Genomic DNA, 72089 nt, shown 5'->3' with positions numbered 1-72089 from the left:
ATGATAAAATATAATCTCCTGGCCCAAATGCAAATAAAAACAAATTCCAAAGAATTAAATTTCTCCAGAAGGTGACTTTACTGTGAGTATATTTTCTCAACTGGAGGAAGTTGAACTTTAGGCTTTTCTGCTTTAGAAACAAAGCACCAGAAATGAAACCTAGAATAGGTTTGGTATGGCCTATGGAGTGGGGATATATTTGGCATAAATGTGGAATCCCAAAGCTATTCTCTCACCATAACAGCAAACCAAAAGAAGCTCTCCTACCACTCATTAGCAGGCACCTGCAAGAAATCGCCTTATCTTCAGCAGATCAGCAGACAACAGGAGGAAGTTCCATGCAGGTTTTAACCAACAAACTCATTCATTATTTTAGCAAATAACACTTCATATTGATTTGATCTTTGGTTTGTAACAAACTAGTAACTAAGGTTCATAGAGATATGGAAAATAAAGCAAGATAGGGCAAAGTACTTTGTTTAATTTCACGAAGTTGTCAAATGGCAGAGTTAAAACTATCTATAGTAGCAATCTTCCTCAGCTATTAAACTGCCTCCCTATTTCATGATGCTCCCCCAAATATCACTTGAAATATTGATGTTCAAATTAATAAAAACTTACGTGTTTTTACCCTCCATTGAATTTTTGATTGCCAAATTCCTAACTCAAAAAGATAAGTTCCTATACTCACTTTAGATTTTATGGAATTAAAATGTCATGGCAAGAGTGTATGTATGTGTGTGTGGTACATAAGCTATGAGTATTGACTTCCAGATTTCTATAGTGATTTTCTATTGCTAAATCCAAATATTTACATGTTTGATAGACAACATTCACAAAATAAAATATTTTAGATAAGATAGTAGAATAAATTAAAAAGTTAAAGATATAAAACCCATTATATTTCTTATTTAGTTTCCATTCTATAAATATAGATAGTATATAATAACAAGTAAAATAAAACATACATATAAATACATATGATAGAATGTCCTGAGTTTATAATATTTTCTAGTATCCCATACCTTCTATTTATTCCATGTTTATTTTAAGGAAAAAAAATTCTATGTCTGTTTTTAAAGAATCTATAATATGAAAACATTCCAATATGCATAGGTTCTTATAGCAGGAAAACAGAAAGATGTTCTTTCAGACATAAAGGCCCATACTAATATAAATATATTTCCCCAGTGGAAGTCAAGTAAAAAGAGTTTGAAGTATAATAAAATTAACCATGAGATAACCAGTCAAGATAGTTTAATCAAAATGCTTGCCATTAATAAATTCAAGTAATAACAATCCCGGCTTAAAATTATGAACTATTTTAGACCAAATAGAAAGTAAAACATCAGGGGAAAGGAATGAGGAAAATTCCCAACTTCTCTAAATTGGCATCCAACATTCTGAAGTATCTTAATCTTTCTGCAACAGACATTTAAGATAAAGGTAGTATGACCAACAGCATCCAAGAGATGTCAAGAGGATTGTTAGATATCTCTTTCATTCAGTAACCTCTTTCTACATGGTGGTTATGTTACCTTTCCCCTAACGTTTCCTCAAACAACCATGTGGTAGCAAACCAATTATTATAAGAATCTAAAAACATGTTCTTTTTAACTTATCATAAGCATATTTTCTGGTATCACCATGAGTACTTCTTTGTCCATGAACATGAGGTATCTTCCAGTTTTTGTGTGTGTCTTTTATAACTTATTTTATCAATGTTTTATAGGTTTATGTGTAGAGATATTTCACCTCTTTTGATTAAATTTTCTCCTATTTTTTATAGCTATTGTAAATAGGATCGTTTTCTTGATTTTTTTTTTACGGATAGTTTGCTTTTAGTGTTTAGAAATGCTACTGATTTCTGTATGTTGATTTTGTATCATGCAACTTTAGTAAATTTGTTTAATTGCTCTAGCAGTTTTGGTGAAATCATGAAGATTTTTTTCTGTATAAGATCATGTCCTTGCAAACAGGGACAACTTAACTTCCCCATTTCCAATCTGGATGTCTTTTATTTCTTTCTCTTGCCTAATTAATGTAGCTAGCACTTCCACTTGAGTATAAGTGGCAAGAGTGGGCATCCTTGTCTTGTTCTTGAGTTTAGAGGAAAAGTTTTCAACTTTTCCCTGTTAAGTATGATGTTAGCTGAGTATCATATATGACCTTCATTGTGTTGACATACATTTTTTCTATATCTAATTTGTTGAGAGTTTTTTTTTTATTATGAAGAGATGTTGAATTTTGCCAAATGCTTTTTCTGCATCTATTTAAATAATCATATGGTTTTTCCTCTTCATTCCATTAATGTGGTGTATCCCATTTATAGATTTACATATGTTTATTCATCTTTGTATCCCTGGGATGAAGCCCATTTGATTGTGGTGAGTGACTTTTCTTGTTGTAATGAAGGATTTGATTTGCTTGTTGTTTTGTTGAAAATTTTTGTATCTATATCCTTTCGAAATATTGGCCTGTACTGGTGATTTTTCTTTTTTTGTGTCCTTTTCTAGCTTTGATATCATGGTAATTTGAGCCTTGTAAAAAAGTTTGGAAGTATCCCCTCCTCTTCAGTTGGTTGAAAGAGTTTGAGAAAGATTGTTATTAGTTCTTTAAATGCTTGGTAGAATTCAGCTGTGAAATTTTCAGGTCTTGAGCCTTTCATGGATGGCAGATTTTTATTACCGATTCAGTCTCCTTACTCGTTATTTGTTTGTTCAGATTTTCTATTTCTTGATAATTCAATCTTGGTAGATTGTATGTGTCTAGGAATTTATCCATGTGTTTTAAGTTATGCAATTTTTTGGCTCATAATTATTTACAATAATTTATTATTATCTTTTGGACTTCTGTTTGAGTCATACTGTCTTCTTTTTTATTTCTGATTTTATTTATTTGCATTTTCTCTCTTTTTTTTATAGTCTAGCTAAAAGTTTGGCTATTTTATCTTTACAAAAAACTTTTAGTTTTATTGATCTTTTCTGTTGTCTTCCTAGTCTCCATTTTATTTCTGCTCTGATCTTTTGTTCTTGTTTTCCTAGTTCTTTGAGGTACAATGCTGTTTTTTTATTTGAGATCTTATTTTTTTAACATAGGCATTTATTGCTATAAACATTCATCTTACAGCTGTTTTTGCCATATCTCACGAGTTTCAGTATGCTGTGTTTAAATTTTTATTTGTTTCAAGATCTCTTTTTTTGAGACAGAATCTTGCTCTGTCACCCACGCTGGAGTGCAGGCTGCAGTGGAGTAATCTCGGCTCACTGCAGCCCCTGCCTCCTGGTTTCAAGTGATTCTCCTGCCTCAGCCCCCCAAGTAGCTGGGATTGCAGGTGCCTGCCACCACATCCAGCTAATGTTTGTATTTTTAATAGAGACGGGGTTTCACCATGGTGTCCAGGCTGGTTTCAAACTCCTGACCTCAGGTTATCTGCCCGCCTCGGCCTCTCAAAGTGCTGGGATTGCAGGCATGAGCCACCATGCCTGGCCTTCAAGCTCTCTTTTTACTTATATTTTTATTTCTTCTTTTACTTTTTGGTTTTACAGAATTGTATTGTTCAATTTTCAAATATTCATAAATTCTCTAAAATTCCTCCTGTTATTGATTTCTAATTTCCTATCATTATGGTCAGAAAAGATATTTGATATGATTTTAATTTTCTTAAATTTGTTAAGCCTTTCTTTATGACCTTACATTGATCTATGGAGAATGTTCCATTTATACTCAGAAAGAATGGATATTCTGGTGCTCTTAGAATGTTCTATACATGTCTATCAGGTTCATTTGGTCCACAGTGTTGTATTAATACAAGTCTACTGTTCCCTTATTAAATTTCTGTCTGGAACATCTATCCATTGCTGAAAATCATATACTTAAGTGTCCTAATATTATTGTATTAATGTGTCTTTTTGTCCTTTAGTTTTGTTAGTATTTTCTTTATGTATTTAGATGCTCTCATGTTGGGCGCATCATATTTTCAATTGTTATTTCCTCTTGATTCTTTGATCCTTTTATCACTATACAATGAAATTCTTTGCCTCTTGTGACAATTTTGACTTAAAGTCTGTTTTGTGTTATAGATGGATAGCAACCTCTGCTCTCTTTTGTTCACCATTTGCATGGGATATCTTTTTCCATCCCTTCACTTTCAGCTTTTGTGTATGCTTAAAGCTTAAGTGAGTTGTTTGTTGACTGGTAGCATATAGATGGAGCTTGCTTTTTTTTTATTTTTTTGAATTCATTTAGCCACTCTGTCTTTTGACTAGAGAATTTCTTTCATTACATTTAAGGTAATTATTGATAGGTCAGGATTTATGCTGCCATTTTGCAATTGATTTTCTGACTGTTTTGTAGTTACTTGCTTTCTCTCTTACTGTCTAGCTTTGTGACATGATTGTTTTGGTGGTGTGCTTTAATTCTTTCTTTTTTTATTTGTGTATCTACTGGAACTTTTTTCTCTGTGGTTACTGTGAGGCTTACATAAAACATCTTTTAGTTATAAAAGCTAATGACAAGTTAAACTGGTAACATCTTTACTTTGACTGCATCTAAAAGCTCTACATTTTAACTTCTCTTTCTCCTTTATTTTATGTTATTGATGTCACATTTTACATGTTTTATATATTGTATGTACATTAACAAATTATTGTAGCTATGTTATTTTTAATACTTTGGTCTTTTTTATATTAGCGTTAAAATTGATTTACTTACCACCATTACAGTATGAGAGTATTTTAAATTGGATTACATTATTACTTTTAGAGCAAGTTTTATAGTTTCATATGCGAGATAGTTCTCCGGATGGCTTTGGACTGACCCAGTTCTCCCTCCTTCCTTTGTTTGCCTATATATCTCAGAAAAAATGTAGAATGTACTGATAATGCAACACCTTTAGATAAGGAACCACTGCTCGAAACAGCCTAAACCTTTTTTTTTTTTTTTTTTTTTTTCTGTCTCTCCTACATGTATCATCTTAAGTTAGGGCAGAACTCTCTGGGATAGCCGCGGTTTTGTTTTGTATATGTTCACTGGAGGCACGGTGCTCTTCAAAACTTTTTCCAGGGACTCACATGGCCCTTGAGGTATATAACCTAGGGTGGGTTGCCTTTTGGCTTCTTCCACTTGTGGTGCAAGTTGGACACATGCGGTGAATACCGCATCACTCCAGGCAGCTTTCTTAAACATTATTTTTGTACTAGAGGATTAGATAGAGTCATAAAGCTGGACTGTAAGGAGCTGGGAAAAAAGGTATTAGTTGAGTATGTAAGGATCACTTTATCTAGTCTTTGGTGTAAGCAAAGATATTGCAGCTAGGACCTCAAAAGCACAGGCAGCAAAAAACAAAAATAGACAAACCAGACTATATTAAGCTAAAAAATATCAGAACAGAAAGGGAAACCAATCAATATAGTGAAGACAGAATCAGTTGAATGGAAGAAAATATTTGCAAACTATTTATCTAATGAGGAACTAGTATTGGGGATATACAAGAAACTGAGCTCAACAGCAAACTAAATAAAAAAATAATAATAATCCCATTAAAAAATTGTCAAAGAATCTGAAAAGACATTTATCAAAGGAAAACCTACAAATGGCCAACAAGTATATGAATAAATACTCAACAACACTGATGATCAGGGAAATGCAAATCAAAACCATAATGAGATATCGTTTTATCCCACTTAGAATGGCTATTATAAAAATTAAAACCCAAATTAACAAATGCCAGCAGTGATATGGAGAAAAGGGAACTCTTCAAAATTACTATATATTTTTTAAAAAGTATTCATTTTTACAGCTGTTTACAAAACTTATTTCATCTCATATTCAGAGGATACATGTGCATATTTGTTACACGGGTATACTGTGTACTGGTGGGGATTGGGCTTATGGCGTACCCATTACCCAAATAGTGAACAGTGTACCCAATAGGTTATTGTTCAACACTTGTCCCCCTCCATCTCCTTTGTTGGAGTCCCCATTGTCTATTATTTCCATTTTTATGTCCTTGTGTACTCATTGTTTAGCTTCCATTTTTAAGTTAGAACATGTGTTATTTTGTTTTCTGTATCTTACTTTACTTAGGGTAATGGTCTCCAGCTCCATTCTTCTTGTTGCAAAGGACATAATTTCATTATTTTTTTATGGCTGTGTAGTATTATCTGGTGTATCTATACCATGTTTTCGATATCCAGTCAACCACTGATTGACACATGTTGGTTCTATGACTTTGCTATTGTGAATAGTGCTGCAATGAACATATGAGTGCAGGTGGGATTTTTGGCTTTTTATCTTTTTAATATAATGATTTGTTTTCCTTTGGATAGATAGTAGATAGTAGTTGGACTGCTGGATAAAATGTTAGTTCCATTTTTTTTGAGGAATCTCCATATTGTTTTTCATAAGATTGAACTAGAAAAGATAACTCTTGTACACTGTTGGTGGAAATGTTAATTAGTACAGCCATTACGAAAACAATATGGAGGTTCTCAAAAAACTAAAAATAGAATTATCATATGATTTAACAATCTCACTATGTGGTATTTCTACAAAGAACAAAAAATCAATATATCAAAGGGATACCAGCACCCCCATTTTTAGTTAAGCACTGTCCACAATAGCCAAGATACAGAAGGAAACTGTGTCAATCAACTGATGAATGGATAAAGAAAATGTGATTTTATATATATATATACACACACACACACACATATATATGTACACACACATATATATGTTATATATTTTGTCATATATGTGTATTTAGAAGACAAAATCTGTTGAATGAGAGAAAATATTTGCAAACTATTCATCCAATGAGGGCCTAAAATTGGATATATACAAGAAACAAGAAATATGTATATGGGGATATATGTATATATACATATATATATATATCTCACATTTTCTTTATCCATTCATCAGTTGATGGACACATATATATATATACGTGTGTGTGTGTATATACACACACACACACACACAATGAAATACTATCCAGCCATACAGCAGAATTAAATCCTGTTATTTACAACAACATGGATGGAATTGAAGGTCATTATGTTAAGTAAAATATGCCAGGCACAGAAAGACAAGTATCATTTGTTCTCACTCACATGGGGTAGCTACAAAAATTTATCTTATGGAGGCAGAAAGTAGAATGATAGTTACCAGATACTAGGAAGGATGTGGAGGGTGTGGACCAAAAGAGGTTGGTTAATCAGCACAAATATTCATTCAGACAGAAGGAATAAATTTTATTGTCTGATATCACAGTGTGGTGACTATAATTAACAACAATATATTGTATATTTCAAAAGAGCTAGAAGAGAAAATTTGAAATGTTTCTAGCACAAAGAAATAATACATGTTTAAGGTGATGGATATCCTAAATAACTCAATTTGATCATTACACATTGTATTCATGTATCAAAATGTTACATGGACCCCATAAATATGTACAAATATTATGCATTAGTAAACAATGACTAAAAATGTTTAAAAAACAATAAAGATGAAAAAGAAAATAATAATTTAGTTTTTATTTTAATTGTACTAGAATGTTTCCAGCAGGCAAGTATTGATATCTGATTTATGATACATATATACTTTATATATATATAAATTACTCTTGCTTTTGTGTGGAAAACAAATTGTGGAAAGTTTGAAAGCAGAAAGACTCTTCTTCAAGCTACTTCCAGCCAGGAAGAAGGGATTAAAATGAAGCTGTGTCAATAGTTTTCTTTTTAATAGAAGACAGGGCAAATTCTTTAAAAAACATATAGAACAAATGGAATATATAGAAATTGTGTGCAGCTTATGTATGATGTATGAAGAAGTCTATATGTCTCACTGATTTTTGCCTTGAATGATGGGATGAAATTCAGCATCATGTACTATGTTAGGGAAGGCATGAAGAGGAGAAGATTTGGGGTTAGTTATAGAGGGTAGAGGCTAAGAGATGATGAAATTATTTTTGGAATTGGTTTTGAGTTACCTGTTGGGCATTTAACTAAAATGTATATGATAGAAATGTATATAAAGGAAAGACAGATATCCAAGGGGGCAAGTGAGTAATGGTAGTGAAATTGTCACTGAATAGGAAAGAAATCTCATGAAGAAATTGAGAAGGAAACCAGGAGGTAGGGATGCCCTGTAAAATAAGAGAGGGGACAGTTTAGGAAGGCAATTTCAGTTAACTGTTCCAGAGAAGAGCAGAAAGGAATATAAAAGTATCAGTGGAATATAGTAATAATGGCAGTAATTATTGACCTTGTTATAAATAGTTTCACTGGGATCAGAAACTTTGGACGGTGAGGACACCTCTTTCAGAGAAGTATAGAAACAGAGTAATATTTAGTTTAGGTTATTATTTGGAGAGGCAACGTTGCAATAAATATTGTATTAGGTAGAACACAAAGTCATGTACTTGGAGTGAGGGTAAATGGATTGGTTAAGCATTTGATGGGCGAGATGAAAATTTGAATAACTACTGAGGGTAGAAAACTCGGCTAAATCATATGCTAATAGGAACAGTAAATATTCTCAAGGACTATTGGAAAACATTTGCTTACGTTAACAAATCCATCATTATATTCTTAAGTCATTATCAGCATGAATATTACACTAAACACATTAAAATTACTAAATTAAATGTATTTCAACATCTTTTATATATACTAAATTGTGGTTCACACATTTTTAACAAAATTATCTCATAAAGAACAGCTATTTTTGTATATTTCTAATCCAGAAGACATGCTGTTTTATTAATTAGTGTACAAGGAATTGTTAGGTTAGATGATTATGTTCAATTAAGTATAATGAATATAATTAATGTAGTTGGTGTTTTAGGTTCTTGAGTTAATAGTGCCATTAAATGCTGCTGTTTTTATTGTGGTAGTGATTATTGGTATAATAGAATACAGAACTTTGAGATGATAGGAAAGTTGAACATTTTACTACTCTTTTATAGCAAGTTGTACATATACATTCAATATGTGTGTGTGTATATATGTATGTTTATACATATATTTGTTTGTCATTTAAATAGTAGATCATAACTTAAACACATTATAGAATGATAGATTTCTAAGTCATTACATTAACCACTTCAGAACATTTATTTCTTATCTATTTAGAAAGAGTGGTTTGGAAATTGAAATATGGGTATCAAATTATACTTAGAAGATGAGTATATAGCCTTTTAATTATCTGAAATGAGAAAACATTCATTTGGTTTCTATACAGATTTGTTAAGCATTGTAAACATGCCAAATATTTTAGATAAGGTAATTTTTCTTATTAAATGCTTTAATATTTTACTTTTATGTAAAAACAATTTCGATATTAGCCATCAATAACAACACACAATACAATTTGAATAATAATTATAATTTGTTTCCCTACCTACTTCTACAGGCAATATTAATGAATATTTAAGTACTGATAAATGAAAATTCTTCTTATAGCTTTAAGCAGTGTTGTAAAAAGCATATGAGCTATGTTTCTTGAATTATTTATAGTATAAAGAGCATAAAGAAAACATTTTAAAAATAATTTAGAAATATATTGATTCTAAGCTAAAGTTGTATTATATTACATTGGTAAATGGGAAAAAATTCTTGTTTTGTATGTATTTTCTCATTTTATATATGACCACGCATAATTCCATGTGTTTTATTTTCTCTTTTCTTAGTCATGTAAGCCTGCCTGCAGCTCATTTGACTTCTATTGTGTGAGCTAACTAAAAGTTCCTACTTATAAATGTTTTGAAAGGATAAGATACCCCATAAATATTTATCTCCTTACTTTAGAAACTCATGTTATGCATTTTTTTTGTGGTAAAGATTTGTGTTTCCCTCCTCAAGGATGCATTTTCTTAATGTTTGAAGTTTCCAAGTGGTGTCTTAACATACAATTTCACGATTTATTTTCTGAAAATGGGAGATGACTTTTCTTTGTGTTGGGTGTTGAAAATGTGTCCGGAGTTCTAGTTTGTCAACTACATATACCTTTCAATATTGGGAAGAAGATGTTGTTTCTGATGGTTTTCTTTCAGCGAAAATGTACTCATCATAAAATAAGGGTGAGATATATTAATTCAAAAGACTTTTGGTGTAGTCAAAAGTACTGAAAACATTTAGAAACACTGAAAAACACAAATTCTTTTGTCTTCAATATCCTTTCATATAAGATAAAAAAGTTGGAACAAATTTGTGTTTTTCAAACTGTCCTCCTTTATTCCTTTTAGTTAGGACCACTGCATGTGGCTGTGTACGGTGCAAAAACAGAGGTTCCAACTGGCAACCTATAGGCTGACAGGACCATGGTTCTAAGAGTAACCCATAAAGGAGTGGGCAATAGGTCTAAGTAGTAAGATTCTGAACCTCCAATTCATAGATTCAATCAGAGAGCAGCTATACCTTTAAATGTTACATTAGATTGAAATTACTGATTCCTTGAATTTATTTTCTTATAAAATCCATCTATGTGTGTGTGTGTGTGTGAAGAATTAAAATGATTGATTTAGTTTTTTATTGTTTAGTACTATTTAGTTTTTATTTTTTCTTGAATTAGTTTTGGAAAGTTGTATTTTATCAGAAACGTTTTCGTTTTCTTTTGCTTAAAATCTCTCCAACAAAAAATTTTGTAGTTTTTTCCATCTTTTTATATCTGTAGCATTTGTAGCTACATTTGTATATTAATGTATAATATGTGTATTTGTGTTCTCTGTTAAGTTTTTGACTGGTGTTATAGATTTACCAAATTTATTAATTTTTTTAAAAGATTCAACTTTGTGTCCTGTTAAAAAGTTGTAAAAACCTGTTACAAGTTGAAATTTCAACTGTGTTTATTTGAGTAAAGAAAACCAAAGCAAAGCAAAACAAAACAAATAAAAATAAAACAGAAATGATTCACACATGAGCAGCTCTCCAAACCAGATCAGGTTCCAAGAATTCCAACCAATAACATGATCTGACAGCATTTATAGAAAATAGATGTGTCGCTTAGAGAAAACTTAATTGGTTACGGCTTAATTGGGTAATTGGTTACAAAGCCTCCTCTAATTAACTAAAGCTCAGCTACTATAGTTAGACTCCACATTGGTTTTGTCTTTTAGTCTTAGTGAAGGAGCTTAGTGCAAATCAATGGCCGCACATAAATTTTATTTAACAGTCTCTTTAAACCTCTTTATCGGGCATATGTGATGTTTGAATACAGGCATACAATGTGTAATAATCCAATCAGGGTAATTGGAGTATCTATCACCTCAAGCATTTACCATTTCTCTGTGTTAGGAACATTCCAATTCCACTCTTTAGTTATTTTAGAAGATATGATAAATTATTGTTGATTATACTCACTCTGTTTTGCTAATAAATTCTAGATCTCATTCATTCTATCTATGTTTTTGCACCCTTTGACCATCACACTTTATCCACTCCTCCGTGCTACCCTTTCCAGCCTCTGGTAACTACACTGTCTATCTCCATTAGTTAAATTGCCTTAATTTTTAGCTCCTACATATGACTAAAAACAAGTGAAATTTGTTTTTCTCTGCCTGGCTTGTTTCACTTAACGTAACGTCCTCCAGTTCCATCTATGTTGCTACAAATAACAGGATTTCATTATTTTTTATGGCTGACTAATAAATACTCCATCCTATATATGTGCCATGTTTTCTTTATCTATTCATTCATTGATTCAAAATCTTGGCTCTTGTGAATACTGCCGCAGTAAACATGGGAGCACAGATACTTCTTCCATATACTGATTTTCTTTCTTTTAGATATGTACCTAGCAGTGGAATTGCTGGATCATATAGTAGTTCTATTTTTAGATGTTTGAGGAACCTCTATATTGTTATCCATAATGGCTATGCTATTTACATTCCTGCCAACAGTGGGATGTGTGTTCCCCACAGTGTATGAGGGTTCTCCTTTCACCACATCCTCACCAGCATTCATTATTGTGTTTTGTAATTTTTGATTGTGAGTTGTCAGTGTTATAAGTCTTATCTCAGGTGATCCTTGTGGCTGGATTACAAGGATATTCTTCCAGGAGGAGTTGTTCTTGATCTTGTCAGGTTCCTGAGAACACCACAAACTCATTTCCTCTTAATTAAATGAATAGTCTTGAGATACCACTGTAAATTCAGACTTCAATCTGTGACTAGATTTTTTTCTTTCAACTTCATCAAGTAATAAAGCAGGTTTAGAATTTTCCTTGTGGTGTGCTTTACTTTGGAGCAAGTTTATTTCCATTTTAAAACCTCTTCCCAGGTATTTATCTTATCCTAAAATTAGCTTTGTGTATAGTATTCCCCAATCCATCACTACCTTTCACAAACCCCTGATCTTTATATAAAAATGATTTAATACCTGGGTTCTGACTATCTCCTGATGGCATCTGGCAACTTAATTGCTTAATAACATTTCTAAACCACATCCCATTATCTTCCTTGGGCTCCATTTTCTTCAGACATTATATATATATGAAAGGATATTAAGTTAATTTTACCCAGCATTTTATGTATTTTATAATCAGATTTTCAAATCAGATATCGTCTGAAGAGTTTTGATGTTATAAAAATTTTAATATCACTGGAATATATAATTTTAAAGTCCCCTCTAATTCACTATAATTTATGATCCTTTCATTATTTTATAACTAGCCATTAATATATAATTAATTGCTTATGGCATAAAATAAATACCTTAAGAATTTAAGTTTACATAAATAGCAAAACAAAGACCAACTTCTTACAGTCAACCTAAATTATTAATGTGTGGATTCATTCACTATGAATGTGTGCTTCCCTCATCTTTACCTACTCTAGTCATAAAAACAATTTTTTTTAATTTTACTCTGGAAGAATGCTTTACAATTTTGGCTTTATGATAAAAAATATATCTCAAGCAAAGCAATAACTCCTTAATATGATGTCTTAACTCTAAACATTACACTGATGCTATTTAGTATATTGAGGCTTGGTATGAGCATTCATTGTTTATTTTGGTAATGTGCCCATTTAGATATATTTGGAAAAAAATCATGACATGATACATATAAAATTTTAAGACATTATGTGAACTTTAATGAAAAGGCCAGCAAAAAGCATATTCATTTAGGAGATCTTAAAGACTGATCCTCATATTAAGTCCAATTAAATTGTGTACAGTAATAATATCTTATAATGGCTTTGTAATATTTCACTTTATATATTAGCCAAACAGTATCACTATTTATATATAAAGAAATTGGCTTAACAGTAAATAAAAATTGTGTATATCATGCTAGAATTGCCACTGGTTGCTTTTTCTACATTTCATCTTCTCTTTTTGTTTTTCACTTTATGCCTACTTTTTCTTTTGGCTTTCATCTCTCTCTCTCTCTCTTTATTTCTTTATGTTTGTTTCTTCAATCCTAATATCCTCACTTGTTACCAATAATTTGCCTACTTTAAATTCTTTTTTTTTTAAAAAAAGATTCCATTTCTGCCCCCCGCCCCCCACAACAACAACAAGAACAACAACAACGTAACACATAGACCAGCAACACTTCAGGGTAACACCAAATTTTTTATTATTCAGTGTTTAAGTCTACCAAGACTTATATACATAGAAATTACATACTTTTGACTCTTAACTTAGAACCCACTCATGTTTTGGATTCAAAACCCATATTCTAAACAATTTTATTCTTTGTTTCCTCTATCCCAGCCATATACCTGGGAAGGTGCTTTATGAATTATTGTTGGATATGGCTTACAACCATTGAATGCTTACCCTAAGTTCTATGCTTATTTTCTCCATTGCAGGTACAAATATTTTTCTAACCACATACAAATACGTAGTACCAATTATGTACTTTAAACTAATATTTGAATAGTGCTTTATAATTTATAAAACAATTTCATGTATATTGTTTCAACTTTGTATGGAAGATAGTAGAATTATCTGCATTTTATGAATGGAGAAACTGAGACTCAAAAAGATAAAATGATTTACCTAATATGATAACATGAATCCTGGCCTACTTTAGATGATGAATAAATGTTTACTGCATGAATAAAATAATGACAGAGTAGTTTTATATCAAAGCTCTTTTGCTTGCTACCTCTGTGATCTTGCACAATTTTCTTGAGCATTCTGAGCCTCAGTTATATTTTCTGAAAGTTGAAAATAACGGTGTTCTTTTAAAAGAACAGCTGTGTAAGATGTTAACTATGGGGCTTTAAAAAATGAAATAACTACTATGAATATTAAATGGAATAACATATTATGACATAATGCAGAGTAAATACTAAATTAATTTAGCTTTCTTCTTTTATCTAAAGAAGTCATGGTTAGTTTTTGGTGTTTCAGGATATACAACAATATTCTTCATTTAAACCAGGTGTTTTACTTCTCTGCTATATTATTATTTTTGCAAAAATGTGTTGCATATCACCGTCAAAGTGAAGAAATACAAAGTTTGGAGTATTTATTGATAAAATAGGGCTACATTTACATTTATGAAGGCTATACATATTTAGATGTTGTAATTTACATTTCCATACATTGGCTGTGACAAACTAAGCCTAAAACTCATTTATAAATTTAATTAAAGATTAAAATTTATTTTTTTAAATTGGCCTATTTTATAAACACATAAAAACATCTGCCCTACATATTTATATTTTTAACAGTGTTAGAATTGTAAGAGAAAATATATTACAGAGGTGATTCCCCTGTAAGATGTAACTGAGGTGTAAGATGTAGACTTAAGATTTCTCCAAAGGATTTATTCCTTTGACATTAACACTGGCATCTACTGAAACATTCCTTGTACTGAGAGGATAAAATATTTGACATTTTATATACAAAGACCACTGCAGTACAAAAAAAAATCTTATTCTTTTGTTTGATCCTGCCCCCCATTCTGAATTTTGAGAAACTCTTACATGATTATTTTTTGCCTCACTACAAAAATACAGATTAAATGTCAAAATCAGAGCCATGTTGAATAGTTGAAATCTTGTCTCTACGATTTTCTTTTTAGTTTGGATTTCTGAAAGCTGACTCAAGCTCATGTTGCATAAAAAGTTTCTTTCCTCATTTCTCTAGGATAACCTGGTTTTCTGCACATAATGCTTAGGCTGTGCAGCTTAAATGTAGGCTTGCACATGTTGCTGGTGGGTGTCTAGTGGCACACCCAATAGTTGTCTACATGTTGCAATTGTGCACTAATTAACTTGTTCTTAACAATAAACTCCTTAATAGCACTGGCTAAATCTGATTTTGTCCATGTATTCTCAAGCACTTCCTATGTACTGTATATACATCTTTGTACATATTATTAAACTGCCTTGGTTAAGAAAGGCATTCTTTCATCTTTTATTTAGTGCTTATTATGCGCTATGTACTGTGTAGATGCTAGAGATACAGAAATCAAGACATTGTTCTTTCTTGTAAGTGTTAACGAATAACAAACCCTTGAGTTCTTTTTATATTTTGATTTCTTGGCTATAGATACCACATGTTAAGACATACTTGTGACTTTATAACAAAGATGGGACATGTAAAACCTAGAAATTTCCTATTAATAAGAATATTTACAATAGGAAGAAATAATTTTTACAAATAACCTAGGAACACATATGAACTATAACTTGGAAAGATTATCATTTTATAAATGGTTCATTTTCTTATAGCTGCATTAATCCTAGAGGGTCAAAGAGTTGGAAAAATATAAAACTAATCCACATTACTGATAAAATAAGAGCTTAACCTGCTTAATAATGAGACATTAGAACAGTTTAATTGTGTGAACTAACACAAGAAAATATCCACCTAATGCTTAAAACTGCAATGAATTGAAATAAAAGCAAAGTCAAAATATCTTAGAAATTAAACATTATGCCCAGGCATGGTAGCTCATGCCTGTAATCCCACCACTTTGGGAGGCCAAGGTGAAAGGATTGCATGAGGCCAGGAGTTTAGACCAGCCTGGGCAACATAGTGAGACCGTTTCTACAAAAAATTTAAAAATTGTTGGACATGGTGGTGCGTGTCCGAAGTTCTAGCTACTCAGGAGGCTAAGGCTGGAGGAGTGCTTGAGCCCAGGAGGTTGAGGCTGCAGTGAGCCACGGATCACACCTCTGCATACGAGCCTGGATGACAGAGCAAGACCTGGTCTCAGAAAGAAAAAAAAGAAAAAAGAAAGGAAATTGAACATCTTAATACTTTATGTCATTAACAAAACCGATTCAACTATTTTTCTGATGGCACTATTAGATAACTCTTCAAAGTTAAAAAATAGTCTAAAGGTGCTAATAATTCTAGACGCAGGTATAATAATATAAAACGGGATTTCCAAAAGTCATCATTGTACAATGCTAATTCACTGAACACAGGCTTACGTACATCTTTGCTCTTGCTTTTTTTGAGCCATAAGGGTTTCTTATTTTGGGAACCTAAACTATGAGCTGTGCTATGCAACTCTCATCTTTGGATATAAGGGCTAGACATGATTTCTTGACGCCAAGAAAAAGGAGGTAATTTAATAATTTTTACTAATGCCAAGAGAGTTTGGAAGGTATATTTTTCTCTTTTTAATCTATCTTCATCTTCTCCTTCTTACTTTGTTGTTTCTGTACCTCCGTACTGTCACAATTTACTATCAGATGTGTCTTCATGGATTTCACAGTAAATAACTCAGACTATGAAATTGAACCAAATACTATTTTCTTATGTTAGGTTGTGTTGTGATAACAAATTATTTCATTTTGACATTTGATTGAAACTACCATCGTTTCTTGCTTACATTGCATGAGGGCTGTACATCGATTGTATCCCTGCTAAGCTTGTCTGGTCTCCACATGTCTTGTAATTCTTGGATACAGGCTGAAAAACAAATGATATCTTGGACATGGTATTCTCATGGAAAAGTGTACAAATGCAACAGCCCAAGCCATATTGTAGGGTCACATTTAAAACTTTCTCCTGGATGAAGTTATAATACACATGATGTCTGCTCACATTTCCTAGGCCAAAACTTGTCATTTGGCTATGCCCAAAGTCAATAAAATTGGTCTTATATTGCTCCTCTAGGATAATGACATAACAATGCATAAGACTGCAAATTCCATTACAGAGATAAAGAGTGAACAGCTGGGAGTATTAATTCAATCTACCACAATATCTTCAAGCAGATCATTTTTTTCTAAATTGCCCATCTTGTTGATAATACCTTTGATCACCGTGTATTGAAGATGGCAATCATTTGTAACTTCTGTTTATTCCTCACTAAGCACAATTAATTGACCACCAAAAATGTTATGATGCTACCTCTTCACTATCTTTTAAATTTGTTTCACTATATGTTCATCTGTTGCTACAATCTAAGTTCTAGCCATCATATCGTTTATCATATGAGTAATTACTTCTATTGCCTTCCTAAATTGACTTATTTAAAATGTCCCTTAAGTTTCTTTTCACACCAAATAAAAAAGGGTTATTTCAAAATAATGCGTTATGAGATGTTGCTCCTCTGAATATTTTGTGTGGTTTTTAAAAAATTCCAACATGTATTTTAGTTACACAGGACACATGTGCAGGTTTATTACATGGGAATATTATGTGATGCTGAGGTTTGGGGTACAGATCCTGTAATCCAAGTAGTGAGTGTACTACCTGATAGGTAGTTTTCCACATATCCCCTCCTCCCACCCTCCCCTCTCCAGTAGTCTGCAGTGTCTACTGTTCCCATATTTATGTCCATATGTGCTCAATGTTTAGCTCCCACTTACAAGTGAGAATATGTATTATTTGTTTTTCTGTTCCTGTGTTAATTCACTCAGGATGATGGCCTCCAACTGTATTCATGTTGCTGCAAAATACATGATTTTGTTCTTTGTTGTGGCTGTGTAGTATTCCATGGTATACATGGATTACCATTTCTTTATCCAGTCTACTATCAGTGGACACTTGCGTTGATTCCATGTCTTTGCTATTGTGAACAGCACAGTGATGCAGTGATAAACATAGAAGTACATGCATCTTTTTGGTAGAATGATTTATTTTCGGTTGGGTATATATGCAAAAATGAGATTGCTGGATTGAATGGTAGTTCTGTTTTAAGTTCTTTCAGAAATCTCCAGACTGCTTTTCACAGCGGCAAGGCTAATTTATATTCCAAGCAACAATGTATAAGCATTCTCTTTACTCTGAAGCCTCTCTAACATCTGTTTTTTTTTTCTTTTTAACTTTTTAATAATAGCCATTCTGACTAGTATGAGATAGTATCTCATTGTGATTTTCATTTCTCTGATGATTAGGGATGATGAGCATTTTTAAATATGTTTCTTGGCTGTGTGTCTTCTGAGAAGTGCCTGTTAATGACTTTTGCCTATTTTTTATTGTTTTTTTTTAATTATTTTGCTTGTTGATTTGTTTAAGTTCCCTATAGATTCTGGTTATTAAGCGTTTGTCAGATGCTTAGTTTGTGAATATCTTCTCCCATTCTGTAGGTTGGCTGTTTACTTTGTTGATAGTTTATTTTGTTGTATATAAGTGCTTTAGTTTAATTAGGTCCCACTTACCTATTTTTGTTTATCTTTCAATTGCTTTTGGGGACTTAGCCAAAAATTCTTTGCCAACGCTGATGCCAAGAAGAGTATTTCCTAGGTTACTTCTAGGATTTTTATAGTTTGAACTCTTCATTTGAATGTCTAATCCATTTTGAGTTATTTTTCGTACATGGTGAAAGGTAGAGGTCCAGCTTCAATCTTCTACATATAACTAGCCAGCTACTCTAGCACCGTTTATTCAACAGGGAGTCTTTTCCTCTTTTCTTGGTTTTGTCAGCCCTGTCAGAGATCAGATAGTTTTAGGTGTGTGACCCTATTTCTGAGGTTTATATTCTGTTCCATTGGTCTGTGTGTCTGTTTTGTAACATATCATGCTGTTTTGTTTGCTGTAGCTTTATAGTATAGTTTGAAGCTGGGTAATGTGATATCACTGGCTTTGTTCTTTTTGCTTAGGATTGCTTTGGCTAGTCAGGATTTTTTTTTGTTCCAAATAAATTTTAGAATAGATTTTTTTTAATACTGCGAAGAATAAAGTTCATAGTTTGATAGGAATAGTATTGAATCTGTAAATTGCTTTGGGTGGTGTGGCCATTTTTACAATATTGATTCTTCCAGTCCATGAGCATGTAATATTTTTCTATTTATTTGCATTGTCTTTGATTTATTTCAGCAGTATTTGATAGTTTTCCTTTTAGAAATATTTTACTTCCTTGATTAGCTGTATTTCTAGGAATTTCATTTTCTTTGTGGCTGTTGCTAGTGGGATCATGTTCTTCATTTTACGCTCAGCCAGGACCCACATTAGTGTATAGAAATGCTACTACTTTTTGTACATTGATTTTATATCTTGAACCTTTAGTAAAGTTGTTTATAGGGTCTAAGAGCCTTTGGGCAGATTGTTTAGCATTTTGTAGGTCTGGAATCATATCAGTGAAGAGAGATAGGTTGAGTTTTTCTTTTCCTGCTTAGACACTTTTCATTTCTTTCTCTTGTCTGATTGCTTTGGCTGGGACTTCTAGTACTGTGCTGAATACCAGTGGTGAGAAAGGGCATTCTTGTCTTGTTCCAGTTCTCAAGGGGAATGGTTCATGCTTTTACCCATTGAATATGATGTTGGCTATGGGTCTATTATAGATGGCTCTTATTATTTTTGGGGTTATGTTCCTTTCATGCCTAGTCCATTGAGGGTTTTTATCATGGAGGGATGTGGGATCTTACCAAAAGTTTTTCCATGTCCATTGAGATGATTATATGGTTTTTGCTTTTAATTCTGTTTATGTGGTGAATCAAATTTATTGATTTGGGTATGTTGAACAAGCTCTGCATCCCAGGAATAAATCCTACTTGATTGTGGCATATTAACTTTTTGATATGCTGCTGGATTCAGTTTGCTAATATTTTGTTGAGAATATTTGTGTGTATGTTCATTAGGGAAATTGGCCTGATGTTTTCTTTTTTTCATTGTGTCTCTGCCAGATTTTGGTATCAGACTGATTTTGGCTTCATAGAATGAGTTAGGGAGGAGCCTCTTTTCCTCAATTTTTCTGGAATAGTTTCAGTAGGATTATCATCAGTTCTTCCTTTTATATTGGTAGAATTAGGCTATGAATACATTTGGTCCAGGGCTTTTTTGGTTGGTCGGTTCTTTATTTCTGATTCAATTTCAGAAGTTCATATTGGTCTATTCAGGGTTTCAATCTCTTCCTGAATCAATCTTGGGGGATTGTGTACTTCCAAGAATTTTTTCATTTTCCCTAGATTTTCTAATTTGTATGCATAGAGTTGTTCATAGTAGTCTCTAAGGATCTTTTGTATTTCTGTGGGATCAGTTGTAATATCACCTTTGTCATTTCTGATTGTGCATACTTGGATCTTCTTTTTGTTTGTTAATCTAGCTAGTGGCTTATTAATCTTATTTTTCTGAAAAACAAACTCTTGGTTTCATTGATTTTTATATGGATTTTAGCATCTCGATTACATTATTTAATTTTAGTATTTCTTTTGTTAGTTTTGAGGTTGATTTGTTCTCTTTTTTTTAGGTTCTTTAGGTGCTAAGTTAGGTTGTTAGCTTGAGATCTTTCTAACTTCTCGATGAAGGCATTTAGGTCTATAAACATTACTCTTAACACTACTGTGGATGCATCCCAGACATTTTGGTAAATTATATGACCATTTTCATTAATTACAAATAATTTTTAAATTTCTGCCTTAATTTAGATGTTCATTTAGGAGTTATTTAGGAGCAAGTTGTTAATTTCCATGTGTTTGTATAGTTTTGAGAGATCTTATTGATATTGATTACTGTTTTTATTGCACTGTTGTTCAAGAATATGTTTGGCATGATTTCAATTGGTTGAACTTACTGAGATTTGTTTTATGACTGTGTAGTTGATTTTAGTGTATGTTTCGTGTACAGATAAATATATATCTGGTAGTTGTTGGGTGGAGTGTTCTGTAGATATCTATCAGGTCCAGTTGGTCAAGTGTCAAGTTTAAGTCCATAATTTCTTTGTGAGTTTTCTGCCTTGATGAGCTATCTGACTCTATCAGTGGGGTGTTGAAGTATACCACCATTATTGTGTGGTTGTCTAAGTCTTTTTGTAGGCCAAGAAAAATTTGTTTTATAGGTCTGAGTGCTCTAATGTTGGGTGCATATGTAATTAGTGTATTAAAAGCTTCTTGTTGGATTGCCCCTGTTATTTTGTAATATTGTTCATTTTTCCATCTTTATTTTTATTGGCTTTAAGTTTGTTTTATCTGATATAAGAATATTGACTCCTGCCTTTTTTTGTCTTCCATTTACATGGAAAATCTTTCTCCACCCTTTTACTTTGAGCCTGTGAGTGTCATTATATTTGAGATGATTGTCTTGAAGACAATAGATGGTTGGGTCTTGTCTTTTCTCCAGCCTGACATTCTGTGTCTTTTAATTGGGGTGTTTATCCCATTTCCATTCAAGATTAGTATTGATCTGTGTGATTTTGATCGTGCCATTTTGTTGTTAGCTGATTGTTACGTAAATTTGACTGTGCGGGTTTCACGGCCTGTGGGCTATATGCTTAAGTGTGTTTTTGTGGTAACAGGTGTCGTTTTTTTGGTATCTGTGTTTGTTACTCCTTTAAGGACCTATTATAAAGCTGGTATAATTGAAACATATTCCCTCAGCATTTGCTTGTCTGATAATGATTTTATCTCCTCTTCACTTATGAAGCTTAGTTTGGGAAGATATGAAATTCTTGGTTGGAATTTCTTCTCTTTAAGGACATTGAAAGTAGGTCCCCAATCTTTTCTGGCTTGTAAGATTTCTGTCTCTAGTGAGAGTAAGTAAATTTTCAAGGACTTTATCCTCAAGTATATTTTCCAAGTTGTTTATTCTCTCTCCTTCTCTCTTTGGGATGCCAATGAGTTGTAGATTTTTATCTCTTTATACAATTCCATATTTTTCAGAGGTTTTGTTCATTTTACTTAATTCTTTTTTAAATTATTATTAGTTTTGTCTGACTGAGTTGATTTGTAGTACTGGTCTTCAAGTTCTGAGATTCTTTCCTCAGCTTGGCCTATTCTGCTGTAAATACTTGTGATTGTATTATGAAATTCTTGCAGTGAATTTTTAGCTCAGTAAGTTCAGTTTGGGTTTTTCTTAAAAGAACTATTTTATCTTTTAGCTCTTGAATTCTTTTATTGAATTGCTTGGCTTCCTTGGATTGAGTTTCAACTTCCTCCTTGCTCTCAATGAGCTTCCTTGATATCCAGAATCTGAATTCCATGCCTGCCAAGTCGTACATTTCAGATTGACTAATAATTGCTGGGGAGCTGGGGAGCTCATTTAGAGATAAGGAGACCCTCTGGCTTTTTAAATTTTCTGGATTCTTGTTTTGATTCTCTTTTACCTGGTAGGGTTGGTGTTCCTTTAAATGTGGTATAAATTGAATATACTCAGTTGGCTTCATTTCTGGAAGTCTTAAGAAGACAGACTCCGTACAGTGTCTTTGTTGTTGGATTCTTGCCCCGGGTTTCAAATGGGAGAGAATTAGCAAAGTGGTTTTGGTATTGTAGTTTGGGCTGCAATTCAATTGATGGTGCTTGAAAGCAATGGAATGGTAGATAGTTGCTCCTTTGTGTAACTTTGCATTTGCAGCTGTGCTTTGTGGTGAGAGGGGTAGAGAGGTGACACTCACCTGTACCCCACCCCGACCAGGTCCACTCCTGAGCCTTGTGGGAGGCAACTCTGAACTCCGGTACTCTATTATTATTTTTTGTTAGGTGTTTGAGGCCATGAGCGTCCCTCAGGCAGAGGTCTGGTAGGGAAATAAGCCACACTCTTACTGGATCAGCCCTGTTGAGGGAGGCATGCCTAGGTCCCACACCAGCCTGAGAATCTGTGCAACTCATCACTCTCAGTATTCTGAGAGTATGGGTCCCTCCTATACCTGGATATTGGGCTCAGAGTCCAGCTCAGCTCTCCTGAGCTGTGGGTCACAGCCCTGGAGCACCAGAACCTGCTCCTGGCTCCCTCTTCTGGACCCTTGAGTTTGTATTAATAGTACAGCTAGGATCCCAAAGGTCCATGGCAAGAGTGGAAAGTTTCCCAGTCCCTTCACTCACTGCAACCCCAGGAGCTGTTCAGGAGCAGAAAACAGTCTTAGCGTTCAGGCACCCCACACAGGGTTCCCAGCTTCCTTCTTCTTCGGCTTTAGCATCTATGTCTTTTTATCCATCCACATTTCTTCGCCATAGATCTGTTTAAATTATGTTGGTTTAGTTGAAATTCTAGTCTATTTCCATGGGAGTGGCACTTCTTGGCTGCATTTAGTTGGCCATCTTCTTTTTGTGATTCTTCATGACTTTATGGATGAAATTTTAAAGCCAGATCCAGATGATCTTCTAGGCCTTTTATGATATGGACTTTGCTTGGTGCTCCAACCAAAGTTTCCAACTTTACCACTATTCTATGCTACATTGCTGTTTTTAAGATTGTACCTTCATTTTGAACTTTCTTTCCCTTGTTTATTCAGTTAATGTTTCCTCTGATAAGGTGCTAATACAACACTATATCTGGGCATGATTCATTGCTACCTTCATCACAATCACAGACTATATTTTAAGTCATCTTCTCTGTGGTCTCTTAGCACTGTATACATATTGGTTTTGGCATTTGCACTTTAACATAAATGCATGAAAATGTGTGTCTCCTTTACCAGACCATAAATACTAAAGGAACACTTCATAATATAGCTCTCAAATTTTGTTTTTCTATGTTTAAATGATTGCAAAGATCGTTTTATTTGATTTTTTTTATATAACTACCAGTATTTTTATGTTTCATACTTGCCATAATACAAAATATATAGCACTTTGCCAGATAACAAAACTTCAACTTACCATAGCTTGATTTGCCATAATGTGTGGGAAATAATTGGACCACAACCAAACTTTCAGCTAAAGTTACCTGAATTGAGGCCCAGATATAAATTCCTTTTACACTATTTTTATAGTGATGCATCAAGTTATAAAAATGTTAATTAAGGGATTTTAGAGAATGTTTATATTTTGTAATTTATTATGCAAATTAAGTTATGCTTAAACATGTAGATCATCTCCCTAAAATCCAAAGAGAGAAAAATTAAATTAGTAAGAGCATGCTACTTTGATGGGTGTAAAAGGAGTTAAAATTGTTGGCTCTCAGTTAATCTTATATGAGTAGCAACTATCATAAGGAGCATTTTAAAAAATGTTGTAGGTATGTTACAAAATCTAATTTCTTTATATTATTTTCTTTCAGATATTGGTGATTGTTGTGGTTGTTGTTTTGTTGTTTTTTTGTGGAAAGTAGTCTCCCGTGGTTCCTGAGTGAATATTCCTTGCTGAATATTTCAAATAGCAAGGTCCAATATATCCTGGTAATAAGCAGTGCTAGTCACATCAACACTTAAGTAGGTCAAGAAAACCATGTGACTACTATGCAACTCCTTGCTCCCCAGGGGATGGGGATGGCTTATTCTTTGCTTGCTACAAGAAGTGTTGAGCTCTTGAACTGGACTTCTCTGTAATGGTACCACCCACCACACTACACTCTCCGTCAGGGCCCATCTTGTCTCCCCATGGGGCTCTACCATAGGAAATCCTGCATTACCATGCTGAAACTCCTGCTGTTTGCTCTGTGGTGAGTAATAAACTATTTTGCTGGATTCCTTGAGTTTCAGCACTACTGAGTTCTGGAAAACCTACCTGCTTTCTTTTCTTAGTCATCTTATCACTCTTTGCTGCAATCTCAAGTTGTGATTCTTCCCTGATAGATTTCTTCTCTTTCTAATTAAGTGTGTTTCATGTTCAAATATAATCATAGTCTCAATATATGATATTTCTCTTATGTTACAAATGAAACTGTATACCATGTGAAAAACATAAGGACTACTATATACAGTACTTTGGCAGCAGCTGCCAATTTATAAGGCCTTTTAAAATTGGATGTATGACATACAGGCTGATGTATTTGAAGACTACCCCCCCTTTTTTTTTCACTATCTTTGGTTCTTCATGATTTGAAGACATGCTTCATTATGTTTTTTTTTTTAAATTATACTTTACATTCTGGGATACATGTGCAGAACGTGCAGGTTTGTTACGTAGGTATACATGTGCCATGGTGGTTTGCTGCACCCATCAACCCGTCATCTACATTAAGTATTTCTCCTAATGCTATCCCTCCCCTTGCCCCCCAACCCTGACAGGCCCTGGTGTGTGATGTTTCCCTCCCTGCGCCCATATGTTTTCATTGTAGAACTCTCACTTAGGAGTGAGAACATGCAGTGTTTGGTTTCTTGTTCCTGTGTTAGTTTGCTGAGAATGATGGTTTCCAGCTTCATCCCTGTCTCTGCAAAGGACATGAACTAATTCTTTTTCATGGCTGCATAGTATTCCATGGTGTATATGTGCCATATTTTCTTTATCCACTCTAACATTCATGGACATTTGATTTGGTTCCAAGTCTTTGCTATTGTGAATAGTGCTGCAGTAAACATACGTGTGCATGTATCTTTATAGTAGAATGATTTATAATCCTTTGGGTATATACCCAGTAATGGGATTGCTGGGTCAAACGGTATTTCTGGTTCTAGATCCTTGAGGAATTGCCACACTGTATTCTACAATGGTTGAACTAACTTACACTCCCACCAACAGTGTAAAAGCGTTCCTATTTCTCCACATCCTCTCCAGCATCTATTGTTTCCTGACTTTTTAATGATCGCCATTCTAACTGGTGTGAGATGGTATCTCATTGTGGTTTTGATTTGCATTTCTGTAATGACCAGTGATAATGTGCTTTTTTTCATATGTTTGTTCGCCTCATAAATGTCTTCTTTTGAGAAGTGTCTGTTCATATCTCTTGCCCACTTTTTGATAGGGTTGTTTTTCTGTTATGAATTTGTTTAAGTTCCTTTTAGATTCTAGATATTAGCCCTTTGTCAGATGGATAGATTGCAAAAATTTTCTCCCATTCTGTAGGTTGCCTGTTCACTCTGATGATAGTTTCTTTTGCTGTGCAGAAGCTCTTTGGTTTAATTAGATCCCATATGTCAATTTTGGCTTTTGTTGCCATCTTTTGGTGTTTTATTCATGAAGTCTTTGTCAATGCCCATGTCCTGAATTGTATTGCCTAGGTTTTCATCTAGGGTTTTTAAGGTTTTAGGTCTTATGTTTAAATCTTTAATCCATCTTGAGTTAATTTTTTTATAAGTTGTAAGGAAGGGGTCCAGTTTCAGTTTTCTGCATATGTCTAGCCAATTTTCCCAACACCATTTATTAAATATGGAATCCTTTCCCCACTGCTTGTTTTTGTCAGGTTTGTCAAAGATCAGATGGCTGTAGATGTGTGGTGTTATTTCTGAGGCCTCTGTTCTCTTCCATTGGTCTATATATCTGTGTTGGTACCAGTACCATGCTGTTTTGGTAACTGCAGCCTTGTAGTATAGTTTGAAGTCAGGTAGCATGACATTGCCTTCAGTAGTTTTTTTTCTAATTCTGTGAAGAAAGTCAATGGTAGCTCAATGGGACTACCATTGAATCTATAAATTATTTTGGGCAGTATAGCCATTTTCACGATATTGATTCTTCCTTCTATGAGCATGGAATGTTCTTCCATTTGTTTGTGTCCTCTCTTATTTCCTTGAGCAGTGGTTTGTAGTTCTCCTTGAAGAGGTCCTTCACGTCCCTTGTAAGTTGTATTCCTAGGTATTTTATTCTCTTTGTAGCAATTGTGAATGGGATTGGCTCATGATTTGGCTCTCTGTTTGTCTATTATTTGTGTATAGGAATGCTTGTGATTTTTGCACATTAATTTTGTATCCTGGGACTTTGCTGAAGTTGCTTATCAGCTTAAGGAGTTTTTGGGCTGAGACAATGGGGTTTTCTAAATATACAATCATGCCATCTGCAAACAGAGATAATTTGACTTCCTCCCTTCCTATTTGAATATCCTTTATCATTATGTTCTTAAAATATTCATTCAGCTGGGCATGGTGGCTCAGGACTGTAATCCTAGCACTTTGGGAGGCCGAGGTGGGCGGATCACCTGAGGTCAGGAGTTCAAGACCAGCCTGGCTAACATGGTGAAACCCCGTCTCTACTAAAAATACAAAAATTAGCTGGGCGTGATGGCATATGTCTGTAATCCCAGCTACCTGGGAGGCTGAGGCAGGAGAATTGCTGGAACCCAGGAGATGGAGGCTGCAGTGAACCGAGATCATGCCACTGCACTCCAGCCTGGGTGACAGAGTGAGACTCCATCTCAATTAAAAAAAAATAAAAAATAAAAAAATCATTATTCAATGTAATCATTGATGTGATTACTCTGATTATTTATCCATGTGGGCCAATGTTCATTGTAATGTACACATGAAAATTGAGACTCCATCCAATAAGCTTATTTTTTTCTGAAATAAATTTAGCTTCATTACATGTAAGTTAATTCTAAGAAAGCGTTTGCTTCTACTATTCTTAATCTTTTGTTTCTGCTTCTTTCATGTCTATAAAACAGATTTTCTGTAGATATACCACTCAAGGAACATGAGAAAACAACTTTTTCAATTGCAAGCCTTCCTCAACTCTGTCATTTAGTAATATGCATGGTGAAATTTTAAGTGGAAACATAGTGCTAATTTTGGCTTTCAAAAATCAATTTACCATGAAATCCATCCTTCCCCACCTCCGGCAAAGAAACAAAAAAGTAAATAGTGACACTTGGTGAAAGACTGTTCCCATAGAATGGTGCGATATACCTCTTTGTTTGTATACTGACAAAATATAGCAAATGATTTGTGTTCTAAAGTTCTGTATGTTATTGTGGATTGGTGGTAAGATGAATTTGTTAGTATATACAAATTTAACACCATGATTTTTTTTGTAATATTGTCAGCCATAGCTTCCTAAATGATTAATGCAGTACACCTTAGCATTAGTAGTGATTTTCTTTTTCAAATCCAAATTACAGGTCTTTACACAAAATAATCATAATTTTACTATGATTACTGTTATTAATTTTAATGTTATTTATTATCAATATAAAATATTATACAAATGCTCAGTAAAATGTCTTTTACTGAGCAATTGCTTCTGAGCACTATTCCCGCTATTGATGAGTATTCCCTCTATTAAGCACTGTTCCCTCTATTTATAGGTGAGTAATTGATCCCAAATATTTAGCAGTTGAACAAAGTGAAATGATAGTGCCCTAGATTTAAGCTGGATCTTTCTGATGAGAACATTCAAACTATAAACAAGCACATAATCTGCTTCCATTAACAAAAAAATATGCACATGTTTAGATAAACTATATATTGCTGATATTAAAAAATGAAAATTAAATTGGTGGGGACTGTAGAGTTAATAAAATTCTCAGGTGGCCTTTTAATCGTGATCTTTTGTTGTTAATTATAATGTTTACTCAAATAACAGGATAGATGAGATCTAAACTGTAGCCTTGATTTTAATAAGCACATGACTTTTTCATACATATCATTCCATTGCATTTGATTCAGTTTTTATATCGCTGCTATAGCAGAATGCCACAGGCTGGGTAATTTATAAAGAAAAAGAGTTTATTTGTCTCACAATTCTTGAGGCTGGGAAATCTAAGCTTATGGTGTTATCACCTAGTGAGGGCTTTTCCTGCTATGTTCTAACATGGCAGACGGCCATGTGAACACACTAGACACAGAGAGGAAATGAGGGCCAAAGTTATCCTTTTATCAGGAGCCCACTCCCACAGTAACTAGCCCACTCTTGTGTTAATGGCATTAATCCGTTCAATAGGGTGGAGCTCTCATGAACTAATCACCTCTTAAAGGCCCTGCCTCTTAATACTGTTACAGTAGCAGTTGATTTCAACCTGAGTTTTGGAAAAGATATGCAAACCATAAATTTCCCTGAATGCTTTTCTGCATTTTAATTTCTCTTTTAGGGTCATTGTAAGCCAATATAATAAGAAATAATTTTGGAGAGTGAAATTTGAGTAATGAAGCAATCCAGCAGATCTGAATCTCAAACCAAATAGTTTTAAAACATGTCTTGTTATAATCTATAGAAATTTCTTGTTTGTTTACTTTTCCATCACAAATATCTTAGAACATATAAATGGTATCTTGGTTATTTGAAGGGATTGGTGCTTTCAGAGCTAGCCCAAGTGGCTCTTTTTGCTTTCTAACCACTGTTTCTTATTAGTATCCTAATCATATCATTTGTGCATCTACAGGGCAAGGTGTTCCTGAGGGCAGTTGAGCTTGGCAAATGATATTTAAAATAAGCAATAATGAAAACCTTTGTGAAACTGGGTTTGGAAACACAGAACTAAAACCTAGCTTAAAGGCCAGCTTGCTTTCTTTGGGTGTTACTATATGTAATTGTATGCTTTAAGGGATTAGATTTATCCATTTATAAACCTGCATCAGTGTAGAAAGTGACTTGCTCTGCTTTTCCTATAGAGAGAAAATATCATGAGCATATTAATTTTAAATTAAGCCAGATAACAAGATCTATATATGAATAATAGGATTTATAGTTTTGGGGAAAAATCACAAAAAGGTTTTAATGAGAAAATATTACTTATCCTAAACAGAACTATGTTAGTAAAATGCCTATGCCATGTAATTTATAACACTTGGATAATATTAAAATGTGATGAATGAGGGAAACTTAATAATCTTTGGGATATTTAGAGGTTTTCTAATTAGATAAAACAAGCAATTAAATTCACTTATAAGGGCATCCTTGTAAGGACAGATAAACTGTCACTGCACCATCCAAATTTGATTTTGCCAATTTTACTTTCCAATGAAGTTCAGAAATGGTAAGACTGTGTTGCTGCAATTAAGTGTCATTTATTCTTCATTTCTGTATTTAGCAATGAATTATTAACCATCTACTATTTATGCTGTCCTATGTTCAAGGAACTGGGTATGTAAAAGTCAATAAAGCACAGCCCATTCTGTCAAGTATATCAAGTAAGAAAAAATTCAATTAGCTCCTTTGTTAATTGCATGCTTTATTTGCTGGAAAACTTGAAGTTTTGTGCCTCGGGCAATTATTTGTCTATGTTAAAAGCAAGACTTCAGAGTCTTCAGATGTCTTTGTTGATGTTTATGATTGTGTTTAAAAGAGTATTTTATGTATCATTAGATAAAGAAAATGTGTAAACATACTGTTATGTCCGGCCTAAAGCAGGACTAAATCATTACAATCTAGTGAAACAGTTTATTCTCAATGTCGAATTATGGTATATTAAAAATGATGAACTTCTATTGTTTCCTTAAACCATCTAAAATAGAGGTTCATGAACTATTTCAGATAATTTGGGAAAACTCTGATCATGTATGTTACTTAAAAGCAGTAGCACTTTGTTGGGTTGTCTAACTGAATGTTTCCTTTGCTCTGAGTTTTCTGAAGTGGATACTCTTCTACTCCTCTGCAACAAACAATTTAAAGAAGTTTAACTCCTGACAGCCTTTTACTACATAAAAGTCCAGCACACTGATGTACTGTATTGTTCACCTGTGATCCTCTTTTATGATATTTTATCTTGAGCTATTCTAAGATTGCCACTTACTGTGTATAGAAGGGCAAATAGGGTTAAGCAAAGGAAAAGTTAACAAAATGAGGGAAAAAAGTTGCCTGATGGTACTACAGTGCTAGAGGGTCAGTTCTATTTATAAAAGAAGATGTGGATTAGCTCACTGAACATTTACAATTCAGATGACAAGAAGATACTTTTAAGAGCTGATTTACTATTCTCAGGCCAGTGCTCATGCCAAGTGAGCTAAAGTAACTTCACCAGCTGAGCTAGTGGAAGTACTTAATATACTCATCTAAGATCTTCATGAGAGTAGCTTTTTGGCTGCAACAACAAGGCCTGAAGCTGTCAACCTTCTCCACTGTCACCAGTAGATATCACTGCAGTCAATTAGAATTACTATAGAGGATTTGAGACAGACACACATGCATCTTTTCGTTCTTGCATAGGCAGCTGCCCAAAGATCACTAATCCGTGACTGGAGGGAGGAAGTCTTGGCAGTGATGCAGCTTGTTCATTGGCTGAACAGCTATAATCATCTGTCCAAACGTCTTAGTAGGGAACATCAGACTGATTTCTCAAAATGGGGAAATGAGTTTCCTTTTAAAACCCATGTGATATATCTTGGTATATTTAAACAGACTAACCTTAGTCACAAAGGCAACTTTCCTGTGATTTGAAAATGAACAGACAAAAACTGGAAAAAGGAAATGAACATGTTAAGTGTTCACCCTCTTAAGTATTTCCCATAATAGTAATAATTGTAATAACAATAAGCTTGGTGGTAAGTTTTTTTTTGCAAATGTTTCTTCAGTAATGAAAAACATTGGGGTGGCTCACACCTGTAATCCCAGCCACTTTGGGAGGCCGAGGAGGGATGATGGCCTGAGCTCAGGAGTTTGAGACCAGCCTGGCCAACATGGTGAAACCCTGTTTCTACCAAAAATACAAAAAATTAGCTGAGTGTGGTGGCATACACCTGTAGTCCCAGCTCATCTTGAGGCTGATGCAGGAGGATTGTATGAGCCTGGGAGGTGGAGGTTGCAGTGAGCTGAGATCGTGTCATTGTACTCCAACCTGGGAGACAGAGTGAGACCTCGCCAGAAAAACAAAAACAAAAATAAAAAAAAAAAAAAGAAAAACATCTGGAAACTGTTTATTATAAACATGAGTAATTATATTATTCACTATTTTAACTTAAAGATTTTGGCAGTTAAGCACTCTATTAACTCTATTGTCTAATTAAATTACAACTTAGAATATTTTTATATTCTTAAAGATTGTTTTACATTTTGGGTTTTCAAAAAGCATGAGTTGTGTGGCAAAGAATAAATAATTTTTCTATTCCTGAAAGTTAACTAATTATTTATTAGAAAGTCAGAAATATGTGGAAAGCAAAGGAATATTTGAGAAAGTGATATGAAATTAATAAGTGGTAAAAAATTAATAAAATTAATATTAGAGTTTCCTTTGAGCTAATCCTTTATTTATTTATTTTTTTCCTTGAGACAATGTCTTGCTCAGTTGCCCAGGCTGGAATGCAATGGTGCGATCTTGGCTCACTGCAACCGCCGCCTACCAGGTTCAAGTGATTCTCCTGCCTCAGCCTCCTGAGTAGCTGGGACAACAGGCGTCTGCCATCATGCCTGGCTAATTTTTGTATTTTTTTTTTTTTTAGTAGAGATGGGGTTTCTCCATGTTGGCCAGGCTGGTCTTGAGCTCCTGACCTCAGGTGATCGACCCGCCTCAGCCTATCACTATATCGTGAGATGCTATACTGTTATTGTCAGAAGTAATTAATTCCAACACATTCTTTTTGAGAAAAAGTTGTTATGTCATGGCACAAAAAGAAAACCACACCCATTATATTTATAAAGTAAGTAAATTATTATGTAGATTCTGAGAAGCATGACTTTAAGCAAATGCCTATATAATACTAAGTGAAATGAATTCTTAGAATTAATATTATAATTTGTTTCAAACTATTCTCTCTTACTTCAGTTTGCGGAAATAATAATCTACACAGAGTTGACACATAGCTAATTCTAGGGAGAAAAAAGACAAAATTTAGCATTCACCTTGATTATACTGGTGTTTTATTTGAAAGTTCATTAGATTATTAGCCCGTATATTTAGGTTGCATATTGTAAGAGCTTTAGATGTATGGTTCAGGGGTTAGAAGTCTCAAGCAGTCACAAAGTGGTGCAGCAACTTCGATCATTATGTCTGTCTTCACTGAATGAACACTCAAAGCAAAAAGTGTGAACGCTTCTCTCTTACCTCTCTGTATCAGAAAGAAAATTCTCTCTCTTTTTTCTCTCTGGACAAAATTGCAGTGAAAAAAGATGCTGAGGAATGACTTTCTGGCAAGGAAGAAAGAGCTCGTTAGGGCTGAATAGCCTGTGCCATATACACTCTAATTATGACAAAAAACGCCATTTTTTTTGTTGTTGTTTGTTTGTTTGTTTGAGACTGAGTTTCACTCTTGTTGCCCAGGCTGGATTGCAATGGCACGATCTCGGTTTACTGCAACCTCTGCCTCCCGCCTCCCAGGTTCAAGCAATTCTCCTGCCTCAGCCTCCTGAGTAGCTGGGATTACAGGCATGTGCCACCACGCCCGGCTGATTTTGTATTTTTAGTAGAGATGGGGTTTCTCCATGTTAGTCAGGCTGGTTTTAGACTCCTGACCTCAGATGATCTGCCTGCCTTGGCCTCCCAAAGTGCTGGGATTACGGGCGTGAGCCTCCTCACCCGGCTAAGGCCATCTTTTAAATTCCTCATTTAAATAGGTGTGAAATCAGAGCCATTGCATTTGTATTATGTGTGTGTTGGTAATCCTGGAATCTGGTTGTAGAAGCAATGTGAGCTTTGAAACTTTTGTGGCCTGTGAACATTTAAAAATCACAGAGAGAAGAGTCTCATTGATGGAGAACATTATTGCATTTGATTACCTTGATAAAACTTATCAGTTATACACCTTTCTCAAGTCATATTTCTTAATAATTGATATTTACAGAGTAAACATTTTGTCAACAATAAACATAATTGACATGACTTGTTTTTCAATTACATAACATTTTAGCTTATAATGAACCTGTAAAATATAATGGAACTGAGTAAGAACATTAGGAGATGCGTCTTTAAAGTGTCCTGTTAAGTTTGAGACTGATTTATGGTGAACTACACAAAAATACCGTATATTGAGAAGATAAAAATTATTGTCCACCCAGCCACATTTTGCCCCTTAAGATTGGGGGAAGCAAAATTGGGACTAGTATTTAGTGCCATGACAGATTAATGCTATTTCCTTTCTATTTTTCATTTTGCTATTTGACATACTAAAATAGAAAATGGAGATAGTAAAGAAGGGACTTGTTTGTGGAAAAATTGGAAATAAATCTCAGAGCTTTGATAAAAGACATATTACTGGAAAGATTTGCATTGAATTATTTTGCCAAATTCAAAGCTCTGTATAAATGAGATTCAAATAAGTGTAATATTTTGAAAAAAGTTATCTCCCTGCTCTAATTTGTTTCTAGTAAATGCAAAAGCACTTTAGAAGAGTAAAAGCTCGGTGCTAAGTATCACTCTCAAAATATAGTGCACAATTTTATATTGAACTTAATCTTGAATATCTACATTGACTTCCCATAATATCCGGAACTTTTAAGGCAAACATTTTTCTTGCCTAACCATGTATTTCAATATTGTTTTAAAGTTTGATTGCTTTCCAGAAGACTATTGTCATCTTGCTGCTGATTTATTCACTGAAGAAGGTGTTAGAAGTGCCCAGCAAAACATCGTATGCAAATAGACCAATATCACATGCATTTGTGACTGATAGTGATGATGAAGACATTATAACCAATCTACTCCATTGTCCTATTTGCTTGGAAAATACTGTCTTTATTAAATCAATGAAAATGATTTATTCATTATTGCAAGTCACATAATATCACATATTTCACAAATGTTAAGGCAGTTTATAAGTAAATGTTTATAAGTAAAATTAAGATGAGTATTAATCTCACTGACTAATAAGGAATTTTATAAAGCACTTGATTATCTCATTGCTGTGAAGATATATATATGTATATATATGTGTGTATATATATGTATATATATGTGTATATATATGTATATATGTGTATATATGTATATATATGTGTATATATATGTATATATATGTATATATGTATATATATGTGTATATATGTATATATGTGTGTATATATGTATATATATGTGTGTATATATGTGTATATATATGTGTATATATATGTGTATATATGTGTATATATGTATATGTATATATATATATATGTGTGTATATATATATAGCTTAATCTATGTGGATGGGAATAAGTAAATAGATAAAGTGTTCCAGGAATTGGTTCCTATAAATTTGCTGAGATGGATTTTATCTTTTTTTCCACTTTAATTCATTATTTTTATTCCAACACAAAGGATCAAACAAAATAATTACCTGGCTTCTCTAAAAAGTTTTATCCTTTTCTAAAAACTTTTATGATCCTTTAAAAGTATTTATTGAGTACTTACTGTATGCTGGAAACTTTGTTAGGTACTAAAGATATCCAGTTTCCATTTATTTATCTTCATGTCTTACCCAAAGAAATTGTATCCTTCTAGTGGGCTCACTTAGTTATTTACTATAATTCTCAACACACTATCTTGCCTCACTGTATGTTCCTTCTGTATTCCATGATGCAGAAACTGTACTGGAGTTCCAGTGGAAGTGTGTAGAGAGTTTAGAAAAGGCCTTTTCAAAAAAGCATGTCAGCAACATTTTAATCAAAATATAGTATGTATGACTTGCAAATTATCTTTTTTTGTATAAACTCCATCACATATCTCCTGCGCTAACACAGAATATTAGCATTTAACAGCACATGAAACACACAGACACACACACACACACAACACACACAAATAGAATGAGACTCTTGGAGAAGTACTCCCTCCCCTCAATTTTACCCTTTACCATTGCAATAGAATTAAACAGTTGTTGGGCTTTGTGGAAGGAAACTGGGGTAGAAGATGAAGCCCTAGGTGAACATTAGGAAGATCATTGGTTCTAGTATGGGCACTGACTTTTATTGTGACCTTAAAACTTTTTTTCATCTTTATGCCTCGGTTTTCCTTTTAAGGTGTTTTCATACTTACCTTACTACCTCACTTATTAATGAAAATTATATATATGTGTAGGTATAATCCATCTTATAATACTTTTTTTTTACTTTAAATTTTTCTAATAAACATACAAAATGGCTGGGCATGGTGGCTCATACCTGTAATCCCAGCATTTTGGGAGGCTGAGGCAGGCAGATTGCCTCAGGTCAGGAGTTCGAGACCAATCTGGCCAACATGGTGAAACCTTGTCTCTATTAAAGATACAAAAAATTAGCTGGATGTGGTGGTGTGCACCTGTAATCCCAGCTACTCACGAGGCTGAGGCAGGGGAATTGAACCAGGGAGGTGGAGGTTGCAGTGAGCCGAGATCGTGCCACTGCACTCCAGCCTGGGTGACATAGAGAGACTCCGTCTCAAAAAAAAAAAAAAAAAAAAAAAACAGAAACATACAAAATTTAGTTAGCTATCTTTTGTTCCTTAAGAAGGTGTTTTATTACTGTGAGGTTGGTCACTACATTTAATATGCTCTACCATGAACATTTAAAAATCTAAATGAATATTTTGATTTAGTATTACAATGTCATTATATATGATATAAAAATAAGAGCCATTTCAAACCAATTTTTACCTATATATAAAGACTTAAATTTTTATTTAATAATTAAAATTAATCTGTTGAAAATGCATTATTTTTATTCTCAACCCTTCTTAATCTCAGTTATTATTTTCAAAAACTTATAATGAAGAATTGCTAAGAACAAGGAGTATTCTGTGTTGTAGTTTGACAGGAAGAAATATAATTCACTACATAAATCAAATTTATTATGATTATCATTAAGATCAAAGCAAATTTCTTTCCTTCAATTAAATGTTCTTGTTTCATAGTTAAAACAATAAATTTATAAATATGTCCTTTTGTATGTCTTAGGCATTTGATAATATATATTTATGAGTCAATATCATATGTCATTATAAAATATGTTTAACACGTGTATAGTTGAATACATTTACATTTCTAAAAGTAAAGGGTTCTCTGAGATCATTTGATAATATTTGTTAAAATACATATCGGTGAAATACTTTGCATTTGTTTCACTAAGTTTTTATTTTATTTTATTTTATTTTTTGAGACAGAATCTCGTTCTGTCCCCCAGGCTGGAGTGTAGTGGCGTGATCTCAGCTCACTGCAACCTCCACCTCCTGGGCTCAAGCGATTCTCCTGCCTCAGCCTCCCAAGGAGCTGGGGTTACAGGAGTACACCACTACACTCAGCTAATTTTCACATTTTTAGTAGAGATGAGGTTTCACCATGTTGGCCAGGCTGATCTTGAACTCCTGACCTCAGGTGATTTGCCCACCTTAGCCTCTCAAAGTGCTGGGATTACAGGTGTGAGCCACTGCGCCTGGCCCAAAGTTTGTTTTTATTTTTGCATTTCTTATTAGGATCTTGAGGAAGTGCAGAAACAGACTTTTTAACAGACTAGGTTCTTTGAATTCCATGTTCCTTGTTCTAGTTGAGGTTCTTTTGGTTACAAATAATGGAAATTCATTGAGCTACTTAAGAAAAGGGGAGCAGAGTGTTAACATTGTTAGTTCTTCAGTGTTCAGATATCCCCTAGAATAGGAGGACAGGAAACAAGAAATCAAGTGAATCTGGAATGTGAATTATAATCAGTTAATTCTGTTTTTACTTTTCTCTGTCTCAATTCTTACCTGCCTCTTCCTGTGTATTTTCTCCTGTAAAAAAGGTCCACTCCCCTCTCTCACTGGGATTATATTTCTCAGGTCAGCACTTTCTATTGTTAAAAGAAAAACTGACACAACAATAAAATCATAGAGTTAATTTGAGCAAACACCAATTCACGAATTGGGAAGCAATTGTTTACTACTCTAGTAAACAAGTTTGTTTCACACAGGGATATGTATTAGCAATTCTGAAACTACACATATACGAGGTTTCAGCAAATATGTAAATGTATTGTAGATAATACAAACCAATTTTTTATTTAGTTGGAAAAAGAAGTTTCAAAGGAGCAAAAGGGTAATAATGGAATGAACCCTGTGGTATTAACCCCTGTGGACTGATCAGATATATCAGTATGAACTCACATTTTGCTTTATTTTGGGGTGTGTGTATGTTTGACATTATTCATATATGTGATGTGCATATATATACATTATATATAAACACAGATTAATAAATAAATAAATACACAAATATATATAAACATGAGCTAGTACAGATAACATTTATTTCCACATTCTGTCGGTGGAGTGGGCCTACAACTGATGACACTCCGGTAATAAAGAGCGTACCTAGCACTAGGAAAATAGTTCCTAACTACCACTATTCGGTAAAAGAGACAGGGCTCCTTGGAAAAGTAGTTCACAATTTATTCCAAGTCTGGAAAAGGTAAAAGCCAAGAGGACCCTGAAACAACTCATCGTGGCAGAAGGTAAGGAAGGCTAACAACAACTAAAACACAAAGATGAGAGCATATCAAAAGTACACAGGAGACAATTTGTTTTTGTTGTTTTGTTTTGTTTTGTTTTTTAAAAATCTACCCCTCTGAAATAATGAGCAGGACCAGGAAGGAACTCCAGAGATGTTTGGTTCTCACCTAGTGAAAACAAGCGTGCATAAAACTACCCCTCTAAGATACTAAGTGGCCAGGACTGGCGCCGGGAATGGTGAATGCTGGTGGGAATGATACACAAGAGACAGTTTGAAAGAGACAATTTGAAAAAGCCCCAAGTGGTCAACGCTCAAACAGTTTGAAGACAAGTATAAATAAAAATAGTATTGGCTTTAGACTAAAGAAAAAATAAATATCCATGAGTGCATACTGATATAAAGAAATGACTGAATAAATAATATATGGAAGATGACAACTCTTACAGAATAAATCCATTTTTAAAATGTGAAATAAATGAGGAAAACAGAAAATCACCATTAGAATGCCACAGGCATAAATGCACAATCCACCATGAATGTTAAAATTAGTGGGTAAAAGTTTCAGGCAAACAGAATATTTGCGTAGTCTCCATGTAACGCCACATAATATTTATTAATTACCAAGGAAGGAGGAGATCTATAGTATATAAACCCGGGTTATGTTACCTTATCCAAGTGATGAAAGTTAGTATCACCAGTAGATGGCTCACGCCTGTAATCCCAGCACTTTGGGAGGCCGAAGCAGGCGGATCACGAGGTCAGGAGATCGAGACCATCCTGGCTAACCCGGTGAAACCCCGTCTCTACTAAAACTACAAAAAATTAGCCAGGCGTAATGGCGGGCGCCTGTAATCCCAGCTCCTCAGGAGGCTGAATCTGGAGAATGGCGTGAACCCGGGGGGCGGGGCTTGCAGTGAGCGGAGATCGCGCCACTACACTCCAGCCTGGGCGACAGAGCAAGACTCCACCTCAAAGAAATAATAAAATAAAATAAAATAAAATAAAATAAAATAAAATAAAATAAAATAAAATAAATAAATAAATACCACCAGTAGAAAGCCATAATATCATGTTCTCCTTGATAAGATATGATGAAAAAAAATTTACCTCTGTGGTATTGCTCCACAATTCATTACTCCAGTTGAATAACGAGAAAGCATTGAAATAACCAAAATTGTGGAACACATTACAAAATTCATGAACAGCACGCTTCAGTTTCTATGTCATGAAAAATAAGGAAAGACTGAGAAACCATCACAGATTAGAAGTGTCAAAGGAACAATGGAAACTGAATATAATGTGGGCCCCTTAATTGAAACTTGGAACAAGAAAAAATATATTATTGGAAAAACTGGTGAAATCCAGATTAAGTTCGTAGTTTCATTTACAATATTGTGCCATTATTGACCTCTTAGTTTTGACAAATGTGCCCTGGTTACATAAAATGTTAATATGAGGGAAAGCTGGGATGAGAAGTACACAGAAAATATCTGTAATATCTTTGCAACTCTTCTGTAAATCTAACATCATTTTAAAAATTAAATTAAAAATATTTAAAATCAGTGGGTCTTTGAATATGTGCCAGAAATGTGGAAAGACTGTGGGGATTATCTGTACTTTAAAAGTTTCAGTGAGTTATCTTGTAATATGAACTTCGTCTGGTGCAGAGTTTAGAGTTGTAATTTTAATTAGGAATTCAATTTTCTATAGTCTAAAAAATATAGACTCCCTACTACCTACCAACATTCTCACTTCCCATCTGTTGTTATACTTTTAAAAAAATATTACAGCTTTATACAGGTAAAATTGATGTTAATAAACACAATTAACAAGCATCATTGGCTAATTTTGATACATGTCTATACAAAAGGTATCCTCACCATAATCAAGAAGGTGAACATGCATCATCTCCATACTGCCTCATGTCTCCTGTAATCCCACCCCTCCCTGCTTCCTTATCCTTCCACCTCCCCAGGACAACACTGTTCATCTTTCTGTACTATGTTGGTTTGCCGTTTCTAAAGATTTATGTAAATGAAATCACACATTATTCTTTCTGACTTCTTGTACTCAGCATAATCATTTTGAGATTCATCCATGTTATTATGTATCAATAGTTAAATCTTTTTTAATTGCTGAGAAGTCTTTCATTATGTAGATATTACATAATTTATATTTTTATCTGCTGATTGCCATATGAGCCATTTCCAGTTTAAAGTTATTACAAGTAAAACTGCTATGAGCACTTGTGCACAAGTATTTGTTATGAATGTATGCTTTCATTCATCTGGATTTTATGGTAGACATCTGTTTAACACTTTAAGAAACTGTCAAACCATTTTCTAAATTGCTTGTACCATTTTACATTCCCACCAGTGGTGTATAACATTTCCAATTCCAACACATTCATACTATCATTTGGTATAGACAGTCTTTATAGCCATTCTAATAGAAGTATAGTGGTATATATTGTGGTTTTAATTTAACTTAGCTTTTCCTGAGTAATACTGAGAATCTTTACATATACTTTTCATCTCTTTATGTATTCTCTTTAATGAAGTATCTGTGGAAAAATTTTATTTGTTTAATTTTTTTGTTTTATTATTAAGTTTTGAGAATCTTTAATATATTCCAATACAAGTCCTGTTCAGATATCTTCATTATGAATATTTTTATCCCATCCTGTGGCTTGATTTTTTATTCTCTAACAAGTCTTCTACCTACAGTTAGGATGGTATTTTTTTTCCTTATTTCCTTTTCAATGTCTTATTATTATTTATTAATAATAAATGTCTGGTTATTTAAAGTTAGCTTTTTTGTAATAAGTATAGTTAGGTCTCTCTTGTTTTTATTTTTATTCAATTTTTTTATCAATTTTTTTTGGACTATTTTTCTTATTTATTTGTACTATGTGGAACACTTGCATATAATGTGTCTATTTATATTAGCACTAAGACTATGACCTTCCTTTTGGATTCTATTTGCCATAAATGCTCTTTGTTCTCTTTTTACTTTTTTCTACATTTTTTGATTAATAAATTTTATGATTTCATTTTATCTCCTTTGTTGGTTTATTATGTATAGTTCTTTTTTTTTATTGGTTTCTTTTGGATTTATCATATTCATCATTAATTTAATGCAGCCTAACTCCAATTGATATTATAGTATTTCATTTATAGTACAACAATCTTATCATAGAAGAAATTTTCCATTTCTTCCTTCCTGGCATTTATGACACTATTGTCATACAAGTTACATATATATGTACATATATGTTAACATATGCACACATACATAGTGACATATTAACACATATATTGACATATATGTCAATATATACATATGTATATGTGTTAACATACATGTTTATATGTGTATTAACATATATATGTTAATGTATGTGTTAACATGCAAATGTTAATATATGTGTGTTTATATATGTTAATATATGTGTGTGTTAACAAATATGTTAATATAGGTGTGTTACATATATATTTATATATGTGTGTTAATGTTTTGTATCCCACATATTTAAACAATTATCTTTTGAATTGATTTAAATAAAAAGAAAAATCTTTGATATTTCCCCTAGAATTACCATTTCCATTGCTCTTCATTTATTTGTATAGTGTAAATCCATATTTCCATCTAATGTCATTTTTCTTTTGCCTTACAAGAATTAACTTCTTTAAAATGTCTTATGGCACAAGTCTTCAGGTGAAAACTTATTTCAGCTTCTGCATGTCTAAAAAGTCTGTATTTTACTTTCTCTTTTGAAAGACATTTTCACTGAATATAAAATTCCATGTTGACAGTTTTCTTTCTTTTGCATTACATTAAAGATTTTTCTCTTTTGTTTTCTCACTTGCATTGCTTCCAATCTACTATCTTCTTTATCTTTTCTCTTACATATATATTTTTTCTCTGACTACTTCTAAGATTTTCTCCTATAATTGTTTTAAAGAATTTTAAGTATAATATGCCTAGGCCTTAAAAATAGCCTTGACGTTGCTTAAGACTACAGACATAAATGAAACTAAACTTGGGTCATTTCTGCTAAATGCTTGTGTTGTTGTCCTCCCTCTGTCCATGTGTTCTCATTTCTCAACTCCTGCAATTGTGTATGCAGGAACAGAAAACCAAACACCGCGTGTTCTCCGGGCGGCGGAGGTTGCAGTGAGCAGAGGTCACACCACTGTACTCCAGCCTGGTGACAGAGCAAGACCCTGTCTCAAAAAAAAAAAAAAAAAATCTAGGTTATTAACTTTGCAGCCTGTTTTCTACTATATTAACTTACAATTCTATTAGCTTTGTTGTATTATTAATTCTTTACAATAACTATTTTTTGCAAACAGTTGCATTTCTTTTATTTTCAATTTTCATAAATATTCTTTTTTATCACATTTTTGAATAAAGTCCTCAAGGGCCATGTTAAATTTACCATTTTGCCTTTTCATAGGGGAGGAACATTTAAAACTTCACCACTTTACCATTAATGATGAGAAATTAATTTTATACTTCCAATTTGCTGAGAGTTTTTATCCAGAATGCATATATAATTTTTGGCAAGTTTTTTTTCTTCATTTACATAGATGGTGTATTTTTTTGCTAGCTTTTTAATGTGTTGATTTACATTGGTTGATTTTCAAATGTTAAACCAAGCTGACATTCCTGGAGTTAGTTCTCCTCGTAGTGTTATATTTTATGTATTACTGGCTTCAATTTGCTGATATTTCTTGAGAATTTTTCAATTTAAATCCATGAATGATATTAATCTATAACTTTATCAGTAATGTTTTTGGAAATTTTTGAAAGCTGGATTAGATGCTTTAGGAAGCATTCACTTCTCTTCTAATTAATCAATGATTTTACTTAAATATTTGAAATAATTTACTAATTGAGCAATCTGGGCTTGGAATTTTTGTGGAAAGATTTTAAATTATAAATTAAAAAAACAATATAGGGGTATTCAAAGCTTATATTTTGTCTTTTGATAGTTTTGGTAACCTGTATTTTCCAAGAAAATGATCTTCTAAATCCCAAATATTATCAAAACTTACTAATGCTGTTTATAGTTATGAATTCATTATATATTTAATATGTATAGAAACTGTAATGATCATGTTTTAATTTCTGTTGCTAAAAATGTTAATGTCTTTTTCTTGATCAGTCTTGTTATTTGTCTATCAATTCCATTAATCTTTTTAAATAACCAACTCTGTCTTTTACTAATTTGAATTCTATTTCATTGATTTTTGCTATTCTTTTCTTTCTTCTAAAAACTAATTTGTTCTTAAATTTTTTTAATATAGTTTTCTGGCTTCTTTAATTTGCTCATCTGGCTTTTAAGTGGAAAATTTAGCTCACAGATTTTATACTTTCCCTTTTTTTAAAAAATAATGTAAGCCTTTAAAGCTATACATTTTCCTCCACGCAAATATTTAATTTTATCCCCTAATAATTTTGATGTATTGTACTTTAATTGTCATTCAACTGGAAATAATTTCTATTTTCCCTTGTAATTTATTTTTTTAACCAGTAGTTCTAGTTAGGAGAATATTGCTTTATTACTAAGTATTTTAGGGAATAACTATGTATCTTTTTTATGTATCTAATTTAATTTTGTTGGGCTAATAGTAGATACTATGTATGATTTCAAAACTTTGAAATGTATTCAGTTAATAATTTGCATATATTATAGCTCTATGGTGATCTGTAAATATTAATTAGACTAATTTAGTTGATTGTGTTGTTCAAATCTTCTACAATAATATATTTTTGTCTACTTGCCTTATCAATTATTGAGAGAAGGATGTCAAATTCTTCACTATTATTACAAATGTATACTTTTCTTTCTTTAGTGCTGCCAATTTTGCTTTCATGAATTTTGATGCTCTGTCATTTAGTATATATTTAGAAAAATTAAATTGACCATTTTATCTTTATGAAGTGCCCTTTTTTATCTCTGGCAATACTCCTTGTACTGCAGTTTGGTTTGTCTAATGCTAATATGGCCACATTAACTTTTTGAGTTTATATTTTTCATGCTGTATCTTTTTCCATTATGTTATCTGAACTTTTCCATGACTTTATATTTTAAAATGCATCTATTGAAAGCATGTTGCATATTGCTTTTATTTTTAAGTCTTACAAGTTATGTCCTTTTTAAAAACATGCAGTCCATGTCATACAATTTAATTACTGTCTTTAAAATTCAGCTACTTTTGCTACATGTTTCATAATTATTGCCTCTGTTCTCTGTCTCCTTATCTTCCTTTTCTGTCATTGCTTGGATTAATTGAACACTTACAGTTTTTCATTTTATCTAACTTATTGTATTTTTTCTATACTCTTTTATGGTGTGCACTAGGAAGAATGAGTTGTTTAGCTGCAGGAACAGTGGTACTAAGAATAGTAGTACTCTGAATTTTATAAGGTTTTAATTATGTTTATAAAAAGCATACAATTTCTCAACTAACAAGATGTTGGTATGACATTAACTGCTATTTTAAGTAAAATATATTTAATTAAGATTTTTTAAAAAGCAAAGGAAAAGTAAAACAGAACTTAAGCTCATCCAATCAGAAGGAGCCAACAGTCTTATACTTACATAACTAGAGACTTGAGTAAGGTGAAAAACAACAAAAAAAGCAACTTTATAACTGCAACCAATCAAATAATTGTTAAATTTGGCTTCTTCTTTTTCTCAATAAGCACTTGCTTCTGGAGTTGGGGAGGAATAGTAGTACTAAGCAATATGAGAACATGAGATCTGTGGTTAGATGTCTTTCATTAATTTTATAAAGTTCACAGCCATTACTGCTTCAAGTATTTCTTGCATTTTATTTTTCTTTCTTTCTCTGTTTTTATATCAGTTATGTCTATATTGCAGTTTTAAAAATCGTTCTGTCATTCTTTGATGTTATGTTCTGTTTTTTCATTTTTTTTCTTTTTACATTTTATTCTGGGCACTTTTTACTGACATATCATCAAGGTCACTGATTCTTTCCTTGGTCATTTCCAGTCTAATATGCATCCATCTAAGACATTCTAAATTTTCTTACAATGCTTTTCATGTGTAGAATTTTCTGTTGATTCTTTCTTAAAATTTCCATTTCTTGACTCACATTACCCATCTGTTCTTTCTTATAATAGTAAACTTTTTCTATGACAGCCCTTAGCATATTAACTATAGTTATTTTTAGGTTGTCTGTCTGATAACTTCAACATCTGTGTCAAATCTGAGTCAGGTTCTTATCTTTGTTTTCTCTCTTCAGGCTTTTTCCTCAGGGCCTAGAGCATGACTTGTGGTTTTTGCCAGAAACCACGTATGTTCATCAGATAACAGAAACAAAGTATAATGTTTCTCTAACGTGAGAATTTGTGTTAATTTAACTAGAAGTTGGGCTTTGTTTCTTGGTCTCTGCAATTTACATGGCAGAGGCTTTAAATTTTTCTGCTGTTCTTTTTGCCACTCCTCGTGACTTTGGCCTTCTTAAGTATTCCTTATTAGAAAGAGTCTGTATCTTGCAACTTTTTCAGCTGTTACCCACTATTATTAAATACATGAGCTCTGGTGGTGTAATGTTAACACGTGAGGGAGGAAGGCTTTTTATAACCTTAAAATTTATCTCAGTCTTTTGTGCGTTGTGTCTCTGGCCTGTGACCTGTGTAAGTTTTTTTTCTTGTGTATCTTTTTTCCCTTCTTATCTGATATAGGAATGCTGGTGGGGGCTAGGGTGGAAAGAATGACCTTCTATTAAGGCTCTAGAAAACTCTGGTACAGTCTTCTTCAGGATAGTAGGCCTTTGTTAATGTCATGGTGTTAATTCACAAGGATTACTCCTTTTGTCCCCCTTCTATAGTCATGGGGAGATCTTTCTCGCATCTTCGCCATGGTGGGTTGAACATAAATCTTATGAAAGTGAGGGGTCCTCTGAAGGCTACAGCCCCTAGAATTTTCTCATATTCAATGTAGCCCACACTCACCCACCAATTACTTATCAAAACTACTATTCATTTGGTTCCAGTGGCTTCTGCTCCATGTAAAGAGATCTTGACTATTACTTTAGGTTCGCTTGTTTCTCCAGATTTCAGGAAAGCAGTTCGTCCTGCTACGTCAATTATCTGATGGATATTAGAAACATTATTGATTTTTAGTTTGTTCAGCTATGATTGTTCCATAAGGAATGGAGTGGTGTCTTCAAAGTTCTTTGTATAATGGAAATAAAACTAAGAACTCCTGCTATTAGTTTTTTTGAGCCAAATTATTAATTATATCTCAAATATATATTAAGAGTAAGTTTCTTTTCTACTTGGCATCCTGTCAAGAGATTTTTGAAGAGCAAGTTACAAACAGGTGTTTTTGTTTGTTTGTTTATTTTTGTTTGTTTTACAAGGTGGTTTAGAAAGTCTTAATCTTGGTAAGAAACTTTCAGTCTCACTTCCCAATCATTCAGTGGCTTAGGTGTCTTTTTGGCCATCTTGGTCTTCATGGGTTTGGTTTTCTCTGGTGCTAATTCTGCAGGTGCAGAGAATGCAAGATTTGTGTAGGCATGACTTCTTCCACCTAGATTTTAAAGGATGTTGTGGATAGTCTCGGGCCAGGCAGAGACTTCTCACAGGAAAGGAGCCACTGTGGAAAGTCCCCACTAAGGCAATGTTTAGTAGATCCACAGAATCAGGGCCACCCCAAGACACCAGAACTGTAGAGTTACCAGTGTGCAAAACCAATCTGAGGGAGCTGCAGGCAGAAGACACTAAACTGTGAGAGATACAGTGTGGCCTGTGTTCAGCAAACCCATAAAGGCAGGACTGTGAAAGGTTTTGTGGCCCAATCCTCACCCCACTAGAATATAGGATACAGAGTCAAAAAAGATTATTTTCCAGCCTTAAGACTTAACGTTGTTTTCCCCATTGGGCTTTGGACTTATTAGGGACTGCTTTCTTCTTGTGTATTTCTCCCTTTATGAATAGGAATGTCTATTTTATGCTTGTCCCACCATTGTATATTGGGAGCACATATCTTGTTAATTTCACAGGTTCATAGCTGAAGAGAAATTTATTTTAGGATGAATTATGACTTAAGTCTCACCCATATCTAGCTTAGACATGACTCTGGCCTTTGGACTTGTATATTGATGCTGGAATGAGTTAAGACTTCTGAGACTATTGGAATGGAATGAACATATTTTGCATTGTGAGAAGGATGTGAATTTTGGGAACCAAGGGCAGTATACTGTGGTTTGAAGGTATCCCCAAAGGTTCATGTGTTGGAAACTTAATTTCCAATGCAACAGCATTTGAAAGTGGGGCTTAATAAGACATGATAAGGTTATGAGGTTTCTGCATTAATGAAAGAGTTTGTCTTTATTGAGGGAGTGAGTTAGTTATCACAGGAGTAGATGTGTTGTAAAAGGGATTTCATTCCCCACTTGCTTTCCTGCTCACATGCTCTCTTATCTTTGCAAGCCTTCTGCTATGATCTGATGCAGCATGAAGGCCCTTGCCAGATTTTGGCACTTTGATATTGGACTTCCCAGCCTCCAGAACTGTAAGAAATATCTTCCTTTATTATTTAAGAGATAGAGTCTCACTCTGTCACCCGGACTGGAGTACAGTGCCACAACATAGCTCACAACAATCTCAAACTCCTGGGCCCAAGCTATCCTCCTACCTCAGCCTTCCAAGTAGCTGGGACTATAGATCTGAGTCACCATGCCTGGATAATTAAAATACATTTTTTGAGGAGGTAGAGATGGGGTCTTGCTATGCTGCTCAGACTTGTCTCAAACTCCCGTCCTGAAGCCATCATCCTGCCTTGACCCCCCCCACCAAAAGTGTTGGGATTACAGGTGTGAGCCACCACACCTGGCCATAAATTTCTTTTTTTAATAAATGACCCAGTCTGTGGTATTTTGATATAACAACACAAAACAAAGATAATCATTGACTTGGTTAATTGAAGTCTGTTCAAAACTACTCTATACACATCATTAATTTTAGAAGACACAATTTCTGACTCCTGCTTTGAAGGTTATCTTCAGACCCAAGACTTAATCCAAACAAGCGGAAGTGGTGTAGTGTGGATATAGTCAAGCACTTCTACCCAGTATGGACCTAATTACTGGATTAAACATACTTTGTCTGATGGCAGTTTCTCTTGCCCAATAAATATAAGGAGCCATCTCTGACTTATGTCTAATGTTCTGGGATCAAGTTTCTCCAACCAGAGTTCTTTTACCAGTATCTTAATCTACATTCCTAAGAAAAATGTTCTGAGATGAAAATGACCTTTATAATCTAAGAAACACATCTTACTTTAAGACTTCCCCCCATTAATAAATTGTCCTTTCTTATCAAAAAAGTAGAATTTCAAGTTGAATTTAAATTTAGAAATCATGCAGTGTAACCTACATTTCACATTCAAACTTTTGTTACAATATCCCTAAAATGTAAACTGCTGGCTTCTAGTAAAGGAAAATGTGCGACCTTCAGAAACACATAAAGCAAGGTATTTCCAAGGTAGAAGATGCAAAGAACTGTGAATCTGAGATGTCCAGTTAATTTTGTTGCAGCACAAAATAAAATCCATTCAGAATATATCCACATTTATTTATCCCCACTGCACAGACCTACCCCAAGCCACTATCTGCAAATTTCCTATAATGTTGGGATAACTTTTGACAGAACCTTCTCTGCTCTGTCCCAGCTCTTATCCTTTCTCCCTGCAATAGAGAGAGCAATCTCATTAAAAAAGCTAATTAGATATTTTTATCTTGTCTGCTTAAAATTCTTCAATGAGGTTCTATGGAACATGAATAAAATTCAAACTGATCTTGAAACAAAATTTAAACTCTTCGCCATGTTCTACAAAGTCTCTGCATAGTCTTCAGTTTCAACATTCTCCCCAGATTCCTATATTTTACCTATGTGGGCCATAATTTCCTCAGACACACCAGCCCCTTCCTCAGCAGAATACCTTTGCATATGTCATTCCCTCATATTTAAGTATAATTTTCCTCCAGATTTCTGCTTATTTCTGCTCCAGAGAGTCTCTGACTAGTGTCTGACTAGAAAATTATTTTAATACTTTTCTTCTTCATCCTATATTGTTCCTAGCCCAGGACTCTATTCATTTTCTTCATAGCCCATGTCCTAATTTATTATTATAAAAGGATAAGTGGACACATTTTTGAAATGACATGTTTTGCCTTTTAGACTTTGAACCCATGAAACCATGTTGGCAGATAAATATCTAATTTATTATTATTATTTAACCGCCATAGTATCAGAGCACAGGAAAGTGCCTGGCAAGTGATAGACATTTACTAAATATTTGTTGAACCAGCTTTGGAATTATTTTGATTAAAAAGATGTAATGTGCAAGGAAGTATTAATAATTGTGTTCAATAGTGTAAAATCGAGTTCATATCTATAAGTAGCTCCTTGGTGAACAGTTGTAAATTCATAGCTTATAAAATTATTGCAATTATTAGGTATGTATATACAGAACAATGCTAAGGACAAAAATATTGCTTGACTTACATGTTAATATTTATCTTATCATTCAAAAGATTATAGTTTAGTTTCTTTTTTTGTTCTGGTCAATCAACAAACAAGGAGTAAGCTTCTAGATTCCCCATGGCATATAGAAGGAGTTTTAGTTCCTTTTTTTCTTATCCTTGGTACTGAATTCTAGAAGATGGTCTCAATCTTTAATGAAAGTTTGACAACGTTATTTCAAATCACTGTTCCTCAAAACTCCTTAGTCTTCAGGCATAATACATCTTCACCTTGTGATAGGAAGAAGAATTCAATATCTTTATTTTGGCCATATTAACTTTGAAATATTATTATATATTCAAATTAAGTTGTCAAGTCACATTGGATATGTAAATCTATTTCTCAGAAGAATTGTTAATGGCACAAATAGCTATTAGTGTTACCTATTATTACACTGAGAAAATAATTTTACTTGTCATTTCACAATCAGATCATATTATTATTATATATGTATGTTTTTATAAAACAAATTAAGATTTTGTTTTAATAATATAGTTACTGCTTTCTAAAAAATAGTTGATTAACATTCTTACTGTGTGTGTGCCTATTGTAAATAATGCATTTAAAAAATAGTGTTTTAAAACTCATGTAAAAATTGTGGATATTTATTTTGGTCTACTTTTTATACTCATTATTTAAGTAGTATTTGTTTGGAGATTACCAGGTTTCTTATATACTCACACTATTTGCAAACAATGAAAATATTGTTCTTTCTTTTTAAATATTTTTATCTTATATTTTTTATTAAATTGCACTATCTATACCTCAGATCTATTCAAATATTTTAAATTCTACATCTTATAATCTCATTGCATAGATCTCTTGAGGTCTGTTTTTATTATTTGTTTTTCCCTTAGTATTCTCATTATCTTATCACCATATATTTTGTTCTTTCTTGAATTATGAAAATTTTATATGAAAAATTATGAGATAAATTTGAAACTTGGAATGTTACTATCTTTTGTCAAAGATTATCTCCTTGACCAAATTCTAGCCAGGCTCCTCTGAGTCCTCTAAGGTCCCTTCTGAGGCCTCAGAATTGATCTATTAAGACTTGAAAAAAACACTAATGTAATTTCTAACAGCTGAAGGCTGAGTTCTTAGGATAATCATAGCTCCCCCTTAAAGTGCATGCCAGAGAAAATTCAAGGCTGCCGAAAGAGTTTATTGTTTGTTCTAGCCAAGACCTGAGGATAGGGCCCCTGTCTTCCAGTCCCTGGAGGGGCAGGAGTCTGACTTCCATAAGCTCCAATTAACAAATGCCAGTGGATTTCACATGAACCTACACCCCTCCTTCCCAATTTTTAGAAGTTTTCATTCTCTTACCTCTACTAATCCTTTGCTTGCCTCACTTCCTATTTTCTCATTGTTCCTATAAAATGCGAAGTCACTTAAGTACAAATTGAACTTGACTTCAGTTCACACTAGATTCTTTTCCTTATAACATATTACTGATTAAAATAGTATAGTACTGAGTAAAATCTATTCTTACTACTCTAACTAGTGTCCAGATTTATCTTTGACACTCTCCAGGAATGATTTACATTTGCTTCTATTAAGTGACCAGGCTTATGCAATTTTCTTACAGCAGTTTCAGGGATTGAGATAATATGAAACTGAGTTTTGACCCTATTAAGGCCAATCTCCTTTGCTTACCCTCATTCTTGGATATAGCTTGTCAATTTTTGGTTCTCTGTCTGTTCCAGTTTTGTCTTTTGACCACTTCATTTGGAATTGGCAGATTCTTCTAGAGGAAATCTGAGGCACTGGGTTTGTCTCTTGTTTCCTTCTTCTGTCAGATATTGGCCCCTTTTCTTCATGGTCACCTTAGCTCCCCAATCTTTTCAAAGTAGATTTTTTTTAACAGTTTTAATCATTTTCTTCATAGGTGTTTATGAGGATTGAAAAAATTAATTTTCACAAGTAGGTGACTTCACAGAATATAACACTAAACTATTAACACCATATTTTCTTGGCTTATAAAAATCATTATACATTTGTAATTATAATAATTGAATAAATATAATTATAATAGAATATGATATATAATTAGTCTACTAGTAATACTAGACAATTAGTGCTATACTTTCTAGTGCCTCATGGCTTCTACAAATTGTTATGTATTTTTTCTTCTTGTTCCTTTACTGTCTATTCCCCTTAATTTGTCACACCTTCACATTCCTTAGGAAAGTAGATCAGGGTGGTTAAGTTAATTTTTATCCAGATAAAATGGAATTAATTTATAGTACCTGCAAGATAATGGAAAGCCAGCCTGTAGATCTTTGAGCTACAATGTTCCAATAAGCTTGGCCTTGGTAATCATTATTGCATGATATAAACAGAATGCCTTATGCTCAAAAGCACCTCTGCATGGCTTGTTAAATGTGACATGGATTTATATCTCCCCAGAAGACACTTTACTTGGCAGAACTACCTTCTCTTACATGTAGGTATATATTATCGTGTAAAACAATGTATGCTTTTGTACAAGAGCGTCATTAAAAGACATAGGCATGAAAGACAAGGTCCCTCTAGGCTGACATAGTGCCGTCTGCCACCAATCAGGTACACAACTTTCTGTTAAATGTTCAGCAAGCCAAGCCACTACCCTGAAGCTTCCATTTATTATTTCAGTTTCTCCCACTTAAATATAAATAGCCATCAAAAGATTACCAAACATCTGAAGAAAATTTAACACAAAAAACAAAGCCAAAAAGAAAAAGAAAAACAATACATTTTGGATAAAACAAAAAACAATATAGAGAGCTAAGGAAAAAAAAATAAAAAAGAATTAACATCCTCTGAAAAATCAGAGCAGATCTCTGATACATGGAAAGAAAACCAGTCCAGACAAGTTGAAATGGAGAAGTTTGTTCCAAGGACCAGCAGTCCCAACTGAGGACAAAGAAGAATATTAGTAACAAAAAAGGGAAAATCTATAAATTTAATAGTATAAGTCCGCAAGAATCCTTCCCATAAATGTGTTTGTGAATTCCAGCTACCAGGGTTATCCCTTTAGGCAGAAGTATAAAAAACAAAGAAACAATGGGGTTTTGTTGTTGTTACTGAGTCAGTAATTTGCAGGAAAAGGCCAAGGCTTCCTTTATTTTGAAAACTACAGCTGGACCAACTGGACAGGCTACTCAGGCTTTTTTTTTCTTTTCTGGGTACGAAGTAGGTATGTGTTTTTCTGTATCTGTGTGCATTTACCCCCATCTGTGTGATAAAATGCAAATCTAATTGTCATGATGCCATGGCAAGGTATAAGCTGCTTTCACACTTCAAATATGGTTAAGATGTTGTTCCAAATATATATAAATCTGTTTTATTAAAATTAATCACTTCTTTGGAAAATTTGAGTCTGAAGTATTTTGAATGTCCAATAAACTGAATAAAGTCACTGGAAACCTGTATTGACAATTATTTTTTTAAAAAAGAAAAGAGCATGCAGGAAGAAGATTTTCAGAAAATTCCTAAACAAAGCTTACATTTTAATACTAAGCTCTAGTTTTTATTTACATTAGTAAAGAAAATTAAATATAAAAATCATTTTGATTATTATCAAGATTATATAACTCCACAACCATAAAATAAAATTTTCTGAGGTTTCTGGGCTAAACATAAATTAAGAAGTCACTAAGTCCTACTCTCAAAAAGCTGGATTTCAGAGAAAGTAAATGACTTCCTAGAATCCCATAACTTCTTATGACAAAGCCCAAACAGAATCTAAATTCTTATATAATCCTAATCACATGGCTTTTTCAAATCATCAGGATATTTCAATAACACTTTCTGTTTGAAAAACTGAAATACTACTGTTTCTTTATTAGACTTGCTTTCAAATTTCCACTCCTTTACTCAAACGTCACTAGGAAAATAATATTTTAGAGTTTTTAGTATGTAAAGTTGAAGTCTTGATTTTTTACATTTTGTGTTTTATGTATTTGTGAAATTTATTTCTTAAGATGCATCTTAGTCTGTTCATGTTACTACAGTAGAATAACCTCAGGTAGGGAAATTATAAAGAATAGAAGTTTATTTTTTCGCACTTCTGGTGGTCAGGGAGTGGATTCAGTTGTCTGGTGAGGGCTGTATCCTCCAGAGGGAAGGAACACTGTATCCTCACATGGTGGAAGGTGGAAGGGGAAGCCAGTTGAACGTTGCATGAAGTCTCTTTAATGAGGGCCTTAAACCCATTCACAAGGGAGGAGCCTCATGGCCTAATCATCTTTTGAAGGCCTCCCCTCTTAATGCTATCACATTTGCAACATCTGAATTTTGCAGGGGACACATTCAAACCACAGCAGGATGCAATATGAAAGATCTTTGCTTATGGTCGAGGACTCTATAGATTTCATTTTTGTTGTTGTTATTTTGTAATTCATCTATTCATTCAGTGATGACTTTCTGAAGGCCTCGTGTTGGATAGTATGAATATCAAAATAAATTAGGCATGATACACACCCCAGTGAGCTTTCAATCTATTAGAGGGAAACTGATACATAAACTGTAAATACAATACTAAGATTCTGGAGTCACTGTAGAAGTAAACAGTGGGTACAGTTGTATACAAAGGAAAGAGTGGTAAATTGTATCTCTGGAATCCAGGAAAAACCTCACAGAGGTTATATGACTTTACTCTTGAACAATGAGTAGGCTTTACTCATAGAGATAAGGTGACATAGGGATTGTGGTGATGGTGGGGGTAAGGGGTGGTGGTGGGAGAAGTTGAAACAAAAAGACCATTCTTAGCAAAAACAAACTTTCAGAACTGCAAGTATTTTGATATGGTTAGAGAGTGATATCTGATGAGAATTTCAGTAAGGGATGATGTTAGAGGCAGAACTTGACGCCTCCTTCGTCATTATTTAGGTGATTGAATATGTTGTTTTTCTCCTATAGGTAAAAGTGAGTAACTGAAGCAAGAAGTAGAATATTTATATTTTATAAATATATGAAATATATTAACAGTGAATTGAAGGGGATAAATATTTAATTTTAAAATACTGGGCAATTATTCTAGCCTCTAATCCTTAAAATTAATGCCATCATGTGTGGGAATGCAAAAGGCTGAGTATATGCACTTGCTTTAGTGGGTGTAGATCAGGAAGTGGTAGTCACATACAGGATTTGGGAAGAAAGAATTATGGTCAATTTTCTACATCACTGGTTTCCTGAGGAATAGAATACTGAAAAATTGGCTGTTTGGGAAAGGAGAAAGTTGTAGTTTCAGTTAAACGAATTTTAGGGAAAATTAAAAATGTTGATTAGAGAGTTGCATATATAGATGAAACCCAGGAAAAGAATTATCTGGAAAATAGAAGTCACCCTAGTTGTACATACATATGGGAAGAAAAGAGGAGCAATATACAATTCTAGGATATATTTCTACTTAAAAATATTATTTAAAATATTGATAAAAAAGGACATTTAAATAGTACTAAAATATTCTTTAAAATATTGATAAAAATAGAACATTTTATTAGTACTAATAAAAATATTCTTTAAAATATTGATAAAAATAGGACATTTTATTAGTAGTAATAAAAATATTCTTTAAAATAGTGATACAAAATAGGACATTTTGTTAGTACTAATAAAAATATTCTTAAAAATATTGATAAAAATAGGACATTTTGTTAGTACAAATAAAATCTAAATTTTTCCTGAGCTTCACAAATGTACTATAAAAAGTGGTTCATTTCCAATTTAAGTTTGCTGTATCTTTAAATAACTCCAATATTATTCCTCACTTCACTATTTATAAGAAAGGTCTATATTATAAAAACAGGCCTCCCCAAATCGTTTTTAAAGCAGCAAGTGTTTGATTTTTACAAGCTATACACATTCAGAATCAATCTTCTCTTTACATGAAAATGTTGCCTGTAGTCCCTAAAATATTCTCAATAAATCTTTAAATATTTAGTTAGAATTAGAAAACTATCTTGTCAAAAAACTTTACCAATTATCTTACCTAACTCTTCAAATAAACAAACACTTTGACATGTTGGTATTTTACTCCAATGGATTGCATTATTTATATGATTAAATAAATGAGTGGGTAATGGAACAGTATCATGCGCAAGATTTTTCTAAGGGTTTGGTAATAGTGAAGCAGCTATCTTCAAATGTTACTTATTTTTGTTGCTTTTTTCTTAGCGGAACAAGTCATATCCGTGTATCTTAGATTTGTTGCTCTACATCATTTCTGATGTAATGGAACATCAGATATGGTAGAACCATAAAAACTATGTAACCTGATATGAATTTCAGTATACTCACGATAAAGATACACTCTTATTGCGAGGTACACTCGCAATAAGAATCCATGCCTTATAGCTGGATCTACATCCATGATCAAATTATGTGTTTCAGTGTTTGTTTGGGTGATTTAAATCACAATAATCATGTTATACGTCATATGTCTCTTTCACAAAAGGTGTTTGGACAAGTTTTTTTTTTTTTTAAGTCTTACATGAAATACCTTTTGTGGACATATATGTCTCATAATGAAGAAAAATATATAGCATATCTAAAATGATGTTCAATTAAGCAATACTTATGAATAATATAAATCTTTTAAAAATAATATTTTAAAATGGCTAGGTGCAATGGCTCACACCCGTAATCCCAACACTTTGGGAGGCTGAGGCAGGGGGATCACTTGAGGTGAGGAGTTCAAGACGAACCTGGGCAACATGGTGAAAGCCCGTCTCTACTAAAAATACAAAAATTAGCTGGGAGTGGTGACATGAGCCTGTAGTTTCAGCTACTCCGGAGGCTGAGGTGGGAGGATCCCTTGAGCCTGAGAGGTGGAGGTTGCAGTGAGCCAAGATGACGCCACTGCACTCCAGCATAAACAAGAGTGTGAAACTCTGTCTACAATAATAATAATATAAAAAATGCAAAATATATTTATGTTGTATTTCCTAAATCTCATATAGAATGAATAATATTATGATATCGAAATTTTTTTACATTCACATATTTTAAATTACTATATTATCATTATATATAGAAATTTCCTGTGTCATATTTCTGAGCATTTAAATGTCATCTAAAAGCTCAATTGTCATTATGTTTATTCAACTAAATACTACCATTTTATACATCAGTTTTTCATATTAAAAGTAATAATTTTCAATTAAAACAGAAACTAGTACAAGCCAGACATAGTTATAATGGGCAAGAGTCAGGGTCAAGATGTGGGGGTGAAGGGCAGTTAGGCCAGGGCCAGGGGGAGTTATAACAGTTCTAACGTAATAAACAATTCCATTCAGATTCCATTTTATCTTTCTAGTCTACCTTCCAACACCTCCACTGTGAATGTCTGAGCACATTAGCTCAGAGTGAGCATATTTGTGTCATGGGGAAGGATATCTGTCCTTTCAAGGACAGTTACTGAAAATATTTCCTGCTAAAACATTGACCAATACTACTTAACTTTAATTTAGTAGAGTAGCACTCTCTATTTGTATAGAAGCTGGGCACAAGGATTTGATGACTTTTCAGCCCAGTTTGGCTGTGAGTAACAGATAACTCAAAATAATAGTGCATTAACCAAAATAGAAGTTTATTGCTTTCTCACATAAACAATGTAAGGAAGGAAATTGAGGCTGTAGTGGAGGCTTGGGTGTTTGAAGTCCTCAGGCACCTGGGCTACTTCTATGATGTTACTTAGCCTTGTGCAAATCCCATTCTCAGAGCAACACCATAGTCAAAGATGGCTGATTCAGCTCCAGCCGTCTTCTTTACATTCTAGGCAGTGGGAAGGAAGAAGAAACAATAAGAATACATATAAGATTTTCACCTTTAAAGAAGGTTTATGGAAGAAAATACAGGACATTTGCTGATTAAGCATCATCTCATTGGCCATGCCTAGATATGAAATGGAATGAGAAATGTAAAGTCTTTTCAAAGTAGCCATGTATTTACTCATTCATTCTAAGAATGAGAGGACAAATATTAGGAAGAAAGCAGCAGTATGTACATAATGTTCCAAAATATTGAAAACACACAAACCAAACTATACATATTAAAATTATAAGAGTATTTAGTGAAAAGAAAGTGTTGTACTGCTAAATAATCCATTAAGAAAGAGAATTTTGAGACAATAAACTATTACCTTATCATATATACACATAACAAAGACTAGAATAACTTAATAATGTACACAATATTATTAAAACTAATTACTTCAAAGTAATCAAGCTGGAAATAGAAGTGCTCTATAATATAGCCATTAAGAACTCTGGCTTCTGGGCCGGGCGCGGTGGCTCACGCCTGTAATCCCAGCACTTTGGGAGGCCGAGGCGGGCGGATCACGAGGTCAGGAGATCGAGACCATCCCGGCTAAAACGGTGAAACCCCGTCTCTACTAAAAATACAAAAAATTAGCCGGGCGTAGTGGCGGGCGCCTGTAGTCCCAGCTACTTGGGAGGCTGAGGCAGGAGAATGGCGTGAACCCGGGAGGCGGAGCTTGCAGTGAGCCGAGATCCCGCCACTGCACTCCAGCCTGGGCGACAGAGCGAGACTCCGTCTCAAAAAAAAAAAAAAAAAAAAAAAGAACTCTGGCTTCTGAAGCAGATTTATTATCTTTGGAATCAGTTTCTAACATTCACAGCTATATATCTTGGGATATTTTATTTAACTTTTCTGTGTCCTTGTCTTCTTATATGTAAAAATGAGATTATAATATTTTGTATCTTATAGGGTTGTTATGAGGAATAAATGAATTAATGTAAGTAGTTTTCTTAAAGTCATGCATAGCATTTAATAAGAATTCAACAAATATTTGTTATATGCATATGAAAATAGTTTCAGTGTACTTTATTTTTACTTACTAACATTTTAAATATATTAAAATTAATATCATATACATATATGAAGCTTATTATAAAGTATAGCAGACATTATGGTAAATAAAGCAAGAGGTCATCATCTCCAAGACTGCTTAGGCGGAAGTTACTAATAATTTTCCATGGTTAATATTAAAAGCAAAAATTTATGCCCATTTCTTGAACTTGCCTGAGTAATAGAGGACAGCAATATCTATGCTTGCTTAAGTATTATTAACTTATGCTTTACTGTGTAGAATCAATGCATTAGCCGAAGATTTGTGAAATGGTATTACAAATGTTGTAAGTGGTTGTAGCAAAATCACACACAGGAATTCACATCAGTGGCTGCATGATAAAAATACTAATTTTATGTATGGTATGTTTAATATTTACCTGAGTTTTTAAGCAAAAGTAAGATTAAGAAGTAATGCCATAAATTCTGAAAAGTAGAAGTATTAAGAATTCCAGAAGAAACATGGCTATACACAGTTAATGATCATTACAATAATTCCACATCACTTATCCAGTTAATAATTCTCTTCATTAACAGGAAAAATAAATACAACAATAACCCATGAGTCATCTGCATTTGATCACAATCATTTAATATATGTTAATTGAAATAATGATCTCAATTTTGTCTCTGTTCAAAATTATAATTTCATGTAAAGAGTTTCTTTTCCCTTCCTGTTTGGATCCGTGAGAGTAAAACATGCTTTCATAATCAGGACCTCACATAAGCCATTTCAAAATGGTGAAACAGAAGATATAAAATTAACTGTATAGAACAGTAAATAGACATAAGGGTTTGCAAGTAACTATATGGATATAAATGAAAAATAAGTCAGACCAAGGAAATATCAGTTCCCCTCAATGATCAGAGAAATTCAACCTAAGCATTTTTTTCCTGAACTATTCAGAAAATTACAGTTCTCTAAGACTATTCCTGATGTGCTTGCAAAATAATTCTTTAAGAGCACAATCATTTGAGAGCTACCCAACGCAAACTGAGCTCTGCAACTATCCCCTGAATTCAGACTGTGAAGTCAACCAATTTAAATCATATCACCTCATTTTTTTTTTTTTTTGCTGAGTAGATATTTTCTTCTCATCTTCTAACTGAGGAAAACTCTATAATTCATAGTTTTTAAATTGTTTAATAAAAGCTTTTAACAAGTAAGTTGCCTCAAACTGGTAGGCTGTGGATTTTGAAGGGTTGACAGTTAGGTTGATACTGCCTTCTCAGTTACTTGCCAGTGCTATATTTTAAGCAAATAATTGGATAACACTTTCTTTCCCCCAGAAGTCTCAGGATTTTACAGTGACATTCCCAGTGTCAGCAGTGGCTTCATCAACAGTTACGTAAAATGTGAAGATGCCACCAGGAAGTCCTGTTTCACACTTTAGAAAACGAATGTTAGTGGATGTGTGGGTATGTGGGTGTGAAAAAAATAGGCTGTGTATTGTAGCAAAATTTGTAATGGAATTTTTTTTTTAAAGAAGGATTCCCAGAATATCACACTATAAGCATTGGACAACCTAGAGATTTTGTGAAAAATGAACACTCTTAAGGAAGAAGGATTTTTTGCATCTGTTTCAGGTAAGGATGTCTTCTACTTCTAATGTGAAGTATATGCAATGGAGGACAAAAATTATTTTGCAGTCAGTAGATGATCTAGTGTCAAATCCAATCTTCTTATTCCTTGCAGGTAGACATTTTAGAGAGACCATATAAAGCTACAAGTACCATGAATAAATATAACGCTATACCAGGATTCTTAAATAAACATTCTATGAGAGAGAAAAAACCAGTGGCTTAAACTACACTAGGAATTAAATGTAACATTTAAAATTTTCTGTGCATACTGGACAGACGAATAAAGGAAACATGAGTATACCTTAAAACATATTTTTTAAAAACAATAAGTATGACAATATAAGCTTTGAATCTTACACTTACTACAGGCAATCACAACAATGATATTTAATGTAAGACTATAAAATAATTCACAGTATTAATTATCTTATAAATTCATATTTTTGGCATATGATTTTTGTCAGCAGAAAATCTCTTCCTAAACTGTAGGATAAGAGATGACTTAATGTACTTCCATTCATACTACAGAAAATAATATTCTCCATAAAATGTTTCTATTGTAGTTTATCAGGATGACTCCTAGCTCTCAAAATATCATCTTGCTCAATACTGGCTTCCATTTTCAGAGTAATTTCAAGTGTTAATCATAAGTAAAAATTATTACTTAGAACGATTATCTTTTTGAGAGCAGTGTAAAATAGGAGAAGCAGAGAAGCTTAATAACAAAACGAAAAGAAATTTATTTTTCAGGGTTCGGGAGGCAGGGTGGGGAATATCAAGGTACTAGCGTCTGGTAGGGCCTTTGTGCTACATCGTTCCATGGCTGAAGGCAGAAGGGCAAGAAATTGTGAGAGCAAGGGAGCAAAAAGGGCCAAATTCATTTTTTTTTTTAAATGGAGCCTCACTCTGTTGCCCAGGCTGGAGTGCAGTGGCATAGTCTCAGCTCACTGCAACCTCTGCCTCCTGGGTTCAAGTGATTCTCCTGCCTCAGCCTCCTGAGTAGCTAGGATTACAAGCACCTGCCACCACGCTGGCTAATGTTTTGTGTTTTTAGTAGAGACAGGGTTTCAGCATGTTGGCCAGGCTGGTCTTGAACTCCTGACCTCGTGTTCTGCCCGCCTCGGCCTCCCAAAGTGCTGGGATTACAGGTGTGAGCCACCACACCTGGCCATTATAGCAAGCTGACTCTTGGGATAACTAGCCCAATCCCACGACAACAACATTAACCCACTCATGTGGGCAGAGCCCGCATAACCTAATCACCTCTTATTAGGCCCCAGCAATCAAAAGTGTTGCATTGGGGATTAAATTTTCAACACACAAACTGTGGGGAACACATTCAAACCATTGCAATAATTGAATTGTTTTCTTATAACTTTACTACTTTAGTATTTTAGTTATCCTGAAAATAACATTTGTTTACTGACTTTCATGCTTCTATGCTTATAAATATTTTCTATTTTTTTTAGAAAATATTTTATCTACCACGTGTCTACATATAAGTGGAGAGGGAAGTGTGACATGATAGACAATTCCAGGAATTTTTCATAATATTGAATTTACCTGTGTACATATGGTGTGCATTGATAAGCTTTTGCAGATAAAACATTTGTAAATAAGTACCTTTTAATACCTGTAGAAGAGAAACACACAGCAATTATATAGTACTGACCTCAGATGAGTCAAATTAGCCTTCAGGCCTAGGGTTGCTGACATCTTCCACCATTCCTACACTCTACCCATTTAAAAAAAATGTCCTTTTATTAAATCTTTCCTTAATTATACTAACTTACGCATGCCATCTCTTTTCTTCTGGGGACCTGCTTGACATCCCTGAAAACAAACAAACAAACACAAAAACAAAATATGAATATAGAAAAAATAATATTTACTATTAAAAAGACAAATAATAGCTTATATTTATTAAACACTTACTAGATGCCAGAAAATAATCTGACCGTTTAAAATTCATTAAATCATTAATTTATCACAACAAACCCCTACAGTATTATTATCATCTCTATTTTATGGTTGAAGAATCAATGAAACTTGCTCAAAGTCACACAGCTATTAAATAGTAAAGCAAGGATTGAACCCCAAACAATCAACTCCAGCCTCTTGAGGGCTACTCAAATGTCATTTGTTGATAGGAAGTGGCTAACTGGAGAGAGAGTGCCTCGACTAGACGTGGCTTTCTACCTGTCATATTTTGTATCATCTATAACTTCGTTTAGTGTTGCTAGGATTGATTTTTGAAAAGAAACCTGAATATATAGGTTTTTTTGTGTAACTCCTTCTCATGTTTAAATTTAGATTTGTTTTTACCAAAATAAACAAAACCCCAGAAAACAACAAAACAAACAAACAAACAAAAACACTAAAAACAAAACAAACCAAAAACTACTTTATGGACCAAACAAAACTTTCTACTTCACCAAAATTTGATCCACTGGCCAGTGCTTATAACCTATCATACAGGCGAAATTGAAAATTCAATTAATGTGTGAGTAACTTATTAAATAATTATGTTTTTCATAATTTATCTTGAAACAATTTTCAACAAAACTCTTTTTAGAATAGACTGTTTAGAAATATTTCACAGATTAAATGTGTTGCTAGTCTTTACTTTTTAGTATAAGACACAGTCCACTGACAACACAGGAAGTCTTGCATTTTCTATGCAATTGTCTTGGAGTAATCTTAAAGGATTATATTCTACTTGTGGAAAAACTTTCCTTGATACCCTATGTGTTTGGACTTTCTTGTGAATCAGTTTTTGAATAGTAGTAAAATACTGCCTTTGAAGTTGAATAGATCAAGTTATGGATACCAGCTCATGACTTATTAACTATTTATTAACTAAGGAAACCCTGGAGCTCAGTTTCCTTATTAATAAAAACTGGAGTGAAAATTTTTTTGTAGGTTTGTTGAGTACTAAATGAAATTATGTGTACAGCACCTACCACATAATGTAAGCTCTGGTGGAAGAATGCTTGGTTAAAATTCTAAAACAAACATTTATTAGCTATTTTATTTGTCTAAGTTACTTAACCTCTGTGTCCTCTGCACTCCTTCCTCCAGCTCCAGTAGTTCTCATATTTGTTAAAATATGCAGGTTCCTGGAACTTTCTCCCAAAGTTTGTGATTCAGTAGGTTGGAATGCAGCCCATTAATTTGCATTTCTAACAATCTCCCTAGTGATGCTGATACTGTTTCTCTGGAGACCATTGCTTTGAGGAACACCACTCTATGCAATGTTATTAACCTCACCTTTTTCATAGGGTTTTCAACCAGGCTTAAAAAATATACCATCTGTAATACATTTATCACCAACTGCCTAAGAATATAATGCTAACTAGTTGATATTATTATTACTATTACTTTAAAATATTTGTCTCCCTACTTTCTTTCAAAATTGTGATTGAGAATTTAACCACAGAATTCCTCTTGGTACCTTAATCACTTCTGTGAAATGAGGATGATATTTTTCTCATTCATAAAGATGACATTTCTTTATAAAGGAGGGGTAATACTTGTTCATAAAGGAAAGATGATTTGAATATTAACATTCACAAATTTACATATGTAAGTGTAGTAGTTAACTATTGCTGCAAAAATGCTGAATAACTCAGCTTAAAACAATGCACATATATTTTCTTCCTCTCTATTCTGTGAGTCACCAGGAGCATTCCTGTTTTAGGGTATGGGTGGGTCAGCTGGGTTGGCTTCAGACTTCTGGCCAGGGTCTGGCTCACTCCACTGGTCCATTCTGAGCCCAGGCTGAAGAGACATCAGCGATAGAGGGCATGTCTATCTCACAATGGTTAAAGAAGCAAAAGAGAGAAGCCAAAGCACCTAGGCACATTAAGGTACCTTGTTTATGTCATACTTACTAATATTTCCTTCGCCAAAGCAAGTCATTTGGCCACATCCAATATCAACGGTTTCAGGAATACTTTTTATCATGCTAATGGTAGATATAACAAAGTCAGGGGCAAAAAAAGGTTTAGAGACAGGTAGAAAGTGAGAACAATGATCCAGTCTACCAAAGTAAGGACATTAGAATATTCCAGATGTTATGGTTACTGTGGAGAGATGCATGCTTTCACATATTGTCATCTCTCTTCAGAAATATAATGCTGAGACTTTTTTTCCTAGAAAATGACTGTGAGGAAAGTGTGGAAAGTAGAGTGCACATTTGTAACACAAAGGGAGACCATCTTCAATTGAAAGTAACAACATTTTAGCCCTTTCTAATGACTCTTTTGTGCAAACGAAGGCCTCCTAAAATTTATGAAGATGATGATGATAATATTGTTTACGATGTCCTAGAATAAGAATTCGCATAAATAAAAGAAGAAAATCACATTACATTTTTATGTGCTACCATAATTGTATGTGTGGAATTCTTTTTTTTGGAAGCCTCTTTTGGATAAGAAATATTAGAATACTAGGGGAAATAATTACGTTAATTATTTCATATATGGTTCAAATTTATGTAGTTGAATTAGTTAATTCTGTATCATATATTATACATGGGGAAGAATTGGGGAAGTTTTCTTTCATGATCTCACTTGTTCTATCAGCAGTGTCTTGGCTCTGCCTTTAAAATATGTTTAGATTCTACTTATTGCCACCTTATTGCCATAACTTGGTTCAAGTTGTCATTGTCTTTCATCCTGGTGATTTAAATAGTCTCCTAACTGCCATCCCTATTTCCACTCTTGACCCCTTCAGTCTGTTCTTAGCACAGTAACCTGAGGAAACTTGGTTAGACATAAATTAAACCACGGAACTCTCTAAAGACTGCACATCACACCCAAATAAAAGCCAATTATTTTATCATTGGTTTCCAGACGCTCCCTTATAGCCCCATTGTTATCTCCCTCACACCATCTTCTCTCACTCAACCCGCTTTTCTCCCTCTGCAGCAGCCCCGTGACCCCTGTGCTCATCTCTTGTGATGCTGGGTATGTTCCCTCCTTAGGGTCTTGTGGTTTGCCGGACATGCTATTCCCATGATTAGTTCCTTTACTACCTGCACTTTTTGCTCAGATATTACTACAACTCAGTCAGACCTTTTTCTACTACGTTACTTAAAATAGCAACACATTCTTCCCAGCAATATGCCCAAATCATCCTCTGATTTTTTTAATTCTCCCAGAACATTTATCACCTTCCAACATACTATATAATTTACTTATTTATTTTTCTGTCTATTTCTTCAAAATATAATGCAAACTTGATAAGGGTAGGTATTTTTGTTTTTTTAATGATATTGTGCAATGCTTAGAACTATAGTTGAAATAAGGTAGGTGCTTCATTAATAACTTCAATAAAAAATATAGTTTATAGGAATATAGTGATAATATCAGGAGAGAAAAAACTGACAACTAAGATTATCTTATTTGTATTAAAATGTTAATATAGAACATTGTCTCAGCAATTGTTACATATAGCACTCTTCACTTTGAAATTGTGTGTATGCAGGAACAGAAAACCAAACACCGCGTGTTCTCACTCATAAGCAGGAGTTGAGAAATGAGAACACATGGACAGAGGGAGGAGGACAACACACACTGGGGCCAGTCGAGGAATAGGGGAAGAGGGGAGGGAGAGCATTAGGACAAATGCCTAATGCATGCAGGGCTTAAAACCTCAATAACGGGTTGATAGGTGCAGCAAACCACCATGGCACATGTATACCTATGTAGCAAACCTACATGTTCTGCCCTTGTATCCCGGAACTTAAAGTGAAAAAAAAAAAAAAAGAGAAAAGATCATGGGCAGATGTGCTCTGCTACAAGGGTTTGTGATAATGAAAAAAAAAAAAAATAAATGAATAAACACAGATTTCATACCCTGAAAGAAAAAGAAATAGTACGTATGTTTTATTACTTTATTTCAACAATTAAAGACTATCTTGCATATAAATATACACATATATGTGAGTGTTTATGTATAGTTATACATACAGAGTCATGCACCAGTTAACAATGTTTTGGTCAGTCATAGGCCACATATATGACAGTGGTCCTGGAAGATTATAACACTGTATTTTTACTGTACCTTTTGTATGTTTCAATATGTTTGGATTCATAAATTTTTATGATTGTGTTACAATTGCCTACATTATTCAATACAGGAGCATGCTGTGCAGATTTGTAGCCTAGGAGACATAGACTATACCATACAGCCTAAGGGTGTAGTAGGCTATAACATCTAGGTTTGTGTAAGTACATTCTATAATGTTCCCATAATTACAAAATTGTCTATGGATGCATTTATGCATTTCTCAGAGTGTATCCCCATTGTTAAGCAATGTATTACTGTATAATGTTAAAATTTTCTTACTGTAATGTTGAATGTTGAAACATAAAATATTTCTTAAGGAAAAATAAAACCAATTATAATAGATGGCCGTTGTAATCTTCATGATTTAATCATTCATTCAGTGGTAATTATAGCACATATACAATAACCAATAATAAATACAAGATACATAAATAAATCAATGGATCAGAACAGATAGTCCAGAAATTGACTGGAACCTATACAGCCAATTGATTTTAGACAAAGATGCAAGCACCATTCAATTCAGTGAAGAAACAATAATTTTTAAAATAGTGTTGAAATAATTGGATATTTATGTTCCAGAAAAGAAACTTTAAGATAGATACCTCACATCTACAAAAAATAACTAAAAAGATTCATATAATTTAATATAACATATAAAAATATAAATTTCTAAAGGAAATCATAAAGAAAAATATTTGTGACTTTAAGTTAGGCAAAGAATTCTTAGGTAACAAATTATCATTAGAATTGGTAAAATAAATGCTAAATTGGTCTTTACCAAAGTTAAAAACTTCTAATTTTTAAAAGACACTAACTAGTAAGAGAATTAAAGACTAGCCACAAACTGGGGAAAAAAAAATTACAAATCAGACATCTAAAAGAGGACTGAATTTAGCACATATAAAGAACCCTTAACTCTCAACAATTAGAAAACAAACCATGCAGTTCAAAAAACAGACAAAAATGTAAGCAGCAGTATAGCAAAAAAAATACAAATGACAAACATATGAAAAGATGTTTGACATTTTTAATGGCTGGAGTAATAAAATTACATCCATAATAAAATATTATGGCATACTTATTAGAATGTCCAAAATAAAACATCTGATCATAACAAGTTGGTGAAGATTTAGATAATTGGAACTCAGGTACTGCTACTGGAAATGAAAGTGTAACAATAACTTTAGAAATAATTTGGACATTCTTAAAATGTTAAACATACGCCTCTAATATCACCTAACCATTCCTCTCCCAATATTTTTGAAAGTAAACTTCTGTACAAAAAGTTGCACGTGAATGTTCATAGCAGTTTTATGTGTAATAGCCAAAAAGTAGAAACAAACAAAATGTTCATAAACAAGTACATAGGTAAACAAACGACAATATGTTCATGCAATGAAATACTAGTTAGCAATAAAAATTATTTAACTTTTGATACCTGTAATAATGTGTATGAATCTCAAAATAATTGTTGTGAGTGAAAGAAGCTAGACCCCTCTTCCCAGAAGTACATACCATATGATTACATTTTTATGAAATTCTAGAAAATACAAAGTAATATATATAAAAAAGCAGATTAGAGGTTGTCAGGGGATATAAGATGGCAGGAAAATATGGAAGGAAGGAATTACACAGAATTGTAAGGAAATTTTTGGCTGTGTTTTATGTGTTCACCATTCCAATTGTGTTGGCAGTTTGACAGGTGTGTTAAAAATGATCTAATTATAAATTGAAATATATGCCATTACTATATACCAATCACATCTCAATAAGGCTGTTAATTTTACAAAATTTAGGTGACATGATAATTGTACACATTTATGGGATATAGAGTGATATTTTAATACGTGCATACAATGTGTAATGATCAAATCAGAGTAATTAATGCATGCATCACCTCAAACATTTATCTTTTCTTTATGTTGAGAACTTCAAAATTCTCTCTTCTAGCTTTCTAAAAATATAAAACAAATTGTTGTTAACTATATTCACCCAACGATGCTATAGAAAGCCCTAGAATTTATTCCTTCTATCTAGCTGTAATTTTGTATCCATTAACCAACCTGTCCCTGTCCTTTTCTCTCCTCTTCACTTCCCAGCCCCTAATAACCACAATCATACTCTCTACTATGAGCTCAGCATTTTTTAACTCCCAAATTTGAGTGAGAACATGGGATATTTATCTTTCTGTGTCTGACTCATTTCATTTAACAAATGTCTTTCAGGCCCATCCATGATGCCAGGAATGACAAGATGTCATTGTCTTGTATGGCTGAATAGTGTTCCATTGTGTATATATACCACATTTTAAAATGCATGTTATTTATTTATTTATTATTATTTTTTTTTGAGATGGAGTCTTGCTCTGTCACCCAAGCTAGAGTGCAGTGGTGCACTGTCGACTCACTGCAACCTTGGCCTCCCGCGTTCAAGCGATTCTCCTGCCTCAGCCTCCTGAGTACAGGATTACAGGTTCCCGCCACTGCTTCCAGCTAATTTTTGTATTTTTAGTAGAGATGGGGTTTCACCATCTTGGCCAGTATCCATTTATTTTTTAAAGACACTTAGGTTGATTCCATATCTTGGCTCTTGTGACTGGTGCTGCAGTAAGCGTGGGGTTGCATACATCTCTTCATTATACTGAATTCCTTTCCTTTGGATAAATACCCACTAGTGGGGTTGCTAATTTTTTAAATAAAATTAAAGGAAAATAAAATCCATGGCCATGATCAATGCTAATCTGAACCTTCTTTATTTCACAACTTAATTTAACCAATTATAAGTTTTATTATTTGTAGTCTATACCTGGTAATGACAATATATTGTGGGAATTTTTTTCTTTCAACATAGTAATAATTTTCAGAACACCTTATTAATAAACAAAAGACAGTAACATGGCAAATGATTTTTTAAGTTATTAAACGATAATCTCCTTTCTACTTGTACCACTTGAACCAGTTAATGTAATAGTTTTTGACAGTTCCAGTATGAAAAAGGCTATTTTCTTTTCAGGGAACAAACAAATTTGCAATACATTTTTAAAACTGTTGTTGTATTTTAAGGATTATTAAAACTCTTTGAACTAGTTGGTAGTGATGATCAATAGAAGACAAAAAAAATTACATGCTCTCCAATCAGTTTGCTGTAAAAATAGTTTTCATAGCACACATATGCAACTTCTGATTTTTTTCCATTATCATGTAAAAGATTACTAGCAGATAAATAAATTCAAAGGAGAAATGAAAATATAATGCTAATATATTGCTGATTACTTGTTGCTAGTATAATGTATTGCTAATACCATGCAAGTGTAGAGAAAAGTCATAATAATATTAGAAAATGTATCTTATTAAGGTAGACACCAATCATTTTATTAAAGCTTAATAGAGTACGTACCCACCCATTAACCAAGAAAACCAACAACTAGAAAGACAGAATTTTTTTATCCAATAACATTTTCTAGTTTATTTTAATTTTACTTCACAAATGTATTTCATATAATCAAATTTCAAGCTGTGTCCAAGAGTCAATAACAATTCAGTTTTATTAGCTTAACCTTTTACTCCTAAATGTTATACAAATATAATTATTTGTTGATTAATTTAAATCAATGACATACTTTAAGTAATGTCTGAGCACTTGTATATTCTGAAGAGGTTCAGAATTATACAGCTAGGAAGAGCCTTAAAGTTATAATTCTGATGTCAAGTGCATGTAATTTTATTCTAGTTTTTTGAACACTGTTAATCCATGTATGATATATTTGACAAATGTCAATTACAAGAATGTTCAATTAACCAAAAGACCCAATTTTCTGATTATTTTTGGGTGAATGGGTGCTTACTAAAATTTCTGTTAAGAAATAATTGACATAAGTGTAGCTTTTCTTATTTATATACCCCTGCATAATGAAAATTGAAGATCTCTGACCTGAATTCTTTCTATCTTTCTATCTTTTGATAGAAGGAATTGATAAGTAAGGTAGTTTCCCCTGAAATGTGTGTCTTGAGAGTTGAAATATAGAGTTCTAGCAAACACAGGATTTACAATATGGATTTTTATATTACATTTATTCCTTAGTTGGTAATGCTTTAGTGATTTTCAATGCATATTATATTAAGCTTTACATTTGCATATTGTACAGATTAAGCTATTGTCTTTCAGAAGGGTAGGAGAAGGGTTTCTTTCATCCTATTTTACTTATGGTTTCTGTCAGCTTAGTTGGCAACTGCCTTTTATTTGCACAGCAACCATTAGTTTCAGCCTCTAACTTCTTCAAGATTCTTTTTTTTTTTTTTTTTGAGACAGAGTCTTGCTGTGTCACCCAAGGTGGAGTGCATTGGCGCGATCTTGGCACACTGCAACCTCCGCCTCCTGGGTTTAAGTGATTCTCTTGCCTCAGCCTCCTGAGTAGCTGGGATTTCAGGCACTAGCCACCATGCCAGGCTAATTTTTGTATTTTTAGTAGAGATGGGGGTTTCACTATGTTGGTCAGGCTGGTCTCAAACTCCTGACCTCTTGATCCGCCTGCCTCAGCCTTCCAAAGTGCTGGGATTACAGGTGTGAGCCACCGCGCCTGGCCCTTTTTCACAATTCTTAAAACCAGCCTAATCGTGTGAGTGTTATAGCACCAGCTTGCCAAAGCCCCACTCAGAGTCTGAGCACCAACTCTGTAGGGTCTTTTCTAGGGTCTGATAATCTCACTATATTCTCTTTGTTCTTAGCTGCTATTTCCTTCAGTTGTTATCTCTGTGATAATTCAGTTCGTATGCATGTGCTTTAAGCTTTTCAACAAACACGTTATTAATCCTTTCTATTGAACTTTCTCTCTTGATATATATTGTATGATTGTCTTTACTAGACACACTAGGTCCAATTGATGGGTACACTTACCTACAACTAAAAAACAAATCGTCTCCAAAATTCCATCTGTCATATATTTGATATTGGAATGAGCATTATACACCATTATATCATGCTTGAATCTGTAGAAAAAAATCTGTTGTAGGGATTAAAATGAGTTTAATTATGAATGCTATTGATAAATGTATCTTAATCTCAATTCAATTATTTTTCCTTCTAACGAAGTCTCACCATTACTGTCATGCTCCCTTATACCTCTTCAATCATTTTAAGAATTTCAGGATTTCCACAATATCTATTTTCCCTTTTCTGACCTCATCTCCTACTCTTTCATTTTTGACTTAGCTATATTTGCTGTATTTGATAGCACCTTTCTCTTTATTATCCTTTCTTCAATTGGATCCCAATGTTGCACACTTGTAGCCTTATTCTCACCTTCCTGGCTGCCTCTTTCTATCTCTTGTTTTCTGATTTCTTTCCATCCACCTAATGTCCAGGTTTTTGTCACTCTCTTTTGAAATCTTTATTTCTATTATTATGATTTACCTTCATTCCTTTGGAAAACTCATCCAGTCTCAAATGCCATATTACACAAATAATTTGTTGTTGATTTTTGTTTGTTTAGTGACATTCCTGGACTAGTTTATTTAAGGCTTATTCTCCTTGATGTATGGCCACTCAAATCATTGTTCAATGATCTAACTTGGTTAAGTCTTCCACCTTTCGTCTTTTGCTGACAGCTCCTGTGTTTGTGTCTACTCTTGCTTTCTATTCTCTAGTACTTTAAAACGCTTTCTTACCTTTAGTTCTTGCAATGACCTCAACATCAGCCAGAATTGAGAGATAAAGCGACTTCACAGACTTTTCCTGGACCCGCTCACAATCCACACAACCTCCTA

At 33.4% G+C, this 72089-nt stretch overlaps 3 long non-coding RNA genes across 3 annotated transcripts; 1 reads left to right on the top strand and 2 right to left on the bottom strand.

The window, feature by feature from the left end:
- Nucleotides 1–16066: 16066 nt before the first annotated feature.
- Nucleotides 16067–33003, bottom strand: LOC105377431 (uncharacterized). The gene is made up of 3 exons (XR_939206.1): nucleotides 32922–33003; nucleotides 16813–16892; nucleotides 16067–16178 (listed from the first exon to the last, which is right to left on the bottom strand). It is a non-coding gene; the product is annotated as an uncharacterized LOC105377431 (long non-coding RNA).
- Nucleotides 33004–57364: 24361 nt separating this feature from the next.
- LOC124900862 (uncharacterized) lies at nucleotides 57365–58097 on the bottom strand. The gene is made up of 2 exons (XR_007058480.1): nucleotides 58009–58097; nucleotides 57365–57570 (listed from the first exon to the last, which is right to left on the bottom strand). It is a non-coding gene; the product is annotated as an uncharacterized LOC124900862 (long non-coding RNA).
- A 2005-nt stretch (nucleotides 58098–60102) lies between these two features.
- On the top strand, nucleotides 60103–64622 carry LOC124900861 (uncharacterized). Its single transcript, XR_007058479.1, has 2 exons — nucleotides 60103–60252; nucleotides 64408–64622. It is a non-coding gene; the product is annotated as an uncharacterized LOC124900861 (long non-coding RNA).
- The last annotated feature ends 7467 nt before the right edge of the window (nucleotides 64623–72089 follow it).

The sequence above is a fragment of the Homo sapiens genome, chromosome 4 (assembly GCF_000001405.40).
Source record: "Homo sapiens chromosome 4, GRCh38.p14 Primary Assembly".
Lineage (NCBI taxonomy): Eukaryota > Metazoa > Chordata > Mammalia > Primates > Hominidae > Homo > Homo sapiens.
Note: the sequence above shows the minus strand (reverse complement) of the source record. Positions and strands in the feature narration are given on the sequence as shown.